Genomic DNA, 72,089 nt, shown 5'->3' on the forward strand with positions numbered 1-72,089 from the left:
TGTGAGGTAAATCTGGGCTTGCTCTCCCTCTACTAATACCTAAACCTGACTCCAGAACTTTTGAACAGGAATGTTTGCAGAGAGCAGAGCTGTGGCTTCACAAGTATGTATGCCTTAATTACCGTATATTGAATGACTAGCACACATCAGGGACAGGACAAACGATAAACAAATATTTAAAAAGTAATTATGGTGTAACGTCTGATCACATGGCATGATGTCATTTATGCACGTGTCTCAGAATAAGGAGGTGTGCACCTAAGTCCTGCCTCTGTGAAGACTGCATAAAAGATCCCAGTGCCAGGTTTGTGAAGCAGACCAGCACAGAATAATCCTTACATTATGAAGATTACTGGGGTGCTAGTTATTGTGCTTATTGCACTGTTCAGCCTCTCAGGTCTGTTTTAGCTACTTGTACTCATCTACTTATTTAACTAGCATACTGTTTGGCATTATAGAAAGTATTAGCATCATAAGCTGATTGTATTTTTCCTATTTATTTTCAGATGTGAATTACATTGCTGCAGAAAGGGAGGTAAATTCAATCACACTACCTGTGCCATGATAATTGTATGCTCTCTTTTATTCCTCTGTAGTGTCAGATGATTTTCACCAGCAAGGGATAGACAAAGCTTTACTGTCTGGTTTATGTTTTCAGACTTTATGTCCACTTTAATACATTCTGATCTGTAATTAAATCTGTGCTGGAAGACATAGTTGAATAATTATTGGAATGCTTTACCAAAGTATGCTTGTGGAACACTCACAGGGCTTGATTCCCAAAATGTTACTGTACACTGATAGCACACATTGGGCTTGATTCACAAAAGAGTGCTGTGTTAGCAAGGCCGTTTTCGCGTGACTTTTCGCATTGCGCCAGATCAAGAATTTTCATGCGAAACGATAACGTTTCGCGCGCAAACGCGAATTTTCGCGCGAAAACGATATCGATTGCTAACAGTTAGCACTCTTTTGTGAATCAAGTCCATTAAGTTTAACGCACAGTAACACATGGTGCATAAGCCTGGGAGATAAAAGGCATTCTCAGGGATGTCTTCGTGTTTGTGAAACCATGTTTCCGTGAAACAGAGGGCCGGACTGTTCCTGCCAAGCTCCCTTCTGTCGCAGAGGAGATGCAGTTCATCTACTTTGTTGGGGAGGTAGCGGACATTTGCCAAGAGGAATGAGGGGATGGCTGATCACAGACCTGTCTTCTTTAACCTCACGAGGGCGCCTGCTGGACAGCCCACCCGCCGCTGACCCGCACAGAGCCCCAGAGCAGGATCCAAGATTTGCTGGATGTGGTTGGACCAGGTTGGACAGGAGCCTGGCTTCAGGGGGTGAGGGACTGTGTTGTTCCCACCATATGTATGTACGGTGCCTACATGTATGGGCACCAGTCCTCACCAGTCCTCATGCCCCTGTAAGTCGAGGCACCTTTTGATGGAGAAAATACTGGCTTTGGGGTGTGGCCTGGAGGGTGTGGCCTAAAAGTGGGAGGGGTTTGTTACGACCCTTTTTAAAAAATGGCACAGGTAAAATTTAAAATTATAAAAATAAACACAAATGTTAAATAGTTTAAAGAACACCGGTAAGGTTAAAAATTGCCCCTGGTTGGTACATACCTCTGGAAGTGGAAGCCTCTAAATCCTAATGAGGCTTCCTCCATCCTCCTCAGCCAGCCTGATACTGTGCTGGGACCCTTGTTGTTGCCGCGCGCAGTAGCAGCTTTCCACTGGCGAAAATATCCGAGCCCGATCAGGTCTGCTCTACTGCGGAGGATGGGGGAAGCCTCTATTATTCAGAGGCTTATTCCCTCCCGAGGAACGTTCCCCCCAGGGGCACTTTTTTCCTAAGGTACACTTTAAAGGTGTTCATTATTGATACATTTCCATGACTGATAGATCCTTTCCAATCAATGCAATAATCAATCTGATGCAATTGGCCCTGCCCCATTAATGACTGAATAACTGGTAGCCAAGTTGATCAGATTATCAGAATCTAACTGTTTTTTTCGGATCGATCCTATCGAATTGGCTAACGGGAATTTGACCATTAATGGGTATGACCAATCCTTTCTGCCTGATTACCGCGGAAACGATCAGTCGCAGAATTGTATCCTTAAGAGTCTGGAGGGAGGACAGGGGCTGATGGAGGGTTGGGGGGGGGGGCAGGGTAGGGGGGAGGGCAAAAGAGAGGGAGCAAGAGAGAGAGGGGTGAAGAGTGAAAGGGGGAAGAGCGAAAGAGAGAGGGGGGGAGAGGGAGGAGAGAGAGAGGGAGAGGGGGGAAGAGAAAGAGAGGGGGAGGAAGAGAGAGAGAGAAGAGAGAGAGGGGGGGGGGAGAGAGGGGGGAAGAGAGAGAGGGGGAGAGAGAAGGGGAGAGAGAGACACACCTGTGTGTTCTTCCACCTTGTCTTTACAGAGTAGCACTTCAGCTGTGACAAGTCATCTGGGGGACCTCTCTCCTGTCTTGAAACTGCTGGCTTCTGCCTGAGGGGCTGGGCTGGCTCATTGCTGATTTCACTGCCTGGGGGGCTGGGCTGGCTCATTGCTGTTTTCACTGCACACACCACATTTGCAGTGTCAGAGTCCTCTCCTACACATCGCAGCTCACACAGACAGCAGAACGTTAATTATGTGCTGGTTCTGCTGAAGACGTGTCTCTGCCTTCTCAGCTGAACTCTTCCGTTCCTCTGTGTGTTTTTCTCCCTCTACACAGTGTAGTGTGAGCCTGTGCCTGAGCTGAGCAGCTGACTCCTGTCATAAGGCCAGGAGGACAATTCAGAGGATGCACGTGACGCTGCTCAGGGAAGACCAGTGAGCTCATGGATTCTCTCTTGGCTGGGCTCCCCCTTCCCGAGAATCCTCACTGGTGATTGGCTGGCAGTGCAAGGCCAGCCAATCCAAGAAGAGAGGAGGGAGATCTGTCTCCAGGTTGCACAGCTGGGAGCCTGGGGCTAATTTTACCGGCGCCGGCTTTTAAGTGGTTTTTCCGGCCGGGCCGGCCAGATACTGGCTGGGTGACAACCCTAGTTCATACTAATGCTGGAAAGTTTGATGTAACTGGACCACTAAGCAAAAAAAAATAAAATAAAACTGTATGCGTACACTTCTTGGGGATGACTTTTTGTTTCTACAAATGTATACTGTAACAAATATGCTTTAACTACTTCACAACCATGGAGTTTTAAAGCGGCAGGGTATTGTGCCATTTGTAAATGACAAGACACTACCTACATACTGTCTGTGATAATTGTACCAACACATACATTTATATGTCCAAGATTAATAGTTATATATATATATATATATCTTTATATATATATATATATATATATATATATATATATATATACATATATACTGTATATATATACAGTGGCTTGCAAAAGTATTCGGCCCCCTTAAAGTTTTCCACATTTTGTCACATTACTGCCACAAACATGAATCAATTTTATTGGAATTCCACGTTAAAAACCAATACAAAGTGGTGTACACGTGAGAAGTGTAACGAAAATCCTACATCATTCCAAACATTTTTTACAAATAAATAACTGCAAAGTGGGGTGTGCGTAATTATTCAGCCCCCTGAGTCAATATTTTGTAGAATCACCTTTTGCTGCAATTACAGCTGCCAGTCTTTTAGGGTATGTCTCTACCAGCTTTGCACATCTAGAGACTGAAATCCTTGCCCATTCTTCTTTGCAAAACAGCTCCAGCTCAGTCAGATTAGATGGACAGCGTTTGTGAACAGCAGTTTTCAGATCTTGCCACATATTCTCAATTGGATTTAGATCTGGACTTTGACTGAACCATTCTAACACATGGATATGTTTTGTTTTAAACCATTCTATTGTTGCCCTGACTTTATGTTTAAGGTCGTTGTCCTCCTAGAAGGTGAGCCTCCGCCCCAGTCTCAAGTCTTTTGCAGACTCCAAGAGGTTTTCTTCCAAGATTGCACTGTATTTGGCTCCATCCATCTTCCCATCAACTCTGACCAGCTACCCTGTCCATGCTGAAGAGAAGCACCCCCAGAGCATGATGCTGCCACCACCATATTTGACAGTGCGGATGGTGTGTTCTGAGTGATGTGCAGTGTTAGTTTTCTGCCACACATAGCGTTTTGCATTTTGGCCAAAAGTTCCATTTTGGTCTCACCTGATCAGAGCACCTTCTTCCACATGTTTGATGTGTCCCCCACATGGCTTGTGGCAAACTGAAAACGGGACTTCTTATGCTTTTCTGTTAATGGCTTTCTTCTTGTCACTCTTGCAGTGCACGACTAATAGTTGTCCTATGGACAGATTCCTCCACCTGAGCTGTAGATCTCTGCAGATTGTCCAGAGTCACCATGGGCCTCTTGACTGCATTTCTGATCAGCGCTCTCCTTGTTCAGCCTGTGAGTTTAGGTGGACGGCCTTGTCTTGGTAGGTTTACAGTTGTGCCATACTCCTTCAATTTCTGAATGATCGTTTGAACAGTGCTCCGTGGGATGTTCAAGGCTTTGGAAATCTTTCTGTAGCCTAAGCCTGCTTTACATTTCTCAATAACTTTTATCCCTGACCTGTCTGGTGTGTTCTTTGGACTTCATGGTGTTGTTGCTCCCAAGATTCTCTTAGACAACCTCTGAGGCCGTCACAGTGCAGCAGCTGTATTTGTACTGATATTAGATTACACACAGGTGCACTCTATTTAGTCATTAGCACTCATCAGACAATGTCTAAGGGCAACTGACTGCACTCAGACCAAAGAGGGCTGAATAATTATGCACACCCCACTTTGCAGTTATTGAGTTGTAAAAAAATTTTTGTTGCACTTCTCACGTGTACACCACTTTGTATTGGTCTTTCACGTGGAATTCCAATAAAATTGATTCATGTTTGTGGCAGTAATGTGACAAAATGTGGAAAACTTCAAGGGGGCCGAATACTTTTGCAAGCCACTATATATATATATATATATATATATATATATATATATCCGGTTCAGCCCCACAGTGTCGAAAACCTAATGTATCCGAGCAACGTTCACCTCCCATTCATTCGCCAATAACTTTATCACTACTTATCACAATGAAATGATCTATATCACGTTTTTTCCACCACCAATTTGGCTTTCTTTGGGTGGTACATTTTGCTAAGAATTATTTTTTTCCAAATCCATTTTAACAGGATGATTAAGAAAGAAATGAAAAAAATTCATTATTTCTCAGTTTTTGGCCATTATAGTTTTAAAACTCATGTATTTTATTTGCCCATTTGTCCCGGTTATTACACCATTTAAATGATGTCCCTATCACAATTTATGGCGCCAATATTTTATTAAGAAATAAAGGTGCATTTTTTCGATTTCCTTCCATCACTATTTACAAGCTTATAATTTAAAATAATATAATAATATACTCTCTTGACATGCATATTTAAAAAGTTCAGACCTTTAAGTAACTATTTATGTTGTTTACATTTTTTTTTATTGTAATTTTTTTTATTTCTTTTTTATTAAAAAATGTATTTGGGTAATTTTTGGTGTGGAAGGAAAACAGCTAATTTTAAATGTAAAATAATGTAATTGTTGAAAAAAAAATTTATGTGGCGGTAGTTTACTATTTGGCCACAAAAAAGTCCTGGATGCGAACGGTCTCGCATCCAGGAACTAGAAAGTGGATGGGAAGTATTTTTTTGTGCAGAAAGATGGCGGTCTCTGATGAGAGGTCGACGGTTTTTCTGCGGAAAACTGAGATCGGTGAATGGGAACTATATTCCCGATTGCTCGCAGCAGCAGCAGAGCCTATCTGGACGAACATCCTCGTCCAGATAGACTGAACTGGTTAAATATATATACTGTATATATTTTGCTAGTTTAACGCTTTAAAAAGGTTTAGGGAAAATATAGGCCATTAGTCAATTCACTTGTTGTCCTAGGTTTTCTGCTCTGGGATAATTTTTCATATCCTGTTTTCCTGTTTAAAGCAACTATTCAGCATTCGGCAATGTAAAAAGTAGATGAAAAGGCACTGCCAAAATATTTTTTTTTGCTTGCTGGTGGCTTAAAAGGCATTTAACTGATAAAATTTGGAAAAAAAAAACACCTAGGAAAAAACTCAGGAGAAAAAGTGAATTAAACAGGGCCCACGATCTCATAGTAAAACATTCTTTGTTATGTCTCATCTTTTCTCAGTCTTTAGCAATGTTAAACAGATATAGATGTAGCATGTTCCACAAATGGATGATTCTGCCAGTAAACATTAGAAAAATTGAATACAAGTGTAAGTACAAATGACAAAATTGTTCCTTATGCTAGGTTCACAGTGGGTGTTGCATTGCATTCCCTGTAACAGCAAGAACACAACGGATATGGAAAGTGGCGCCACACGTTATCCATGCATTGTTTCGCATACAGTCAATGAAAAATGCGCTTTACCGCCTCTGTAAACATGCACGTTTTGCATCAAAACACTGCATGCAGTGTGGTAGGGTACCGCACTCTGATCGCATGCAACGCAGTGGCTGCACTTTTGTATTGCAATGTGACATTCCATATTGCAATGTGGCCATTATGCTGAACAGCAGCACCCCACGGTGATCCTAGCCTTAGCAAACATAATCAGCATTACTTTAATACAGCGGTTGTCAAAATGTTAGTTTACATAAGGACATTATTAAAATAAGACCTGTTTTTGGGACAGAAGTAGGGCAACATTTAAAAATACATTTTCATGTTAAGCTGTTTTATTTTTTGCAATTAACCTTCCTGGCAGTATTTATGAGCCTGACTGTGCCTCTAAAACCTACTGAAAACTGTAATGACGAGTCAGGCTCGTCAATACCACCAAGGAAATTTAAAACTTCTCTGCTCCGCCGCTTCCCCAGGGCCAGTGCCAACAGCCATCTAGCTGCCCTAGGGAAGCCCATATAAATAAACACAGTCCTAGCAGAGCGGAGAAGTTGCAGCAGTGTCAAGATTCCCGCTTTCTCCCTCCCTGCAGCAATGCCCAGTGCTAGGAATCATGTGCAAGCTTTACTCACCGTGCCTCTCCCCATCGCCGATCGCACCACCTCCGCCGCATACAGTCCTGGTCTATTGTCCCGAGCATGATGCCATCAAGCTGAGTCCCGGTGCTCTGGACAGTAGACCGGGACTGTATGCAGCAGAGATGGTGCGATCGCCGATGGAGAGAGGCATGGTGAGTAAAGCTCACACATGATTCACAGTGACGGGAATCACTGCAGGGAGGGTGGGAAGATGAGAAGGGTATACCACTAGATGACCTAGAATGGAAAGGAGGGAGGGGGAATATCACTGGATGACCAGGGCATTTTTGTTTGATAGGGGGAGGGAATGGGAAGGAGGGGGGATACCACTAGATCACCAGGGAATTTTTTCTTGATGAGGCGGGGGGGGGGAATGGGAAGGAGGGGGGTGATACCACTGGATCACCAGGAAACTTTTTTTTAATGAGGGGAGGGAATGGGGGGATACCACTAGATCACCAGGGAATTAGTTTGGGGGGGGGGGGAGGGATACCACTGCATCACCAGATAATTACTTGAATGGGGAGGGATACAACTAGAGCACAAGGGAAATATTTGGAAAGGGAGGAGGGATATCACTATATCACCAGAGAATAATTTACAATGGTTGGAGGGAGGAGATATTGGGGGGGTCTTATACTTGGTAACTCACCATTGGCATGTTGATCCTTTGTTGTGTACCTCTAATAGCTTCCCCAATTTCTTCTTCCATGTCCCATGGTGGATTTACTTCTCCCTCGGCATTGACATGTTTCGGTGATTCATGTTGATGACTCCAGGGTTACGCAATGGCAGCAAAATAATTTTTTTGTATAGAATTCAATACAATTCAGTACAATAATCTGTACACAATTCAATATAATAACCAGTATTGAATTTATTTAAAAAAAAAAAAGTAATTAGGAAAAAAATGCTTGAAAATTATTTGAAATTAATTGTTTAATTCATTATTTGAAATGAACTACTTTTTGTTTTGCAAAGAAATCCCGTGGAGATAGATCACCAGGGAGGTTAAAATGAAATACATCTGCTTTGACTATGTATATATAATTAAACCATATTTTATGAATCCCAAAGATATTTGCTTTATACAGAGCAGGGCTGGCTCTAGACTTTTTCTGCCTTAAGAAAACTTGCGAGGATGCACCCCCAAGGCATAGGTGTACTCAGTATAGGCAGCAGGTAGCCAGGCATAGGTGCACCCATTATAGGCAGGTAGCAGGGCATAGGTGCACCCAGTATAGGCAGCAGGTAGCCAGGCATAGGTGCACCCATTATAGGCAGGTAGCAGGGCATAGGTACACCCAGTATAGGCAGCAGGTAGCCAGGCATAGGTGCACCCAGGATAGGCAGGTAGACAGGCGTAAGTGCACCCAGTATAAGCAGGTAGCCAGGCATAGGTGCACCCAGTATATACAGCAGGTAGCCAGGCATAGGTGCACCCAGTATAGGAAGCAGGTAGCCAGGCGTATGTGCACTCAGAATAGGCAGGTAGCCAGGCATAGGTGCATCCAATTGGGGCAGCAGGTAGCCAGGCATAGGTGCACCCAGTATAGGCAGCAGGTAGCCAGGCATAGGTGCACCCAGTTCAGGCAGGTAGCCAGACATAGGTGCACACAGGATAGGCAGATAGCCAGTCATAGATGCACTCAGTATAGGCAGATAGCCAGGATAAGGTCCCCCCCCACCCAGTTAACCAGATAAATTGGAATTTACTAACTGCAAGACCCTCCTCCCCAGCTTGCTGGCGCTGTTCTGCCCGGCATTGTCACACCTCAGAACAGCGGTAGCTAACACTGAAGATAATTGCTTGCCGCCCAGTGATGGAGCGTATACAGGAAGTAACATCTCTGCTCGCTTCATGTATTTGAAGTGTTAGCTACCGTAAAAGTGTAATAAAGTGCCACACATATGGTACCGCCGTACTCAGGAGAAGTAGTATAATGTGTTTTGGGGTGTATTTTTACACATACCCATGCTGGGTGGGAGAAATATCTCTGTAAATGACAATTGTTTGTTTTTTTTTACACACAATTGTCCATTTACAGAGAGATTTCTCCCACCCAGCATGGGTATGTGTAAAAATACACCCCAAAACACATTATACTACTTCTCCTGAGTACGGCGGTACCACATGTGTGACACTTTTTTGCAGCCTAGATGCGCTAAGGGGCCCAACGCCCTATTCACAGGTCATTTTGAGGCATTTGTTTTCTAGACTACTCCTCACGGTTTAGGGCCCCTAAAATGCCAGGGCAGTATAGGAACCCCACAAGTGACACCATTTTAGAAAGAAGATACCCCAAGGTATTCCGTTAGGTGTATGGCGAGTTCATAAAAGATTTTATTTTTTGTCACAAGTTAGTGAAAAATGACACTTTGTGAAAAAAAACCATTACAAATTAATTTCTGCTAACTTTTGACAAAAAATAAAATCTTCTATGAACTCGTCAGTCGTCATACACCTAACAGAATACCTTGGGGTGTCTTTTTTTTAAATGGGGTCACTTGTGGGGTTCCTATACCGCCCTAGCATTTTACGGGCCCAAAACCGTGAGTAGTCTGGAAACCAAATGTCTCAAAATGACTGTTCAGGGGTATAAGCATCTGCAAATTTTGATGACAGGTGGTCTATGAGGGGGCGAATTTTGTGGAACTGGTTATAAGCAGGGTGGCCTTTTGGATGACAGGTTGTATTGGGCCTGATCTGATGGATAGGAGTGCTAGGGGGGTGACAGGAGGTGATTGATTGGTGTCTCAGGGAGTGGTTAGAGGGGAAAATAGATGCAATCAATGCACTGGGGAGGTGATCGGAAGTGGGTCTGAGGGGTATCTGAGGGTTTGGCTGAGTGATCAGGAGCCCACACGGGGCAAATTAGGGCCTGATCTGATGGGTAGGTGTGCTAGGGGGTGACAGGAGGTGATTGATGGGTGTCTCAAGGTATGATTGTATGGGGGAATAGATGCAAGCAATGCACTGGCGAGGTGATCAGGGCTGGGGTCTGAGGGCGTTCTGAGGGTGTGGGCGGGTGATTGAGTGCCCTAGGGGCAGATAGGGGTGTAATCTGATGGGTAGCAGTGACAGGGGGTGATTGATGGGTAATTAGTGGGTGTTTAGGGTAGAGAACAGACGTAAACACTGCACTTGGGAGGTGATCTGACGTCGGATCTGCGGGCGATCTATTGGTGTGGATGGGTGATCAGATTGCCCGCAAGGGGCAGGTTAGGGGCTGATTGATGAGTGGCAGTGACAGGGGGTGATTGATGGGTGGCAGTGACAGGGGGTGATTGATGGGTGATTGACAGGCGATTGACAGGTGATCAGTGGGTTATTACAGGGAAGAACAGATGTAAATAATGCACTGGCAAATTGATAAGGGGGGGTCTGAGGTCAATCTGAGCGTGTAGGCGGGTGATTGGGTGCCCGCAAGGGGCAGATTAGGGTCTGATCTGATGGGTAACAGTGACAGGTGGTGATAGGGGGTGATTGATGGGTGATTGATGGGTAATTAGTGGGTGTTTAGGGTAGAGAACAGATGTGAACACTGCACTTGGGAGGTGATCTGACGTCGGATCTGCGGGCGATCTATTAATGTGGGTGATCAGATTGCCCACAAGGGGCAGGTTAGGGGCTGATTGATGGGTGGCAGTGACAGGGGGTAATTGATGGGTGATTGATGGGTGATTGACATGTGATTGACAGGTGATGAGGGGGATATATGCATACAGTACACAGGGGGGGGTCTGGGGAGAATCTGAGGGGGGGGGGGTGATCAGGAGGGAGCAGGGGGCAGTTTAGGGCATAAATGATGGGTGATTAGGGGGGTGATTGGGTGCAAACAGTGGTCTGGGGGGTGGGCAGCGGGGGGGTCTGAGGGGTGCTGTGGGCGGTCAAGTGGCAGGGGGGGGGGGGAATCAGTGTGCTTGGGTGCAGACTAGGGTGGCTGCAGCCTGCCCTGGTGGTCCTTCGGACACTGGGACCACCAGGGCAGGAGGCAGCCTGTATAATACACTTTGTATACATTACAAAGTGTATTATACACTTTGTATGCGGCGATCCGGGTGCTACTAACCCGCCGGCGCTTCCGAACGGCCGGCGGGTTACAGCGCGAGGGGGGCGGAGCCAGTCGCCGGTGGCTGATCGCGTCACGAATGACGTGATCGCTCGCCCATGCCCGTACAAGGACCGCCGCCAATTGTACCCAATTGTACATGCGGCGGTCCTTGCGTGATCCACTTGCTGGCCGCCTCTGTGCAGTGGGTGGTTGGCAAGTGGTTAAAGAGACTCTGAAGTCTCCAAAAATTCAGCTTTTTACTGCTAAAACCTGCTCAACATAATTGCCCTAACTAAAACGCTGCATCCCCGTGGCTGGACACTAACTAAATCCCCCCAAACTCCCCGGGGCACACTGCGGGGAGCGCTTCCGTGAGTGTCAGAACTTTCAGCTGCAACTCTGCCTCTACACGCGTCTATCAGCGCATATCTCTGCCTCTGCCCGCCCCTCTCTGTCTTCCATCACTGAGAGGGGTGGGGAAGAGGCGGAGATACACGCTGATAGATGTGCATGGAGGCAGAGCTGCAGCTGAAAGCTCTGCCTCCCGGGGCAGCAAAATCCATGACCAAGAAAGTCGTGGATTTTGCGAGGGGAGTTTTGGGGGATGTAGTTAGAGTTCAGCCGCGGGGATGTGGCATTTTAGCAATAATGTTGAACAGGTTTTTGTAATAAAAAGCTGCATTTTCTGAGACTTCAGTGTTTCTTTAAGTTGAATTATTGAAATAAATGGACTTTTGCACAATATTCTAATTTTTCGAGTTTGACCTGTAAGTGTAGTGTTCAGATTAACCTCTAGTGGATACTTGTATAGAGCTTGGTATATTATAGGTGGTATTGGCAGTAGCAAACCGTAGCGCTGTATGATTTTCATTTGCATTACCATAACTAGACCAGGTTCACATTAGACAAGTAAGATAAGTTTTAATACATAATAACCGCTTTTTTGTTCTTCTCACAGCCTAAGTGTCCAACTGGACAAGTTGCAAAAGGGGGTTATGCCTGTAACAAAATGTTCATGCAAGTATGTGGAACAGATGGCGATACTTATAATAATGAATGCGACCTTTGCAATGGCAAACTGTAAGTACAATAACATATAGAATAGGATATAACTTTGAATTTCATTAAAGCGATGTTCAAATCTTGTGATGTAAAGCAATTATGTGATAACAATATAAATGTTGCATCTTATAATTGATTGTTTTCATTGATATTTTGATGACAGTTAATTTGGGGTGCCAGTGGAGAGGGGTGAAAGTTTGTGCGTTGACATGGGTTTATTGAATTGTCAGCATAACTAGGAAATTTGGGTGCTAAAGGTGCCTGACAGATCAAAGGTGCCTCTGTTTTAGCCTATTTACACACAAGGTAAACACAGGTCTTCCCAATTCTGTGATGACAGCAGATGATCTGCTGATCTGGTATTCTTCTATCTGTGGGGTAGATTCACTAACCTGTGGTATGCAAAATAACGTGTAAGGGCCCGTTTCCATTACGGTGATTTCGCCGGCGATTCTGCAGAGTTTCCCCGCACATGATTCGCACAGGGAAACTCTGCCATAGGGGATGACGGGGCTGCGGCAGAAACGCGTGCGGGAGCGATTCGGCCGGAACCCCCTGCAGAATTCGCGGCGGAGGCTGCGAATCCCATAGCCGTGCATGGCGCGGCTCATGGGATTCGCCTGCAATCCCGCCCACCCGCTCAGTGCCGGCGTGCGTCTGCAAGACGCATGCGGCACTAGTGGAGACGAGCCCTTAGTCTTACTGCACGATAAGTAGAGCGTAGGGAATTGCATGTAATGTATAGCATTATGCTCTACTGATCATGCGTTAAGACTTACACATGTATTCTGCTTACTGCAATTTAGTGAACCTACCCCTATTATGATGCTTATTATGAGAAAGCCAAAAGTCTTCCCAACCATCAGCCTGGGATCATGTAGGGTATTTAAAGTGACCAGGAGGCTAGAGTTATATAGAGGTTGCCATATTTTTTTACTTTTAAAGAGAACCCGAGGTGGGTTTAAAGAATATTATTTGCATACAGAGGCTGGATCTGCCTATACAGCCCAGCCTCTGTTGCTATCCCAAACACCCCTAAGGTCCCCCTGCACTCTGCAATCCTTCATAAATCACAGCCACGCTGCTGACAAACAGCTTGTCAGAGCTTGCTGTGTTTATCTCTATAGTGTCAGTCTGCTGCTCTCCCCGCCTCCTGCAGAACTCCAGTCCCCGCCTGCATCCCTTCCCTCCCTGCTGATTGGAGGGAAGAGACGGGGGCAGGGATCAGAGCTATGCAGGAGGCGGGGGAGCAGCTGAGACTGACACTACAGATGTAAACACAGCCTCACAGCATGGCTGTGATTTATGAGGGATTGCAGAGTGCAGGGGGACCTTAGTGGGGTTTGGGATAGCAACAGAGGCTGGGCTGTATAGGCAGATCCAGCCTCTGTATGCAGATAACATTCTTTAAACACACCTCGGGTTCTCTTTAAGCAATACCAGTTGCCTGGCTGTCCTGGTGATTCTTTGCCTCTATAACTTTTAGCTATAGACCCTGAACAAGCTTGCAACAGATCAGGGGCTTGATTCACAAAGCGGTGCTAACCTACTTAGCACGTCTAAAGTCTTTAGACATGCTAACCAGGGTGCTAAGTAGGTTAGCACCGGATTTCTCAATTGAGAAAACCGGTGCTAACCTACTTAGCACCCTGGTTAGCGCGCCTAAAGACTTTAGACGTGCTAAGTAGGTTAGCACCGCTTTGTGAATCAAGCCCCAGGTGTTTCTGACATTATTGTCAGATCTGACTAGATTAGCTGCATGCTTGTTTCTGGTGTGATTTAGACACTACTGCAGCCAAATAGACCAGTAGGACTGCCAGGCAAATAGTATGGCTTAAAAGGAAACAAATATGGCAGTCTCCATCTCTCTCACCTTGGGCTCATGTTAAATATATTTCAGTGCAATCATTGTGGCCCCCACAGTGTCCTCACTCACCATCATTTGGAAGTAATGTCTGAGATCCACCAGTCACCGACAGCGATCACTCTCTTTTGGTTCCATCAGAAAGGGTCAGTACATCCATATCACCTGACTCCCTCCAACTGGTATTCTCAGTATAACCCTATCATGACCCTAACACTGCTTGAAATTCCAACACTAGCCTTCCTTAACCTCTGTAATGTGCTTTGACTGCCAAAACGACTTATTTTTTTAGGTGCACAAATAAATGTATCTCCCAACTATGGGGTGTCAAGTGCTTTTTCTACAGAAAGTAGTCTTTGGGCTGCATAGGAGACACGTAACAGAGACTCAAAATCACATGGAAAACGCATTAAAACGCTATGCATATGCATCACCATAGACGTTTATTCTGTGCGTTTTGGCACCAATCCTGCACAATATGCAACAAAACCAGCGTTCTGAAATGCATACTGTAAATTGCAGGTCTCTGCATTTTATTCTGTGTCCTATTGACTAATATTGCTGCATAAAACGCAGCGTTTTACGCAACACTGCTATGTGTGCACCCAGCCTGAAGCTTACTGCATCTCGGGATGCAGTTCTGTGAATCAATTACGGCTGCTGAAAACATTGTCACACTTGCATCCATTGTAGGTTTATAGACTTGCATTGTAGCCCTCATCAATATAATGGGCCTGATTCACAAAGCGGTGCAAAGTGTTTGCACGCCTGTGAAAAGCCCCTTATCATGCCTAAACTCAGTTTAGGCGTGATAAAATGAAACTCGCGCGAAATTCCCGCGTGCAAAGTGTCCAGTAAAACTTTGCGCGCGGGACTTTGCGCGCGATAAAGAGCACAAATTGGTGCTAACTCATCGGTGCAAAGCTTATCACGCCTAAAGTCTTTTAGGCGTGATAACTGAGTTATCACCGCTTTGTGAATCAGGCCCAATGTCTCAATCCTATGTGTTCTTTTTTTGTGCCATTTTCTGCAGGAATTGACGTTTATGGAAAGTTTTTCCTTTTTTAGTTAATGAATGGGACAAAAATTCACTATTTTAATCGACTGCCCATAATGTTTACAAACAGTTGGCTACATTGTGCCTTAAAGTGATCCTTAAGTAAAAAAAAATGACTTTTACTCACCTGGGGCTTCCAATAGCCCCCTGCAGCTGTCCGGTGCCATCACTGTGTCCCTCCGATCCTCGTGTCCCCGCCGGCAGCCACTTCCAGTTTCGCTGTCAGGAGCCGACAGGCTGGGAACGCGAGTGATTCTTCGCGTTCCCAGCCACAATTGCGCCCTCTATGCTGCTATAGCATATAAGCATGAAGCATATAGCAGCATAGAGGGCGTAATTGTGGCTGGGAACGCGAAGAATCACTCGCGTTCCCAGCCTGTCGGCTCCTGACGGCGAAACCGGAAGTGGCTGCCGGCGGGGACACGAGGATCGGAGGGACACGGCGAGGGCACCGGACAGCTGCAGGGGGCTATTGGAAGCCCCAGGTGAGTAAAAGTAATTTTTGGGAGGGACTTACGGATCACTTTAACCTTTTGGGGACCGCGGGAATACGTTTCTACGCCGCTCCTGCGGCGCATCTACTCTGATCCGGCGTTGGATCTATGCCGCCGGTTCCCCGCTACCTCCCGCCGATCGGGTCTCCTGGCCGCCCGTAATTCGGCTGTCAATAGACAGCCGGGAAGTTAATTTATGCGTAAGGAGCCTTTTTCATTGGCTCCTTACCATGTGATCACTGTGAGCCAATCACAGTGATCACTGGGCAGAAAGCAACAAAGTTGCTTTCTCGCCCGCCCTCCCTGTCAGACTGTCAGCGATCTCTGATAGAGAGAGCTGCAGCTGCTGTGTCTGTGTCTCACAGACGGTTTTAATGTTAAAAAAAAAAACTATTTTAACTATTGTACACCTTTGATCCCCTCTGATCCCTTCCCAAACACCTATAGTGTTAGTGTAGTCTAGGGTCTAGGGTCTGTATTGTATCAGTGTAGATCAGTGTAGATCAGTGTACAAAGGAGTGTAGATAGACATATATATATATAGTGTAGGGGTAGAGAGTACAGTATATAGGAGTGGGTGTAGAGAGGAGTGTATATAGTGTAGTGTAGAGAGAAGTGTATATATAGTGTATATGTAGTGTAGAGAGAAGTGAGTATATACTGTATACATAGTGTAGTGTAGAGGAGGAGTGTATATATACTGTATACATAGTGTAGTGTAGAGAGGAGTGTATATATACTGTATATATAGTGTAGTGTAGAGAGGAGTGTATATATACTGTATATATAGTGTAGTGTAGAGAGGAGTGTATATATAGTGTATATATAGTGTAGTGTAGAGAGGAGTGTATATATACTGTATATATAGTGTAGTGTAGAGAGGAGTGTATATATACTTTATATATAGTGTAGTGTAGAGAGGAGTGTATATATAGTGTAGTATATACAGCACTGTATATATATTTCTGTGGAAAGTGACTGCATATAGGGGCCGTACCCATATACAGTTTGTGTATATACTGCCATTTCTTAAAAAGGCAGAAATGACGAAGAGGACGTACTCTCTTCAGCAGGCGTATGAACTTATGTGCCTGTCTGGTGAAAGCAGCGAGGAGGTGGACAACTCTGACTCGGAGTTTGAGCCAGTCGTCGACAGCGACACCATATCCGCTGATTCAGAAATTGAGGATCAGTCCTCTCCCCAACCAAACAGCAGCGGGAGGCAGAGAGAGACTGTCGTGACAGCCAGCCAGACAAACAGTGGAGAGAGCAGAGTACCCCCTGCAAAACGCCGGCGCCGCCACACATTGATACCAGAGGACATGGCTAATCCTGTGTGGTCACCCGCCAATTTGGAAGCAGTCGAGCAACCACCATTTACCGCCCAGGCAGGAATATCCATAGACACCACAAATTTCTCCCCAATGGATTTCTTTCAGCTGATAATATCGGATGAGCTGTTGGGGATGATTGTGGAGCAAACAAATCTGTATGCTCAGCAGCACATCGCTGCTCACCCAGGGTCCAGTTACGCAAAGCCCGGTCACTGGAAGCCCACTACAATCCCCGAATTTAGAAAATTTTTAGGGCTTTTCCTGAATATGGGCATCACCATAAAACATCATTATAAAGACTACTGGAGCAAGATATCCATCCATCACATGGGCATTTTCTCATGCACTATGTCCAGAACACGTTTTCTGACAATATTGCGTTTCCTGCATTTTAATGATAACGCTCAGTGTGCATCCAGTACCAGCCCAAATTTTGATCGGCTTTATAAAATCCGTCCCCTTATCAATTATTTTTCCCAAAAATTTCCAGAGCTATACATGCCTGAAAAAGATATTTCCATCGATGAATCCCTCATACATTTCACCGGACGTCTGGCCATAAAGCAGTACATACCCTCTAAACGCACGAGGTATGGTGTCAAAATGTACAAGCTTTGTGAAAGCACCAGTGGCTATACCTGGTCATTCAGGATTTATGAGGGGAAGGACAGCCAATTAGAGCCCCCTGGGTGCCCAGATTACATCGGCACAAATGGGAAAGTGGTGTGGGACTTAATTACCCCATTGCTAAATAATGGCTATAATCTCTACCTGGACAACTTCTACATGAGTATACCCCTTTTTAAACATCTGTTCAGCCAGAAAACCCCTGCTTGTGGTACAATGAGATCGAACCGTAAAGGCTTCCCACAGACGCTAGTCAACAGGCGCCTTGAAAGAGGAGAGTCACAATATCTTCGCAGCAATGAAATGCTGGCGGCGAAGTATAAGGACAAAAGGGATGTGTACATGCTTTCTACAATACATCCAGCAGCAAACGCACCGACCAGGACAGATGGTGTACAGAAGCCATTATGTATCCACGAGTACAACCAGTACATGGGAGGTGTGGACTTCAACGACCGTCTTGTACAGTCACACCTGGCCTTGCGCAAGTCAAAGTACTGGTATAAAAAGGTTGCAATTTATTTAATTCAAGTGGGCATAGTTAATTCTTGGATACTCCACAAAAAGTCCACAAACAGTGGTACCTATAAGTCTTTCCTGGAGACCATAGTTATCGAACTGCTGGAACCATCAGATGAAGGCCCAAGTACAAGAAGTGATGCAGTTGCCAGACTTTCTGGGAAACATTACCCAGTAAAAATTCCACCAACCGCCTGCAAAGAATATCCACAGAAAAGATGCAGGGTTTGCTCTAAGCAGAAAAGGAGAGTACTCAGTCGATATCACTGTACAGATTGTCCTGAAAAACCTGGACTGTGTATGAAAGATTGTTTCCGGAAGTACCATTCCTCCATAAGATTTTAAATAGTTTCCCCTAAAATTCCACTAAATTTCACAAAATCAGCAGAGGTGTACCATTCCTCAACATTTTAATTTTTTCCACCCGCAAAATCCCAGCGTTTGCAAAATGCATTTTTTTTTATTTAGAAATGTCAGTTCTTTTGCTTTTTCATAGACATACTTTGGAGTGTAGAAGAAATTCACCCCAGAAATGATTCAGTAACTCCTTCCGAATAAAATGATATCAGATATGTGGGGCTACATTGTTTTTATAGTTAAAAGCAGTATCCAGAAAACGTTGTCTGTAATTGAGCTTTCAGAGAGCATAAATCACATGCTTGTATTTTCCAGCATAAGCCGCTCACAATGACGTCTGAGGTAAAAAGTCTGTCAAATTCCCACCAAAATGACTTCATTCAGTAAACTAAACCCCCTGAGATATCATTCGATGGGTGCATTGATAATTTTGGCTGCATAGATTATTGGTGAAATGTGTGACAACAAAATAAAAAATGCATTTCATTCCATCAAGTTTCACCAATAATCGATGCAGCCAAAATGATCAATGCACCCATCGAATGATACCTCAGGGGGTTTATTTTACTGAATGAAGTCATTTTGGCGGGAATTTGACAGACTTTTTACCTCAGACTTCATTGTAAGCGGCTTATGCTGGAAAATACAAGCCTGTGATTTATGCTCTCTGAAAGCTCAATTATAGACAACGTTTTCTGGATACTGCTTTTAACTATAAAAACAATGTAGCCCCACATATCTGATATCGTTTTATTCGGAAAGGAGTTACTGAATCATTTCTGGGGTGAATTTCTACTACACTCCAAAGTATGTCCGTGAAAAAGCAGAAGAACTGACATATCTCAATAAAAAAAATGCATTTTTCATTTTGTTGTCATACATTCCATCAAATTTCACCAATAATCTATGCAGCCAAAATGATCAATGCACCCATCGAATGATACCTCAGGGGGTTTAGTTTACTGAATGAAGTCATTTTGGCGGGATTTTTACTATTTCAGTAGATTAGAGCTTCAAGAAAGTGATGTACACTAGCATTGTCACTTTTGTTCACTGAAAAGCTAAATTACACAGTTTTTCACAATCCCTACAATGTACCTAATATGTAAATATTTTGCATTTTTTTTCCATATATGCATAGGAAACACATGAAATAATAGATTTTAAAAAGATTTTATGTTTTAATGCAAGATATTTACACATCTTTGGTTGAACATTTCAGACAATTACATTTTTGAACACATTTTTTGTGCAATTTTCTCATTAAAAAAACAATAAAACTCCAACATTCACATAATTAAGTGGTATAGAAAAAAAGCCCTATTTGTCCTGAAAAAAACAATATCTCATTTGTTTGGATAGACTAAAAACTGAGTAAGATATTTAAACTCAAACAAAAGCATCTCAAAACTATGAAAAATGCTCTGGTCCTTAAGGGGGTTTTATGTGCTGGTCCTGAAAAGGTTAAAGAGACACTGAAGCGAGAATAAATCTTGCTTCAGTGCTTATATTCAGCAGGGGCATGCATTCCCCTGCTAAAACGCCGCTATCCTGCGGCTAAACGGGGGTCCCTTACCTCCCAAATCCCTTCCGTGCAATGGGGGATCTCTTCCGCATTGAGGCAGGGCTAATGGCCGCAGCCCTGCCTCACGCGCGTCTGTCAGCGCGTATCTCCGCTTCTCCCCTGCCCCTCTTAGTCTTCCTTCGCTGAGAGGGGCGGGGGAGAGGCGGCGATGCACCGCTGATAGACGGCGCTAAGAGGCAGAGCTGCAGCCGTTAGCCCTGCCTCAACAGCAGCAAAATCTACGACCAAGTTGGTCGTAGATTTTGCAGGGGGGGATTTAGGGGGTAAGGGATCCCCGTTTAGCCGCGGGATAGCAGCGTTTTGGCAGGGGCACGCATGCCCCTGCTGAATATAAGCACTGAAGCGAGATTTATTCTCGCTTCAGTGTCTCTTTAAAGCACACTGAAAGATGTGGATATGGAGGCTGACATATTTACTTCCTTTTAAACAATAACTGTACTGCAGTTTCTGTGCTACTTATACTTTTAGTAATAGATCTTGAACAAGCATGCAGATCAGATGTTTCTAACTAGAATCTGTTAGGTCCCACGCGGTAGTTCTGTTCCGTGCCACGCTTCCATTCTCCCCTCCGGAATATCGCGTCCCATGGCTGGGCGCAGCAGATCCTGCCCGCGGGTTGCGATCTTCCGGAGGGGAGGCCTGGCTCGGAGCAGAACTACCACGTGGGACCTAACAGATGCTAGGGGCCGGAAGAAGCTTCCCCCCCCCCCCCCTCCCTAAGATGTATCCTTTAACCACTTCCCGACCGCCCACTACACAGGGGCGGCGGGGAAGTGGAGCCCTGCAGGACGGCCTCACCCACAGAGGCGGCAGTCCATTTAAGGGCATGGGCGGAGCGATCGCGTCATCCGTGACGCGATCCTCCGCCCGGGATCGAAGCACGGGCATTTTGTCTCCGCTCGCCGGCCACTTAGCAGAGCCGGCGAGCGGAGGAATCCGCAGGATCCACCAATCAGGATGTATAAGGCACTTTGTTAGGTAAACAAAGTGCCTTATACGTGCTTCCTCCTCGCCTCGTGGTCTCATTGTTCCAGAGACCACCAGCGAGGAGGAAGCACTTTGTAAGTGACACTGCACGCAGCTTGATTTTGCCCACAGCCTCCCTGATCACCCACCCCAGGCCTCATACCCCCCCTGATCACCCCAGCAGACCCCTGCCCAGCACCCTTGCACCCCTGCAAAACCCCCACCCCCCCCACCTGCCACTAACTAGCGACGCTGCCCCTTAGTTTAGGTCCCTAACTGCCTCCTAGTCACCCCTGATCCCCCCTCCCTACCTTTAGATCACCCCCACACCCCATCCCAGACTACCCCCCTGTATACTGTATACATTTGTATACAGCTACATTACCCTCTGATCCCCCTCTGATCCCCCTCTGATCACCTGTCTATCACCTGTCCATCAGCCCTCAGCACCCCCACCCATCAGAGCAGACCCTAACTGCCCCGCGGGGGTAACCGATCACCTGCCCCGGCCCTCGATTGCCCTCGTACCCCCCTTCTGATTACATCCCCTGCTGTTTGTTTACATCTGTCCTCCCCAGCAATCACTAACTGATCTTTGATCAGTAACCCCCTGTGTCTGCCTCTCATCAGATCAGGACTCAGTCTGCCCCGTGCAGGCTCCTGATCAACCCCCCATCCCATCAAATCGCCCTCAGACCCCCCCCCTAATCACCGTCCAAGTGCATTGTATTTGACTGTGCTGCGCTTGTATTCGATTGTGCTGCGCTTGTATTCAATTGTGGTGTAATTGTATTTGATTGTCCCGTGATCGGCTTCGATTGCCCCGTGATTGTTTGATTGCCTGAGACCCCACTTCCCGCCACACCCAACCCCACCCTCCCCCCCACCACACCCAACCCCCCCCCCCCCCCCCCCCCCACCACCACCTCCAACCACCACCTTCCGAGTGCATCAGATTTGCTTGTGCTGTGATTGGAGTCGATTGTGCTGTAATTGTATTTGATTGTCCCGTGATCGACTTCGATTGCCCCGTGATTGTTTGATTGCCTGAGACCCCACTTCCCGCCACACCCAATCCCACCCTCCCCCATCACCTTCCGAGTGCATCAGATTTGATTGGGCTGTGATTGGAGTCGATTGTGCTGTAATTGTATTTGATTGTCCCGTGATCGGCTTCGATTGCCCCGTGATTGTTTGATTGCCTGAGACCCCACTTCCCGCCACACCCAATCCCACCCTCCCCCATCACCTTCCGAGTGCATCAGATTTGATTGGGCTGTGATTGGAGTCGATTGTGCTGTAATTGTATTTGATTGTCCCGTGATCGGCTTCGATTGCCCCGTGATTGTTTGATTGCCTGAGACCCCACTTCCCGCCACACCCAACCCCACCCTCCCCCCCACCACACCCAACCCCACCCCCCCACCCCCCACCACCTCCAACCACCACCTTCCGAGTGCATCAGATTTGCTTGTGCTGTGATTGGAGTCGATTGTGCTGTAATTGTATTTGATTGTCCCGTGATCGGCTTCGATTGCCCCGTGATTGTTTGATTGCCTGAGACCCCACTTCCCGCCACACCCAATCCCACCCTCCCCCCATCACCTTCCGAGTGCATCAGATCTGCTTGTGCTGTGATTGGAGTCGATTGTGCTGTAATTGGATTTGATTGTCCCGTGATTGTTTGATTGCCTCTGAGACCCCACTTCCCACCAACCCCAATACCTCTCAAATACTCCCTTTTTGCTAGGTAGGTGCTCTTTTTTTCTGGGTAGTCTCGGAGGAAAACCCCATAAATTTAGCAATCCAAAATGGCAAGAAGGGGGCTTTCCGATGACGAGGTATACAGGTACATGGACCAGTCGGATGAGTTCTTTTGGGAAGAATCATCCGTCGAATCTTCCGGGTCCGATTTTGAACCTGTAGAAAGCAGTGGTTCCCTGACCGATACTGATGACGAGGCTATGGTCCCGGCTAGAGCCAGGCGCACCAGACCCCAAGTCGTTAGACCGCAGGTGGCGCAGGATCCGCCTCAAGGGCAGCAGGGTGGTGCTAGCGCTGTTGATAGTTTTCTTGGTGAGGCAGGCACCAGCAGCGCAGCATCTCCTGGACTTAGTGCCAGTGCTTCCGTAGACCCTGACGAAGTGGTGAGCGTCAGCATGGAAGTTGAAACTGGTACGGTGGCAAGTGCAGTAGTACCCCCGTCGCAGCCACCAACAAGAAGACGGGCCCGTAGTACCCATAGACTCCCAGAGGTGCTGGCACAACCAGATTGGCAATCCCCTGATTCCGCCGCACCCGTAGTGCCCCCTTTCACCGCCCAGTCTGGAGTCCAGGTGGCGACAGCTCATCTAGGAACGGCCCTAGACTTTTTGCAGCTGTTCATCACCCAGGTTCTCTTGGACTTAATTGTGGTTGAGACCAACTGTAAAGCCACACAATTCATCACCGAGCACCCGGAGAGCATGTATGCCCAGCCTTTCGGGTGGAAACCAGTCCAAGTTTCCGACATTAAAATCTTTTTGGCCCTTATCCTTCACTTGGGACTAATGAAACAGAATGTACTGCGGTCGTATTGGTCTACGAACCCAGTAAATCATGTTCCCTTGTACCCTGCTGCCATGTCCAGGACACGATTTGAGTCCATCCTGCGCTTCCTGCACTTCAACGACGACAAAACCTGTCATGAAAAGGGCCACCCTGCTTATGACCGGCTCCACAAAATTCGGCCCCTCATAGACCACCTGTCATCAACATTTGCAGATGCTTATATCCCTGAACAGAACATCTGCGTAGACGAGTCCCTCTTACGCTTTACCGGGCGCCTTGGCATCAAACAGTACATCCCAAGCAAGCGCGCCCGGTATGGGGTGAAACTGTATAAGCTCTGTGAAAGGGCCACAGGCTATACATGTCGTTTTAGGGTCTATGAGGGAAAAGACTCCAAATTGGAGCCGGTCGGATGCCCTGACTACCTGGGGAGCAGTGGAAAGGTTGTGTGGGACTTGGTGTCACCCTTGTTCCAGAAGGGGTACCATCTTTTTGTGGACAATTATTACACAAGTGTGGCCCTCTTTCAGCACTTAAAGTTAGAAGGAATCCGATGCTGTGGCACTGCGCGGCCTAGTCGCCAGGGCTTCCCCCAACGGCTCGTTACCACCAGACTTTTACGGGGGCAGAGGGTCGCCTTGCGTACTGAAGACCTGCTCGCGGTGAAATGGAGGGACAAGAGGGACGTTTACTTTCTGTCCACCATTCACACAGACACGACAGTCCAAATTCAACGGGCAACTGCGGTCATTGAAAAGCCCCTTGTCGTCCACGAATATAATGTCAACATGGGAGGGGTGGACTTCAATGACCAGAGGTTAGCGCCCTATTTAGTTACCCGGAAAACAAGACGCTGGTATAAGAAAGTGTCTTTTTATCTGATTCAATTGGCAGTTTACAACAGCTTTGTTCTCTACAGTAAGGCTGGGAGAACTGGATCTTTCCTCCAATTTCAGGAAGAGATCATTATGGACATCCTGTATCCAGGAGGTGCCAGGCCCCCCCCCCCCCCCCAGATGCAACTAGCCGACTGCATGGAAGGCATTACGCCTATCAGCTTCCGTGTGCCCCAGGTCAACGCATCCGAAGAAAACGTTGCCGTGTCTGCAGCAGGGCTGGAACAAGGAGTGACACCGTTTATTATTGTCCCCGCTGTCCTGACCAGCCTGGTCTATGCGTAGGGCCGTGTTTTGAGAGGTACCACGAGCAGGTACACTATTAGAACCTAGGGAACTCCAGACACAGGAGTAGGCACACACTCAGTGGTCTTTCGCACATTGTCGCAGGGAGAGGAGAGGTAAGCTTGAAGACCAAACGGGTAAGCATAAAAATGGGAAGAAGGATCGGTTTCCATGCTTGATATTGCTGATCTGTCCTGGGTTGGCGATATAAGACGGCATGTTTGAATTTCCCTTGAGTGTGGACACCCCCGGTTTATATGTGATTTGGGCCTATGATGATGCTTTAATGCCACACAGAGTCATCTCTATTGGCAGGCATATTGCTGTATCCTACAGGCATAATGCTGTATACTAAAGTTCTGAGGCCCAGTCACATAAGTTGGTGGCTCACCCTGAGTGCAGGGTGGCACGGGGTGTCTCTCTCCTGAGGTTATCACTGCCATTGATGTGGAGGAAGATCTGCCATTGATGTGGAGCAAGGTATGTTTGCCATTCATTTTTCCTTTCAGCCCAGAGTGCATTACTTGTATACCCAATATAAGGAGTATAGCAGAAACTCCTAATACTGGCCATACATGTAATGATTGCAGAGACCCTAAAATGCCAGGACAGACTCCACAAATGACCCCATTTTGGAAAGAGGACACCCTAAAGTATTATGTGAGGTGCACGGTGAGTTCATAAAAGATTTTAGTTTTTGTCACAAGTTAGCAGAATTTTTTTTTTTAACAAAGTGTCATTTTCCGTTAACTTGTGACAAAAAATAAAATTTTCAATGACCTCACCATTCCCCTCATGGAATACCTTGTTGTGTATTCTTTCCAAAATGGAGTCATTTGTGGGGTTTGTTAACTGTCCTGGCAAGTGGGCGGGGTGCTAAATTTTGAGCACCCCTGTAAAGCCTAAAGGTACTCATTGGACTCTGGACCCCTTAGCGCAGTTAGGGTGCAAAAAGGTGCCACACATGTGGTATCGCCGTACTCGGGAGAAGTAGTACAATGTGTTTTGGGGTGTATTTTTACACATACCCATGCTGGGTGGGAGAAATACCTCTGTAAATGACAATCTTTTGATTTTTTTACACACAATTGTCCATTTACAGAGTTATTTCTCCCACCCAGCATGGGTATGTGTAAAAATACACCCCAAAACACATTGTACTACTTCTCCCGAGTACGGCGATACCACATGTGTGGCACTTTTTTGCACCCTAACTGCGCTAAAGGGCCCAAAGTCCAATGAGTACCTTTAGGATTTCACAGGTCATTTTGCGGAATTTGATTTCCAGACTCTTTCTCACGGTTTAGGGCCCCTAAAATGCCAGGGCAGTATAGGAACCCCACAAATGACCCCATTTTAGAAAGAAGACACCCCAAGGTATTCCGTTAGGAGTATGGTGAGTTCATAGAAGATTTTATTTTTTGTCAAAAGTTAGCGGAAAATTGATTTGTATTGTTTTTTTCACAAAGTGTCATTTTCCGCTAACTTGTGACAAAAAATAAAATCTTCTATGAACTCACCATACTCCTAACGGAATACCTTGGGGTGTCTTCTTTCTAAAATGGGGTCATTTGTGGGGTTCCTATACTGCCCTGGCATTTTAGGGGCCCTAAACCGTGAGGAGTAGTCTGGAAATCAAATTCCGCAAAATGACCTGTGAAAGCCTAAAGGTGCTCATTGGACTTTGGGCCCTTTAGCGCAGTTAGGGTGCAAAAAAGTGCCACACATGTGGTATTGCCGTACTCGGGAGAAGTAGTACAATGTGTTTTGGGGTGTATTTTTACACATACCCATGCTGGGTGGGAGAAATACCTCTGCAAATGACAATCTTTTGATTTTTTTACACACAATTGTCCATTTACAGAGATATTTCTCCCACCCAGCATGGGTATGTGTAAAAATACACCCCAAAACACATTGTACTACTTCTCCCGAGTACGGCGATACCACATGTGTGGCACTTTTTTGCACCCTAACTGCGCTAAAGGGCCCAAAGTCCAATGAGTACCTTTAGGATTTCACAGGTCATTTTGCGGAATTTGATTTCCAGACTCCTCCTCACGGTTTAGGGCCCCTAAAATGCCAGGGCAGTATAGGAACCCCACAAATGACCCCATTTTAGAAAGAAGACACCCCAAGGTATTCCGTTAGGAGTATGGTGAGTTCATAGAAGATTTTATTTTTTGTCAAAAGTTAGCGGAAAATTGATTTGTATTGTTTTTTTCACAAAGTGTCATTTTCCGCTAACTTGTGACAAAAAATAAAATCTTCTATGAACTCACCATACTCCTAACGGAATACCTTGGGGTGTCTTCTTTCTAAAATGGGGTCATTTGTGGGGTTCCTATACTGCCCTGGCATTTTAGGGGCCCTAAACCGTGAGGAGTAGTCTGGAAATCAAATTCCGCAAAATGACCTGTGAAAGCCTAAAAGGTGCTCATTGGACTTTGGGCCCTTTAGCGCAGTTAGGGTGCAAAAAAGTGCCACACATGTGGTATTGCCGTACTCGGGAGAAGTAGTACAATGTGTTTTGGGGTGTATTTTTACACATACCCATGCTGGGTGGGAGAAATACCTCTGCAAATGACAATCTTTTGATTTTTTTACACACAATTGTCCATTTACAGAGATATTTCTCCCACCCAGCATGGGTATGTGTAAAAATACACCCCAAAACACATTGTACTACTTCTCCCGAGTATGGCGATACCACATGTGTGGCACTTTTTTGCACCCTAACTGCGCTAAAGGGCCCAAAGTCCAATGAGCACCTTTAGGCTTTCACAGGTCATTTTGCGGAATTTGATTTCCAGACTACTCCTCACGGTTTAGGGCCCCTAAAATGCCAGGGCAGTATAGGAACCCCACAAATGACCCCATTTTAGAAAGAAGACACCCCAAGGTATTCCGTTAGGAGTATGGTGAGTTCATAGAAGATTTTATTTTTTGTCAAAAGTTAGTGGAAAATGACACTTTGTGAAAAAAACAATAAAAATCAATTTTCCGCTAACTTTTGACAAAAAATAAAATCTTCTATGAACTCGCTATGCTACTAACGGAATACATTGGGGTGTCTTCTTTCTAAAATGGGGTCATTTGTGGGGTTCCTATACTGCCCTGGCATTTTAGGGGCCCTGAACCGTGAGGAGTAGTCTGGAAATCAAATTCCGCAAAATGACCTGTGAAATCCTAAAGGTACTCATTGGACTTTGGGCCCTTTAGCGCAGTTAGGGTGCAAAAAAGTGCCACACATGTGGTATCGCCGTACTCAGGAGAAGTAGTACAATGTGTTTTGGGGTGTATTTTTACACATACCCATGCTGGGTGGGAGAAATAACTCTGTAAATGGACAATTGTGTGTAAAAAAAATTAACAAATTGTCATTTACAGAGATATTTCTCCCACCCAGCATGGGTATGTGTAAAAATACACCCCAAAACACATTATACTACTTCTCCTGAGTACGGCAATACCACATATGTGGCACTTTTTTGCAGCCTAACTGCGCTAAGGGGTCCAAAGTCCAATGAGCACCTTTAGGCTTTACAGGGGTACTTACAATTTAGCACCCCCCAAAATGTCAGGACAGTAAACACACCCCACAAATGACCCCATTTTGGAAAGTAGACCCTTCAAGGTATTCAGAGAGGGGCATGGTGAGTCCGTGGCAGATTTCATTTTTTTTTGGTGCAAGTTAGAAGAAATGGAAACTTTTTTTTTTTTTTTTTCGTGTCACAAAGTGTCATTTTCCGCTTACTTGTGACAAAAATTAATATCTTCTATGAACTCACTATGCCTCTCAGTGAATACTTTGGGATGTCTTCTTTCCAAAATGGGGTAATTTGGGGGGTATTTATACTATCCTGGAATTCTAGCCCCTCATGAAACATGACAGGGGGTCAGAAAAGTCAGAGATGCTTGAAAATGGGAAAATTCACTTTTTGCACCATAGTTTGTAAACGCTATAACTTTTACCCAAACCAATAAATATACGCTGAATGGGTTTTTTTTAATCAAAAACATGTTTGTCCACATTTTTCGCGCTGCATGTATACAGAAATTTTACTTTATTTGAAAACTGTCAGCACAGAAAGTTAAAAAAATCATTTTTTTGCCAAAATTCATGTCTTTTTTGCTGAATATAATAAAAAGTAAAAATCGCAGGAGCAATTAAATAGCACCAAAAGAAAGCTTTATTAGTGACAAGAAAAGGAGCCAAAATTCATTTAGGTGGTAGGTTGTATGAGCGAGCAATAAACCGTGAAAGCTGCAGTGGTCTGAATGGAAAAAAAGTGGCCGGTCCTTAAGGGGTAGAAAGCCCTAGGTCCTCAAGTGGTTAAATGTCTTTTACTAGCTCATCATCTGTCTTTTTTGTGTTTTACCAGGAAAAAGCAAAACCTTAGAGTCCAAGCTGATGGGAAGTGCGCTAAGGTAAACAGCAGTAAAAATGTCACCATGTGATAAATGTCAGAATGTAAATCATGGATTTAAAATTTTTTACAACTGGCAAACACTGACTAAATCATTTATACATAATTATTGTAAAAATGAAGCACTTTTTTATTACATTATTTCACTGGAGTTCCTCTTTAAGGCCCTGTTTACACTTAATCAGTTGGTAAGCATTTTTTCTTCTTCTCCATAGCAGTGCATTGTGAAAAAGATTTCTGTTAAAACATGGTAAAGGGGGAAGAGGCGCCCAGAGCAGATAAAATACGTTAAAAACAAATAAAATGAAAAAAGTGAGGTGGCTTACCTCAATGAAGACAAATTCACGTATTAATAGAATTTTATTGCACTGGCAACGCGTTTCGTGGGTGCATACCCACTTCCTCAGGCCAAATAGCAGTGCCTAATAGTGCTTGTAGCCACAAATAAGGTGCCTCTATTTTTCCAGGAAAAATAGAGGCGCCTTATTTGTGGCTACAAGCACTATTAGGCACTGCTATTTGGCCTGAGGAAGTGGGTATGCACCCACGAAACGCGTTGCCAGTGCAATAAAATTCTATTAATACGTGAATTTGTCTTCATTGAAGTAAGCCACCTCACTTTTTTCATTTTATTTGTTTTTAATGTATTTTATCTGCTCTGGGCGCCTCTTCCCCCTTTACCTTGTGCCTTCACCCTCCTTTTGGAGGGGGATCAACCCTCTTTGACCAGTTTAGGTCATTTGAGGTTTGCTTTTTATCAAGAGTGCGACCATCACCAGCTCTGTCTGTTCACCCGAGTGGAGTCGGGGTTATACATCTCCACCTGCTTCTAGTGGTCGGTTGCGCTTCTGCAACCCACCTTTGTGAGTATAATACATTCGCATATTTTACATGCTTCTGGTACTGTGACATACTGCACCATTTTGGCTCCTGTTGTCTCTGTGTTTTCTTCCTGCAGGGTGCAATTTTTATTATCCCTACTTTTTGTCTGTTAAAACATGTTAAGTGTTAATTGTGCCACAGGAAAACATGGGCATTACTTTGATAGATAGCATACACATAACCTGTCTACCACTGGAGGATGTTGGTTTCCTGTAACAGCTTGCATGCAACTTGTTAAGTACTCGTCCCTTCCACTACATATGTGTATGCTAGGTGTGTATTTTATCCCACAAGTGGGGCTTGCACTCTCTTGCAGGTAGTCACTTATTCGTTTTTAAGTAGTGCTGTTCATTTCCTTGCTATGTACTAATTTAATTCACTTTTGGTCAGCTGCTCCCTCTTAACAGCCATGCTTTTGGTGTATATGCAGAGCTTCTGTTTGGGTTCAAGGTGCTTTTGCAGTTTCTGGGTGGGCTCAGCGCACCTCTGATTGTAGGCCATTCAGAAGCAGCCTGGTGATGCGCTGATCCACCTTTTGCGCAATTTTCAATTTTCGATTTTACTTGGTAGTGCACCCAGGCTATGCATATGCATAGGTTAGGATTTAGTTAGTGTTAGGTCCCCTCCCATATGAGGATGACTTCCCCACAGTGGGAGGGACGAGTACTTAACAAGCAGTGGCGGCTCCAGGAATTTTTTTTAGGGGGAAGCGCGCCGCGGTGAAAAAATGGGCGTGGTCATGACCGGATGAGGGCGGGGCTAACTGTAATTTAAAGTGAACCCAGGGTGAGAGTGATATGGTGGCTGCCATATTTATTTCCTTTTAAACAATTCTAGTTGCCTGGCAGCCCTGCTGATCTATTTGGCTGTAGTAGTGAACTGAATTACACCAGAAACAAGCATGCAGCTAATCTTGTCAGTTCTGACAATATTGTCAGAAACCCCTGACCTGCTGCATGCTTGTTCAGGGTCTATGGTTGAAAGAATTAGAGGCAGAGGACCAACACGGCAGCCAGGCAGCTGGTATTACTTAAAAAGAGATAAATATGGCAGCCTCAATATTATTCTAACCTCGGGTTCCCTTTAAAAGTGCAACGCAAAGACAGAGGGCCCAAGTATTGGTGCCCCTTTCCCCAGAAAATTCACATAATTGTGCATGTTTTCTCAAGAAAATAGACGTAATGTGCGCAGATTTGAATAAAAAACATGTTCAATAACCCCAATATGCACAATCGGTAGCAGATATGGCCCCAATATGCACAATCGGTAGCAGATATGGCCCCAATATGCACAATCGGTAGCAGATATGGCCCCAATATGCACAATCGGTAGCAGATATGACCCCAATATGCACAATCGGCAGCAGATATGACCCCAATATGCACAATCGGTAGCAGAAATGACCCCAATATGCACAATCCATAGCAGAAATGACCCCAATATGCACAATCCGCAGCAGATATGACCCCAATATGCACAATCCGCAGCAGATATGACCCCAATATGCACAATCGGTAGCAGAAATGACCCCAATATGCACAATCCGTAGCAGATATGAAACCAATATGCACAATCCGTAGCAGATATGACCCCAATATGCACAATCCAGAGCAGATATGACCCCAATATGCACAATCCGTAGCAGATATGACCCCAATATGCACAATTCGTAGCAGATATGACCCCAATATGCACAATCCGTAGCAGAAATGACCCCAATATGCACAATCAGCGCCACCTGAAAAAGAAAAGAAAAACCCATTTACTCACCTACAGCCAGAAGACCTTATTTCCCGACCACTGGCACGACCTCCTTGTGGCGCGAAGCGCCCGCGCGCCCACGATCCTCTTCCTTCCCGACGTCCCGACGAGACTTCCTGCTTGCATGCTGAGAGCAGGGCTACGGGAAAATGGCCGCCCGAAGTCTGCAGAACAGGGCTTCGGGTGGCCATCTTACCGTAGCCCTGCCTGCTGCTCCGTGCTGCCGCTGTGTGAACTGACTTGGCGTCTTTTAGACGCCTGAAGTCAGTTCACTCCAGGGGGTGCTTTGGGGGTGCTTGGACAATTCTAGGGGGTGCTCCAGCACCCCCAAGCACCCCCCTGGCGCTGCCCCTGTTAACAAGTTGCATGCAAGCTGTTACAGGAAACCAACATCCTCCAGTGGTAGACAGGTTATGTGTATGCTAGGTGTGTATTTTATCCCACAAGTGGGGCTTGCACTCTCTTGCAGGTAGGCACTTATCTGTTTTTAAGTAGCGCTGATCATTTCTTTGCCATGTATTAAAGGAGTGACCAGACGTCCTGGATTGCCCGGCTTTTAACAGCGGGATGTCCCGGCCTCGGGACTCTGGTCACTGTTTTGCATGAACTGTCTATAGACGCCGCTGCCTGTTCATTGCCCGCAGCCCCGCTCCAGCCTCCTTAGTGTCTTCTGGTGTTCCGACACCGGGAGGCAGAGCAGGGGTACGGCAAGATGGCTGCCGAAGCCCTGTACTGGAGACTATTTGTGTCTCCAGTACAGGGCTTCGGGCGCCATCTTGCCGTAGCCCTGCACTCTGCCTGTCAGCGCGGGAGACTGCAGGAGGAGCAAGACGTGTAAGGAGCAGCGCGCCAGAGGAGATTTCTGCCAGGTGAGTAAATGCTTTTTTTTCCAGGTGAACTGTGCCCCCATTGCATTTATTTTCTGGTGAAATGTTTGCCCGCAGTGCGTTTATTTTGTGCTGACATGTTTGCCCGCAGTGCGTTTATTTTGTGCTGACATGTTTGCCCGCAGTGCGTTTATTTTCTGCTGAAATGTTTGCCCGCAATGCGTTTATTTTGTGCTGACACGTTTGCCCGCAGTGTGTTTATTTTGTGCTGACATGTTTGCCCGCAGTGCGTTTATTTTGTTCTGACATTGCCCACAGTGCGTTTATTTTGTGCTGACATGTTTGCCCGCAGTGCATTTATTTTGTGCTGACATGTTTGCCTGCAGTGCATTTATTTTGTTCTGACGTTGCCCACAGTGCATTTATTTTGTGCTGACATGTTTGCCTACAGTGCGTTTATTTTGTGCTGACATGTTTGCCCGCAGTGCGTTTATTTTGTGCTGACATGTTTGCCCGCAGTGCGTTTATTTTCTGCTGAAATGTTTGCCCGCAATGCGTTTATTTTGTGCTGGCACGTTTGCCCGCAGTGTGTTTATTTTGTGCTGACATGTTTGCCCGCAGTGCATTTATTTTGTGCTGACATGTTTGCCCGCAGTGCATTTATTTTGTTCTGACATTGCCCACAGTGCGTTTATTTTGTGCTGACATGTTTGCCCGCAGTGCATTTATTTTGTGCTGACATGTTTGCCTGCAGTGCATTTATTTTGTTCTGACGTTGCCCACAGTGCATTTATTTTGTTCTGACGTTGCCCACAGTGCGTTTATTTTGTGCTGACATGTTTGCCCACAGTGCGTTTATTTTGTGCTGACATGTTTGCCCACAGTGAGTTTATTTTGTGCTGACATGTTTGCTTGCAGTGCGTTTATTTTGTGCTGACATGTTTGCCCGCAGTGCGTTTATTTTTTGCTGACATGTTTGCCCGCAGTGCGTTTATTTTGTGCTGACATGTTTGCCCGCAGTGCATTTATTTTGTGCTGACATGTTTGCCCGCAGTGCATTTATTTTGTTCTGACGTTGCCCACAGTGCGTTTATTTTGTTCTGACGTTGCCCACAGTGCGTTTATTTTGTGCTGACATGTTTGCCCGCAGTGCGTTTATTTTGTGCTGACATGTTTGCCCGCAGTGCGTTTATTTAGTGCTGACATGTGTGCCCGCAGTGCGTTTATTTTGTACTGACGTTGCCCACAATGCGTTTATTTTGTGCTGACATGTTTGCCCACAGTGCGTTTATTTTGTGCTGACATGTTGCCCATTGCGTTTATTTTGTGCTGACATGTTGTCCATTGCGTTTATTTTGTGCTGACATGTTGCCCACAATGCGTTTATTTTCTGGTGTCCGGGGTAACTGTTGCTGCATTTATTATTTAATGGTCATAGTTGGCTATGTTTGCTGCTTTGGGGTTACGGTATACTATTAAATAGCATCACACAGTTTCTGCACACACATGATGCGAAACCTCGTCTGACCACATCAGACGAGGTCAGATGGGGGCAAACATGTCAGCACAAAATAAACGCATTGTGGGCAACGTCAGTACAAAATAAATGCACTGCGGGCAAACATGTCAGCACAAAATAAACGCACTGTGGGCAAACATGTCAGTACAAAATAAACGCACTGCGGGCACACATGTCAGCACAAAATAAACGCACTGGGGGCAAACATGTCAGCACAAAATAAACGCACTGCAGGCAACCATGTCAGCACAAAATAACCGCAGTGCGGGCAAACATGTCAGCACAAAATAAACGCACTGTGGGCAAACATGTCAGCACAAAATAAACGCCCGCAGTGTTAGCAGCAGTCTACAACCCATGGGATGTAGACTACTCTCTTCTGCGTTGGGCTGGCTTCGGGAGCCTGAGTGCTTTCGAAGATGGGCCGCTCTGTACTGAGCATGCACAATACAGCGGAGCAGTGCTTTTCAGCGCTGATAGATTTGGGCGCTGCCGGCGCCTCCATAGACTACAATAGGAATCACTCCTATTGCAGCGCTCAGTGAGTAACGTCGGCGCCGTCAGAAGACGGAGCCGAGGTTGCTTAAAAAACACAATAATTCGGCCTCCAGCAATCGCTGGAAGACGAATTATTTCATTCCCCCACTATCCATGGCGGCCTGGAGGGGGAATAGGAATTAAATTGGCCCGGACTTGTGCAGAAGCAGGATCAGCCATATACCGGCTGTATTCTGCACCCTAGTCTACCGGCTCCGATTTCAAATGTACTCCAATACAGAGCTACCGGTCTTCAGGAGCCCTAGTGCTTTCAAAGACCCGCAGCGGGAGATTCAAACGGAGGTGTCTGCGGAGGAACGAAGACACCATGAGGAGAATGGGAAGGAGCTACAGGACCCAGACCTCCCCTCTCCTTAGGTGAGTATCTGTTTTGTTTTTATAATTTCCCTTCAGACTTGTTTTAACCTTTTGGGGACCGACATAGTGTGAATGTACGTTCAGCAGGTGGTGCTGCCGCCCTGACTGGACATTGATTCAACGTCCATGCTAACGAACCGTCCCGACGAAATCGTGCGCACCAGAGAGGGGAGATTGTGAGTTGGCTTTTGACATCCTACAAATCCCTAAGAAAGCTCATTTTTCTCTTGAATATATCACAATGGTACATGCTAGGCTGGCTTCAGCATGTAGCATTGTAGTGTGTTGTGTTGGTGGAATAATGGTTAGGATAGCTGCCTTCCAAGCGGTAGGCCTGGGTTCGATTCCTGGCCAATGTATGTGAGTTGGCTTTTAACATCCTGCTAATCCCTAAGCAAGCTCATTTTTCTCTTTGATATATCACAATGGTACATGCTAGGCTGGCTTCAGCATGTAGTGTTGGTGGTGGTATAGTGGTGAGAAGAGCTGCCTTCCAAGCACTAGACCTGGGTTCGATTCCTGGCCAATGTATGTGAGCTGGCTTTTGAAATCCTACAATTCCCTGGAAGACAAGATTCTCCTCCTCCGGAGGAGGAGGAGGAAGAAGAAAAAGGACTAGAGGAAGAGCCAACAGGTGTTATGGGCTATCATTTAGCATAAACAAGTTTTCATTTGCAATTACTTTAATTTTTCCGCCGGAATGCGGAATTTCGTAAAATTCCGGCGGAAATGTGATAGCGGCGGAATTTAGCGCTGGCATAATCCGCGAATTCCGTTGGAACAGAATTTGCTCTTTCCGATCATTCCTAGTCAACACGCTTGTTTGGTGGAAACGCGCTGCATGCACTATGAATGTCACATTGAGGTTACATTGCAGTGTGGTGTTCTGCATTACAATTAGTGTTGTGCACTATGAGTAGTAACGGTAATCAAAATATAAATCAGACAGCGCTGCCCGCGGCAGAGGGGGTGTTAACTTACTCATGCTGCCTCCGTAGCCAATGCGCTCCACACATTTTCCACGTTACTCCCATGCTTCCTTCTTCCAGGTTAAAGGTGGAAGCATAGGAGTGATGTGGAACACAAGTAGAGGGCATTGGCTAAAGTGGCAGCATGGGTAAGTTAGCCCCCCCCCCCCCCTCTGCCGCGGGGAGTGTTGTCCAACTTAAATTTCGATTAGGAGTAGCTACGGACTCCAGCTACTCATAGTGCACAACACTAGTTACAATGCGTTTGGAACGCAGCACTACAATGCCCCACTGCTAACGTAACCTAAGGCTCAGTTGCCATTTGCACCAAATCCATTCTGCATATACCTGTATATATGTGCAGGAGGGCATTGCATATCCCTGGAAGGCAGAGGGTGCTACCTCACAAGTTTGCGTCAGGCAGCAAGAAGTTTAGAACCTACCCTGGTAACAGGACATGTCTGCCATAGCTCTGCTGCCAAGCTTTTTCAACTGCCAACCATTTACACTATCAGTCCTCTTCTAGTCTGGCCGAACGTCTGCTCTACAGGCAGGGGTGTAACAATAGCCCCTGCAAGGGATGCAGCCACGGGTGGGGGGGGCTTAGGGTGAGAAGCCTGAGGGGGGGGGGTCTAGCTCTGGGGCCCTCTAGGACCATTTTTAGGGTAAGAAGGGGGTGCAGCAGAGGAAGGGGGAGCAGAAGGCACAAACAGCAGCAGGGAGATAAGCCCGACCACTCCCCAACCAAAAAAAAAGAAAGATGAAATATCGGGCTACCGTCAGCGCTCCCCCCTCCAGCAACAACAGCTTATCCAAAGTTTTGCAAGGGGGCCCAGTAATATCTAGTTATGCCCGTCTACTGCAGCAACTTCTGCACAAGCCATGGCTCTATCTATATAGCACATTTATGCCATCATCCTGAGAGAGCGGCCACTACTACAGAGTCGCAGTCACATAGGAGCAATCGATAATTACCTTCAAGTTACTTTCGTTCGTTAAAAATTGCATTGAAAGATTGTGTCTGATGAAAAAATTATACCATTAAAGGGCACCTTTATGATTTAAAAAAATACAGAACCTGTGTCCCTGCAGTGCCTGTATACTGGAAGGTGCCGAGTGACAGGAAGCTCTCCTTCGGTTACACACTTACTCCTTCCTGCCTCCTCCCTCATAGTTACTCATTGCTGTGGCAATGGCTAACGTGTCATTTGGAAATCCGAAATGGACCAGAAATGCGCAGTCGCGATTGGCCCAAACATCCTGTCAGGCACTGCCAGGGCCGAATTTACCATAATACACTGTAGGCACGTGCCTACAGGCGCCTGATGGTGGAAAGCCGGCTCACTTCCCTCCCCGAGTGCCTTTTTCCCTATGCAGAGTCCTGAGCAGAGTGTAAATGAGGGGTACTCACACAGCTCTTGGCATTCCACTGACGATATCTCCCTTCAGGCACCACTGGCAACTTAATACTGAAGGAAGAAAAGCGCCGGCACTGCTGTCAATCACAATTTATTGCTCCAAAGAAGGCAACATGTAGCAACATGCATGCATAAAACAACATGGTGGAGACACATACCCTGAGGTGGATGGTTGTGGTGTGGTGGTTGGTGCAGAGGGAAGGAGGCTCTCCTTCCCTCTGCTCTCCTTCCCTCTGCACCCACCACCACGCCACAACCATCCACCTCAGGGTATGTGTCTCCACCATGTTGTTTTATGCATGCATGTTGCTACATGTTGCCTTCTTTGGAGCAATAAATTGTGATTGACAGCAGTGCCGGCGCTTTTCTTCCTTCCTTACTGATGTAGACACACTGCTGCCTGAGCACGCTGGGATTCACCTATCCGTACTTGACTGTGTGGTTTGAGCCATCTCCTCTCCCCCCCACCGATACAGGAGTCCACTAACTGCAGTGCCAGCGTCTTCCATACCTCTACTTTCTACAACTTAATACTGAGCGTACCTCTGGCTACCTAATGCTAAAGGGCACCTGTAGCTACCTATGACAGGCAAGGGAAGTAAGGGAGAAGTGAAAGCTGTAGCTGGATCAGCCAGCACACTTGCAACACAGTTTGGTTGGAGGTTTGTAGGTTCAAGGAGGGTGAAGTCCAGGGTGCCAGGACATCTTTGCCTATAGGTAAATCCGGGCCTGAGCACTGTGATGTCAATGTGGTCCAGAGAGTGTCAGTCTTGCAGTTCAGGCCCATTTCCGAGTGATGCAGCAGCCGTTGCCACAGCATTATTTCACTACGGCAACGCATCACTTCGATGGAGGAGATGGGAAGGAGTAAATGTGTAACCAGAAGAGAGCTTCCTTTCACTCAGCACCTTCCGATATACATGCACTGCAGGGACACAGGTAATTGTATAAATATATCTATTTTTTAACAATAAACAGTGCTAACTATAAGTTAAACCCACTAATTGTATTTACTTATACATCCTGGTTACAACAACATTTAGATTATTTTCCTAGCACAATGTATGGTGACAATATTGTCTTTGAAAATAAAGGTGTCTTTTTTCTGTTTCTGTTTTCTCTTTGTACACTATTGATGATTATAAGACCTTATTTGCAATAATAATAGTAATATACCCTCATGGCTGTAACGATCGGTGTAACACAGAGAGGATCTGATTATTGGTGATCTGCAGTATCACCAAAAATGCAGATATATACCTGATTATTGATGATCTGCAGTATCACCGATAATCAGATATATCACTAACCTCTGGACACCTGAGTGATAAGAATGTTTGGTGCAACAGTAATACTTTGAGGACCGCACCTGACAAGCAGGTGCGGAGGCAGTAAGGGATACTGCACAAAGAACTGTAACGATCGGTGTAACACAGAGAGGATCTGATTACCGGTGATCTGCAGTATTACCGAGAATGCAGATATATACCAGATTATTGATGATCTGCAGTATCACCGATAATCAGATATATCTCTAACCTCTGGACACCTGATTGACAAGAGTGTTTTGGTGCAACAGAAATACTTTGAGGAGCACACCCTGTAGGCAGGTGCAAGAGCAGATAGGAGTCTTGCTTGGCAACTGATTCCTTCCGTGGACTGAACTCTCCCGGGGGAGGAGTCACACAACGAGTGGGAAGGACAGAACATGAGTGACACCAAGAGAAGTGTCACTGACAGATCTGTGAACTATCTCCTAACAGGAGAGATAGTTCTCGAGGTCGGACAAGCCAGGTTGTAAACACACGGACAGATAAAGTACAGAGACAGTAGGCAGATTCAGAATCCAGGGACTAGCTGAGTTTTGGCAACAGAGAATCAGAAAGACAAAGGTACAAAATCAGAGATCAGGAGAATGGTCAGGAATGCAGAAAGTCATAACAGATAATCAACAATGCCTAGACTTGAGTGTGAGCTCCAAGATTCTCACACTCCAGGAACTAGACTAGATAATACGAATAATACAGATGGTACAGAATTCCTAGACTAAGGTGTGAGTTCCTTGGCCGTCAACACCTTGGAAACTGGTCTAGATAACAATACAGATAATAACAGAATTCCTAGGCTAAGGTGTGAGATCCTTGGCCATCAACACCTTTGGAAACTGGTCTAATAACACTGATACAGACAAGGTCTGAGTGCTACCACGTAGTGATCGCAACGGCAGACAACCAGCAAATGCCCAGCCACCAGTATATATAGTTCAGCGCTCACCAGCGCCTCCCCCAAGTGCTGGACCAATGGAAACCGTTTCTGGCGTCAGCTGACCAGCCTGGTCAGCTGATCCCCCACTGACTGGTATAAGGCTCTTCCTCTCAGCGCGCGCGCGTCCAGCTAAACCTATGTGGACTACAGCTCCCAGCCACACCAGAACCCTGCTGTGAAATGCCCGTTGTGTTGCACGCGGAATCCGCCGCCATGCCGCCAGCGCATGCGGCGGTTCCTCCGCGTTCAGGCAGACACAAAGACGAGTGAGCACATACATCAGTAGTCACGCTGGATGCGGAATCCTCCGCCTTGCCAGGAGTGCATGCGGCTGTGCTTCCACGTTTTCTCACAAGAACAAGTTCCTTCCAATGGTCAGAGAACTCCCAAGGGAGTGACCAGACTGGGAATAGGAAGGACCAGAGTGTGAGTGACACCAAAGGGAGGGTGTCACTGACAGATCTGTGAACTATCTCTTAACTAGGGAGATAGCTCTCGAGGTCAGGCAAGCCAGGTCGGCAACACACAGACAGATAAGGTGCATAGACAGGAGACTGATTCGGTAGTCCTAAAACACGCAGGGTTTGGCAACAGAGTATCAGATATAGCGAAGTACCGAATCAGTGATCAGAAGAGTGGTCAGGAAAGCAGAAGGTCATAACAAATAATCAACAATGCCTAGTCTGAGGTGTGAGCTCCGTGATCATCAACACCCTGGAACTGGTCTGAAGTATAACAGAATGGTAACACAAATTCCTAGTCTTGGGTGTGAGCTCCGTAGTCATCAACACCCTGGAACTAGTCTGAGATATAACAGAGATGATATACAGTATTCCTAGTCTGGGGTGTGAGGTCCGTGATCATCAACACCCTGGAACTGGTCTAGAGAATAACACAGATAATATACAGTATTCCTAGTCTGGGGTGTGAGGTCCGTGATCATCAACTCCCTGGAACTGGTCTAGAGAATAACACAGATTCTGACAAAAAGGTCTGAGTGCTTCCACGTAGTAATCGCAACGGCAGACAACCAGAGAATGACCAGCACCCAGTATATATAGTACAGCGCTCTCCAGCGCCTCCCCTAAGTGCTGGACCAATGGAAACTGGTTGGATTGTCAGCTGACCGGCTTGGTCAGCTGACTCTCTTCTGGCTGTCATAAAAGCCGTGCCTCTCAGCGCGCGCGTGCGTCTTTCTGAACCTGTGTGGACTATCAGTCCCAGCCACACCAGACATGTGTTGTGTACCACCCGCCGTGCTGGACGCGAAACCAGCCGCACCGCTATCAGAGCATGCGGCGGTTTCTCCGCGTTTAGCCATACTGACAGATGTAGGCCTATGCGTGCAAACCGCCGCGTTGGACGCGGAATCAGCCGTCTTGTTCTCAGGACATGCGGCGGTTTCTCCGCCTTCGGCCATAGTAGCAGATGTAGGCCCACGCGCGCAAACCGCCACGTTGGACGCGGAATCAGCCGCCTTGCTCTGAGCACCCGCGGCGGCTTTTCCGCGTTTTCTCACAATGGCATACATATTTAAAAAGCCAAGTATCTAAGGTAACAATATATGTTGTTTCTTTCATATTTTGTCTCTTTGTTTACATTTTACAAGTCTTTTATTTTGGTGCAGCATATGCAAAAATTTAATTGCCTTTGATTCAGTTTGCAACTAAAAAGAATACACAAGATATGGGCCTCAACCCTAAAACTTTCTCAACTCTATTCTACTACTTATCACGGTTAAAATGTTACTACATATGTCTCTTGTAGTTTTGCTAAAACTTTTTTTGCTAAAACTTTCCCAAATTTGATCATAATTTAGAAAATGACTTTTTTATGTTGGATTTAGTTTGTCCTTACCTATTTTTTAGGCGATGTGTCCAAGCTATAGGACACACCAAAATGTATTCTACAACTCGGTTAAAAATGATACCATATGTGCCTCATTTAGTAACAAACTGATGGTGCACTCTCCACAAATACACTGGACATTTATAAACGTCCAGTTGTCATTAAGTGGTTAAAGGACCCCCGAGGTGAAAATAAACTAATTAAATAAACAATTGTATCTTTCCTCCTTCTCCTAAAAGTGACTTTTTAAGTTTTTACTGTTTTATTGTTTTTGCTCAATGACACATTTATTGAAGTATGCCAGAGCTAAAATCTATGAATAATTGACCTTGTTTATCCCTTTCCTGCTCTCAGAACCCATTTTCTGCTAGGAAAGTGTTTTATAGTTGTAATTTCTTATCTGTGAGGGTCACACTGTAGTCTGACCCAGTTCTGACTCAGACAGGAACTGCTACTTACATACCTGATATTTACCTCTTTCAGGCAGAGAAATAAACAAGGAACACAGCATATTCATTTTTGTGCTGGGCACTGTACATACACATGTCTATCTCATCAAGTCACATATCACCTCAGGTATCCTTTAAAATTTCAGTCATCTTGGACTTTTTCGGGTGACTATGTACTGCACAGACATGCTGCTCAGCTCCTTGCCAAGCAACATGTTTTTTTCAATGGAGAGAGGTGTGGAGGAGGCTCCCTGCGTGATCTGCATGTGCGTATTGCATAAGGCCCCGTTCACACTTGCGTTTCTGTAAAGAACGGACCGGATGACCGGACCGGATCCGGTCCGTTTGCATACGTATTGATACGGCTGCGATCCGGATCCATTTGGTAAAAGAGATACACACTATATAAATATTGTTGGGGTCTGGGAGGTCAGCAGAAGGTGCACATGTAGAATCAGGTCCTCCGCTGTGTAGGGCCTCACCTCCACGTCCAACATACTGCCAAACAGCTCCAGCACAAAGTCACTGCTGCTCCACTCCAGAAATGCTGGGCCCATGTGTCCCCATCAAAAATGGCTGCTAGAAAACGCATAGGAAGTGGGGTAGAATGTCAGGTTTTTATAGCTAGTGTGTTCTGTGCTTTCCGTTTCCCATTGGTTTCTATGCACGGATGGTGCAGTCAGGCTCCGGCCCGGGTGCGTCGGCCGGATGATCCGGACCCAAAAATAGAGCATGTTGGAAAAGTGTCTGGAGTCCGGATCCGATCCGGCTCCGTTCCGTACGGAACGGACACGTGTGAACGGCCGCATAGACTTTGCATTGCTATGCGGAACGTCCGTTCCGTTTCTACAGTATACGGTCCGGATCCGATCAGGTGAATCCGGACAGCGAATGCTAATGTGAACCGGGCCTAAGGGGACATGCAGAGAAATGCAGAAGCCCTGAAGTGAGGTGCAAAACTAAGGCTAAGGCTTTCTTAATATTGTGTGTTTGCTTGTTTTGTGAGATGCATAGCTCCCAACTGTCCCTCTTTTGGAGGGACAGTCCCTCTTTGGGAGCCCTGTCCCTCTGTCCCTGTTTCCTCCTCATTTGTCCCTCTTTCAGGACTTTTTTCCATCTTTCTATATAAATATACATATTTCTATACTAAAAATGTGTTTGATTGCCTCTAAACTTTATTCCCATCTTTTAAATTGATATATTACTAATTTTAATATGTTACTGTGAAGGAAAATGAGCCATGATAGAAAGGACCAGTGTGGCTTGAATTATAAAACAACATATTTTTCTTATTAAATCTTTATGGTATGCATGGCTAGGGGTGTGTCGGGGGCATGGCCAGGGGTGTGGCAGGGGCATGGCTTAAGTGTCCCTTATTCTCATCTTAAAAAGTTGGGAGGTATGGAGTTGGTGTGGGTGTGTGTGTGTGTGTGTGTGTGTGTGTGTGGGGGGGTTAATAACTTAATTAATTTGGTTAACGATAAAACTATTTATTATTGGTTTTATAACATAACTTTAAGATCATGCATCTTTGATTTGTATGTTTTATTTCTGTATTTATTTTAGGATGAATGTAAAGGGGCTACACCTGACCAAATGTGCACAATGAATATGGCTCCAGTTTGCGGATCTGATAATTTCACTTATTCAAATTCTTGTATGTTTTGCAAAAAATGGGCAACGTGAGTATAAAACTGACCTGGTGACCTTTTGTGTTACTTAGTTTCTGTAGCGGATTTAGCTTTGACATGTGTATATTATGGTTATTGTATTGCATGTAATATTGTCATCTAAAACTAGATGTAGAAAAGTGGTAAACACTGGAAATGAAAGCCCAACTAGATCCATAACTGCACAAGGCAAATTCGAATAGCAGTCAGGATATGTGAGTATAACCCATGTAAAGAAGTACAGCACCACGGAAGATGCTGGCACAATATAAATCAATAATAATAATAATAAAGATACTAACTGGTGGACAGAATGGCAGTTTCATGGGCCATGTGTGCATGGACCTGCAGTACAACTTGCTGCCTGTGCCTGTGGTTTCAGCTGCCAGGCAAGCTAGTCAGGTGTGACCATGTGACACATAAAATAGAAAGAACAGTAGATGCCAAAAGCATTTACCAGAATTCCTGCAATACGGTAAATCGTGCTTCCTAATATAAAGAGATGGGATTTGTTTGTTCATAGGAAGTGGTTATGAGCAATGGTAAGACACAAACCCTGGTAATGGGTACTAAGATTCAGGAAACATCTTAAAGCCTATTGGGATAGGTGCACAGCTGCACACAGGATTTTCAGTTTGAAAAGTGTATTTCCAAAGAACTTAAGAACTTTTACTAATTACCATAATTGCCTTCAGAATTTACCATGTAAATGGAGTACTGTAGGGGGTAGGGGGAAAAAGAGGTGAACTCTTTTTCCCCCTACCCCCTACAAAAAGAGGTGGGCAGCACGGTGGCGTAGTGGTTAGCTCTCTCGCCTTGCAGCGCTGGGTCCCTGGTTCGAATCCCAGCCAGGGCACTATCTGCAAAGAGTTTGTATGTTCTCTCCGTGTCTGCGTGGGTTTCCTCCGGGCACTCCGGTTTCCTCCCACATTCCAAAAACATACGGATAAGTTAATTGGCTCACCCTAAAAAAAATTGGCCCTAGACTACAGTACTTACACTACATAATATAGACATATAGCAATGGTAGGGACTAGATTGTGAGCTCCTTTGAGGGACAGTTAGTGACAAGATATATATATATACACTGTACAGCGCTGCGTAATATGTCGGCGCTATATAAATACTAAATAATAATAATAATAACTTACCTGGGGCTTATAAATATACATATACGTTCTGTGCCCGCCCAGCCACTCGCCGATGCTCTGGTCCCCGCCTCCGGTCAGTGGCGTACCTAGGGCATTTGGCACCCGGTGCTGGGTATTAAAAGACACCCCCCCCTCCTAAAAAATGGGCGTGGCCACAACCTGCGGCGTGCTTCGCGGCAAAAAAATGGGCGTGGTCATGACCAGATGAGGGCGGAGCTAACTGTATTTTAAAGTATTAGCTAGTATAGTTGCCCCCAGTATAGCTAGTACAGTTTCCCCCAGTATAGCTGCCCCCAGTGGAGCTAGTACAGTTTCCCCCAGTATAGCTGCCCCCAGTGGAGCTAGTATAGTTGCCCCCAGTATAGCTAGTATATTTGCCCCCAGTGTAGCTAGTATATTTGCCCCCAGTATAGCTGCCCCCAGTATAGCTAGTATAGCTGCCCCCAGTATAGCTAGTTTAGTTGCCCCCAGTATAGCTAGTTTAGTTGCCCCCAGTATAGCTAGTATAGCTGCCCCCAGTATCGCTAGTATAGCTGCCCCCAGTATCGCTAGTATAGCTGCCCCCAGTATAGCTGGCCCCAGTATAGCTGCCCCCAGTATAGCTAGTATAGCTGCCCCCCCCCCAGTATAGCTAGTATAGCTGCCCCCCAGTATCGCTAGTATAGCTGCCCCCAGTATAGCTGGCCCCAGTATAGCTAGTATAGCTGGCCCCAGTATAGCTAGTATAGCTGCCCCTCAGTATAGCTGCCCCCAGGTATAGCTAGTATAGCTGCCCCCAGTATAGCTAGTTTAGTTGCCCCCAGTATAGCTGCCCCCAGTATAGCTAGTATAGCTGCCCCCAGTATAGCTGCCCCCAGTATAGCTAGTATAGCTGCCCCCAGTATAGCTAGTATAGCTGCCCCCCAGTATAGCTAGTATAGCTGCCCCCCAGTATAGCTAGTATAGCTGCCCCCCAGTATAGCTAGTATAGCTGCCCCCAGTGTAGCTAGTATAGCTGCCCCCAGTGTAGCTAGTATAGCTGCCCCCAGTGTAGCTAGTATAGCTGCCCCCAGTGTAGCTAGTGTAGTTGCCCCCAGTATAGCTAGTTTAGTTGCCCCCAGTATAGCTGCCCCCAGTATAGCTAGTATAGCTGCCCCCCAGTATAGCTGCCCCCAGTATAGCTAGTATAGCTGCCCCCAGTATAGCTAGTTTAGTTGCCCCCAGTATAGCTAGTTTAGTTGCCCCCAGTATAGCTGCCCCCAGTATAGCTGCCCCCAGTATAGCTAGTATAGCTGCCCCCCAGTATAGCTGTCCCCAGTATAGCTAGTTTAGTTGCCCCCAGTATAGCTAGTTTAGTTGCCCCCAGTATAGCTAGTTTATTTGCCCCCAGTATAGCTGCCCCCAGTACAGCTGCCCCCAGTATAGCTAGTATAGCTGCCCCCCAGTATAGCTGCCCCCAGTATAGCTAGTATAGTTGCCCCCAGTATAGCTAGTTTAGTTGCCCCCAGTACAGCTGCCCCCAGTATAGCTAGTATAGCTGCCCCCAGTATAGCTGCCCCCCAGTATAGCTAGTATAGCTGCCCCCCAGTATAGCTGCCCCCAGTATAGCTAGTTTAGGTGCCCCCAGTATAGCTAATTTAGTTGCCCCCAGTATAGCTAGTACAATTGCCCCCAGTGTGAGGAAAGCCTGGAAGGAGTGGTGGCGGGGAGGGGGGCCGGACCCCCCACCTCCCTCACCTGGGTCCCCTCCTTCTGGCGCTTCCCTCTCCTAATTAACAGCAGCGGGCAGGAGCGGCGAAGAAGACTCACTCACCTGCTCCTGGCGATGGCGCATAGCGTCATCCTCACGCGACGCTGGTCTCCGACCTCTCTGTCGCTCACTGTGCTTCCGCCAATCAGGAAGCACAGTGAGCGGTGGAGAAGGCGGAGACCAGCGTCACGTGACGATGACCATATTTGCCATCGCCTGGAACGCAGGAAGGTGAGTCTCTTGCCCGCTGCTACCCGCTGCGACTAATTAGGAGGGGGAAGCGCCAGAAGGAGGGGACCCAGGTGAGGGAGGTGGGGGGTCCGGCCCCCCTCCCCGCCGCTTTCCCCGCCACCCCTCCTTTCCGTGCTGCTTCCCCTCCTGTCTAGCACAGGCCTCTGTGGGAGGCCTTGATGACACCCCCTGGGGCGCCCGACACCCGGTGCGGGGCGCCCCTTGCCGCCCTATGGTAGGGACGCTACTGCCTCCGGTTCATTTCTGGAATTTCTAACGTTAAAGTCGGAAAAGCACTACGCCTGCGCGGCTTGCACTCGCTCCCTCTGAAGTCACCAGGAGTGTATTGCACAGATGCAGACCGTATTGGGCCTGCACAATACACTAGTGACGTCAGCAGAAGCGGGGACACGGCCTACAAGGCAAACAGGGTACAAGATACATGACCATGTGATTCTGGGCTGGTTAGGTAGGCCCAGTAATACAAGTACGAGGCTGCCATAGGAAAGGAGCTCATGATCATGTAGAATACACTAGGGAAGGGAGGACCCCGCCAAAGGCTTGCAATCTAACAGGAGGGGAGGTGTACATGGAAGCAGGAAATTTCGGAGCATGAGGCAAGTGGACAAAAAGGGCGCCGCCATTTACTCCCATAATAAATATCGTTTGATGGGCGCTGAACAGGAAAAAAGAGCGCCTGGAGATTATAAACATTTTCAAATGGCGCCCGGAGATTATTAACGTTTTCATACTGCACTTGTTATGATTTAAGTTTACAACAAGGAATAACGTTTACAAATACACTAAACATATCAATCGTTTTTAACAAAATCATTATTTAAAATGTTATCACTTGCTGTTTGTAAAACATTATTATCCACATAATAAAGTGATCAGTAAGTAAATTGTAATATATTTATTACAGTCACTATTTGTAAATCATTATTATTCACACAATAAAGCGATCACTAGGGGGATGGGGGGTCTTAGGGTTAGGCACCACCAGGGGAGATTTAAAGTTAGGCACCACCAGGGGGGATTTAGAGTTAGGCACCACCAGGAGGGTCTTAGGGTTAGGCACCACCAGGGGGGTCTTAGGGTTAGGCACCACCAGGAGATCTTAGGGTTAGGCACCACCAGGGGAGATTTAGGATTAGGCACCACCAGGGGGGTCTTAAGGTTAGGCACCACCATCAGGGGGTCTTAGGGTTAGGCACCACCAGGAGATCTTAGGGTTAGGCACCACCAGGAGAGATTTAGGATTAGGCACCACCAGGGGGGTCTTAAGGTTAGGCACCACCAGGGGGTCTTAGGGTAAGGCACCACCAGAAGGGTCTAGGGGTTAGGGATACGTAGAGGGAGGGTTCTGTGTGAGAGTAGGGTTAGGTTTAGTTGTAGCAAAATGTTAGTAATATTTACTAATGTTTTACTACATTTAGGGCCTGTTTCCACTACACGCAGATTCTGCATGCAGAAAACTGACTCCAATGAATGCCTTTGAGCCTGTTTCCACTGAATGCGATTTTTGTGATGCAGATTTCCCATAGGCATTCAATGGAGTCAGTTTTCTGCATGCAGAATCTGCGTGTAGTGGAAACAGGCCCTTATTATAAACGTATTTATATTTTTTATTAATTTGTTATAAACAATATTTTTGAGATTTTATTACATATTATACAATTATAATGATTATACATAGATTATCGTTTTTAACAAACATAATTATAAGTTTATCTTTCAAAACAGGGAAGATTATTGTTTTCACAATTTGTGATTTCATACACATTATTAAAGGTTTACAATTTGTAAAACATTATTATAAATGAAATACAACACAATATTTTTATAAACGCTATTAGCTCTTATCGTTTACACCACGCGCCATTTTTTTCCCGACGCCCTTTTTGCATGGATGTGGTGTACACACTAGGTAGGGCTGTAGAATAAGTATTCAATAGAGAATTACTGTGTAGTAGGGGGTGGGTAGATTTAGGCTTTAGGCTAGGTTCCCAGTCGCTATTGTGCTGCATTCTCTGTGAGAGCAGGAATGCAATGCAACGGAACGGGTCAGTGGCGTCACATGTTAAGCTTGTGTTGCATCGGGTACAGTGAAGCAAACCGTCATTGAAAAGTATGCTCCTGCTGCCCTGTGAGCATTGCATAGGTGGTGCATTGCAGTAAGCCATGTTACAAAGTGGCCACTGCACTGCAACGCACCACTGTGAACGGTGGCCTTAAAAAAAAAATCCAGTCCAAACTTGCTAAATGATTTTGTTCTCTAATATTCCTTTCTGACCTCCTTAATCCTCTGCCTTAGTAAATAACTTGCTCAGTGCATAGATTTGCAAACTACTGTGGCTTTCTGTACTTTAGGAGTTGCAATTGGCTTCACTGAAATGACTAGGGATGGGACAAGGTCCTTCAGCACCCAAGGCTGAGACACCAAAGTGCGCCCCTCCATCCATCCATCCCTCCCCCCCAGCCGTCACACACTGATTGCTACTAGACTAAGAGGTGCCCCAGGGCCCCCAACCTCACTAATACCTTAATCTCTAGTTATCTGACTTGCAGTCACTGCCATGTGTCCCCTTTTCCTATTTCTTTCTGCTTCAAACACAATTGGGAATGACAACTGAATGAATTGTGCGCCCCCTCCTACACTGCGCCCTGAGGCTGGAGCCGCCTTAGCCTCTGCCTCGGCCCGGCCCTGCTAGGGATTTTAGCACGGACCCCTTTGCCTATTGCTAAGCATTGCCCTGCCATCTGGGTAGACTACCAGTATATAGATATTCTATAGCCATGATGTGCGGTTGCGGGGCTTGTTGCTTATGTGCTGTCTATTCAAACATCGGTACTGGCCTTTAACCGTGTTTGCACAAATGCTGCACTCGATGCTGTCTCCCATCACCTTGTTTAGTCATGTAGCTTCCAAGATCGTGGCCAATCAGGCTACACTCCCGCCTGGAGCCCCCCCTTTATAAAAGGCAGGCAGCGTCAGGCATTTCACTCACTCATGTGCCTGCAGTAATTAGAGAAGGGATAGCTGCTGTGCAGAGACTTATAGGGAAAGCTTAGTTAGGCTCTTGTAGGCTTCTTAGCTTGCTCCTTGCTGATTCTTATTGCTAAAAAACATACCCCTCAACAGCTCTTTTGAGAGCTAATGTTCTTGTGATCTATCACAGCCCTGTCAGTCAGTCGCAGCTGGCCTTTGGCCCCTTGGTGGTATAATTACCACTGTGCCAGTGCCAGGTGCACACTATAATACCCATCACTGCATACACCTACCTGTTGTTCACAATGCACCCACCTACCTACGTGAGCGCACACAGTGTTACTGTGCCTGTCCAGTACCTGTCTGTGTGTGATAGGTGCACATTATAATACCCATCACTGCATATACCTACTACCTGTTGTTCACTTCAGTGCACCCACCTACCTACGTGAGCACACGCAGTGTCACTGTGCCTGTACGGTACCTGTCTGTGTGTGACAGGTGCACATTGTAATACCCATCACTGCATATACCTACCTGTTATTCACTTCAGTGCACCCACCTACCTACGTGAGCGGACGCCGTGTCACTGTGCCTGTCCGGTACCTGTCTGTGTGTGACAGGTGCACATTGAAATACCCATCACTGCATATACCTACTACCTGTTGTTCACTTCAGTGTACCCACCTACCTATGTGAGCACACGCAGTGTCACTGTGCCTGTCCGGTACCTGTCTGTGTGTGACAGGTGCACATTGTAATGCCCATCACTGCATATACCTACCTGTTGTTCACAGTGCACCCACCTACCTATGTGAGTGCACGCAGTGTGATATACCACTCCGTGCATACCTGTTAACTGCACCTGTGTGACTGCACATTGTATTAGTCAAGTCAGTGCATACCTTTTACTTCATCCCCCCGATATGGACAAAACGGACAAAACAGGTAGAGGAAGAGGTAGAGGCAGACCCAGAGTAAGGCCACCCGGCAGGTCTGTGCAAGGTCATGCTGATGTGATTTTGTGTGGCCCTGGCCCAAAGTACAGTGCTCAGAAGAAGACACGTCCCATCAACTCCCAAAATTGTCAGGACGTGGTTGACTATTTAACACAGAACACCTCATCTTCTGCAGCCACCAGCGCTACTACAAGCACCACATCTGCTGCATTTGACAGTTCGCAGGAGTTATTTGGTGGGGAAATCACTGATGCACAGCCATTATTGTTACAACCTGATGAAGGCGCTAAGCAAGTTAAACCACCACCTCATATGTCTGAGTTAGGTGACACTATGGACATAACGTGTGAGGAGGAGGATGATGAAGTACCTGCTGTTGTTACAGTTTTGGAGGTGTCTGAGGCAAACGAAGCTGGGCAGGATGATTATTATGATGGCGATGATATGGATGCCACGTATGTTCCCAATAGAGGAGATGAACAGGGGGACAGTTCAGAGGAGGAGTCAGAGAGGAGTAGGAGGAGATGAGTTCCTGAAAGAAGCAGGGGGAGCTCATCAGAAACAGCTGGTGGCAGTGTCCGGCACCATGTATTGCCACCTATTGACAGCCAGCCCTTCAACGTCAGCTGCTAATGCCACCATAGTGCCATCACCCCAGAGGGGCCCAGCGGTTTGGAATTTTTTTTATGTGTCTGCCATAGATAAGAGCACTGCCATCTGTTCTCTCTGCCTTCAAAAATTGAGCCGGAAAGGGCAACACCCACGTAGGGATAAATGCCTTACGAAGGCACATGGAGAAAAGGCACAAACTCGAATGGGAAGAGCACCAGAGGAAAAGCAGCACACAAAAGAAAAGCCATCCTCCTTCTCCTCTTCCTCCTTCAGGTGCATCATCTTCAGCCTCTTTCTCCCTTGCACCTCCACAATCACAGCCACCCTCCTCCACTCCGCCTCTGACCTTTAGCGGTTCCTGCTTCTCTGCCCACAGCAGCCAGGTGTCTGTGAAGGAAATCTTTGAGCAGAAGAAGCCAATTTCTGCCAGTCCCCCCCTTGCCCGGCATCTGACAGCCGGCTTGGCAGAAGTGTTAGCTCGCCGCTGTTACCATACCAGCTGGTGGATTCTGAGGCCTTCCGTAAATTTGTGGCCATTGGGACAACACAGTGGAAGATACCAGGCCACAATTATTTCTCTAAAAAGGTGATACCCAAACTGTACCGTGAAGTTGAGAGGCAAGTGGTGTCATCTCTGGCACACAGCATTGGGTCAAGGGTCCACCTGACCACGGATGCCTGGTCTGCCAAGGACGGTCAGGGCAGGTACATAACTTGCACAGCCCATTGGGTCAACCTGGTGACCGATGGCAAGCAGGGAGTACGTGGCTATGCAGCAGACCAACTTGTGACACCTCCACGGCTCACAGGCAGGCCTCCTGCCACCTCCTCTCCTCCTGCTACATCCTCTTCGCTGTCATCATCCTCCTCCTCCTTGGCTGAGTGGCAGTTCAACTCTACTGGTGCTGAGATCCCCTCTCCAGCTACACAGCTCCAGCTCCCCAGGGCCTATGCTGCATGCCAGGTACGGTGGTGTTACGCCATCTTAGACATGTCTTGCCTCAAAGCGGAGAGTCACACTGGAGCAGCTCTCCTGGCTGCTCTTAACAAACAGGTGGATCAGTGGCTGACCCCGCACCAGCTGGAGATTGGCAACTTGGTGTGTGACAACAGCAGCAATCTCATTTCCGCTTTGAATTTGGGAAAGCTGATGCATGTACCCTGCATGGCACATGTGCTTAATCTAGTAATTCAAAGATTTGTGCCAAAGTACCCAGGCTTAGAGGATGTCCTGAAGCAGGCCAGGAAGTTGTGTGGGCATTTCAGGCGGTCTTACACGACCATGGCACGCTTTGCCGATATTCAGCGGAGAAACAACTTGCCGGTGAGACATCTGAATTGCGATAGCCCGACTCGCTGGAATTCGACCCATCTTATGTTCTCTCGCCTGCTAGAACAGGAGAAAGACGTCACCCAGTACCTCTACAACTACAGTAGAAGGACACAGTCTGGGGAGATGGGACGTTCTGGCCCAACAACTGGACACTCATGCGAAATGCATGCAGGCTCATACGGCTGTTTGAGGAAGTGACCAACCTGGTGAGTCGCAGTGAAGGCACCATCAGAGACTTGATCCCGTACGCTTACTTCCTGGAGCGTGCCATGCGTAGAGTGGTGGATCAAGCTGTGGAGGAGCATGAACAGGAACAGTTATGGGAGGAAGCGTTGTGGGATCAATTCTCATCAGAACCAGATGTTTCCTCAACACCTGCGGCAGCACAGAGGGGGGAGGAGAAGGAGGAAGAGTCGTGTGGGGAGGAGGAGTCAGACTCAGATGATGAGGAAGGTGTTTCTTTGGAAGAGGAGGAGGAGGCGGCAGAAGAACAACCACAGCAGGCGTCGCAGGGGGCTTGTGCTGCTCAATGTTCCCGTGGTATTGTTCATGGCTGGGGGGAGGAGGACTTACCTGACATCACTGAGGAAGAGCAAGAGGAGATGGATAGTATGTCTGGATCCAACTTTGTGCAGATGGCGTTTTTCATGCTGTCCAGCCTGTTGAGGGACCCTCGTATAAAAAAATTCAAGGGGAATGACAATTACTGGGTGGCCACGCTACTAGACCCTCGGTATAGACACAAAGTGGTGGACATGTTACCAACTCACCTGAAGGCAGAAAGGATGCAGCACTTGCAGAACAAGCTGGCAACTATGCTTTACAATGCGTTTAAGGGTTATGTCACAGCCCAACGCAATAATGGTACCACTGCCAGTAATCCTTCTCCCATGTCCATGCAGGCAAGGACAGGACGCTCCAGCAATCTCATGGTGATGTCAAGTTAATTGCCAGTTTTAGAAGTATGGCAAACCAAAAACTTAGCAGAAATAATTCTGTGTTTATGTCTGCCACCTATATAAATAGGCTGCTGTAAGTTATAATTATTTGAAACATAACCAAGCAATCTATGAAATCAAAAGCAACTGATTGTTAATAAACTGAAAAATTAGTCAAAGTTAATCTAATTGTTTGTTAAATATTATACATTTACTTAAAGTGGACCTGAACTCTTGCACAGGGCAGAAGGAGAACAGAGAGAAATGCACCCTGTATGCATTTAGATTGTTTAGCCTGTTTAATTCCCCCTTATTAGTGTCTAATCACAAGTTTTAATTTGATCTCTAGCCTGGGTAACCTGACTGCCACAACAGAGATGGCAGATAAGCTTGTTTGAAAGCACAGGCTCTTAACAATATGTTTGCTTCCATGAATAAGTAAGTAGAATTAGTGCAGATTTATTTTAGAATTTGTATCAGCTGTAACAAAAATGTTTTTTTTTATATATATATATAAGGGTTATTATGCTGTTTTGTATCTTTTAGAGCAGAGAGGATATTCTGAGTTCAGGTCTGCTTTCACATATTTATACTATAAGATTCTGTAAAAAGTACATTACTTCATTACAACATATAAACATAGTGTAAGGAACACATTCTAAATGGAACTTGAAGTGAGAGGAATGCGGAGGCTGACATCTTCATTCTCTAACAATCTGTGCTGATGCTCTGCCTGAAATATTATAAGTCACTGGCCCAGAATGAGCATGCAGATCAGATGCTTTTACTCTGGTCTGACTGCTCTGGCTGTATGCTTGCTGCAGGTGTGTGACTCAAACAACTAAATATAAAAAGCGGAGCATGACAAGTCAGGCTGTTGGTGTTGTTTTTAAGGTAATGAAAATGGCAGCCAACGTATTCCTCGTACTCCAGGCTCCCCTAAAAAATACACCTTCTGCAAATTAACTATGCCCTTTTAAAATATGTTTACGATCTGTATCACACGTTTAAAATATTCTTGTCTTTGTTTCATCTGTAGGAACCAAGCATTGTACATCAAGGAAAGAGCGGCATGTGAGCAGATAAAGAAAGCATAACTTTGGAAAGAGATGTAAAAAAAAAAAAAATGCATTGTGTATCTCTAATAATTTGGAATAAAATATGGAGAGTCAATTTGTGCAGTTGAATTATTTAATGTCCAGGTATATTTCTCCACATGTAAGCTGATAAAGAACACATGCAAATATAGGTGGTTTTGGTTTAAAACACTATGAGCAAATCAATATTTTACCCTTGCTATGAGGGACATCTATGGGTGGCCTGCCATAAATGTACGAGCGACACAACCACTTTCATACACAATATTTCAGGTACAAGGCTGCCACCACCTCTTTTATCCGGGAAAAGAGTGACCCGCTAACTAGTCTGAGCTAAGAAGAAAGGATTAACAATCTATTATTACTGAAACAATACAGTACTTCAGGTAGAGAATCTTCGGAAAGGCTAGGATTCGTCCTGCGGTGCTCAAATCAGGTATGTAGCCAAAAAATGTCCTTAAAGTGGATCCGAGATGAACTTTTACTCATTGCATAATTGTGTTTCTTTCCTACTGTTAATAGGGCATTCCTCAAGCCAAATACTTTTTTGTTTTTGTCTTAATACTCTAATTCCCTATAAACTACACAAGCCTCGCCCACAGGTTTTCAGAGAGCCAAGGCACTTTGACAGTAGCAAGGGCTCATGGGAGCTCAGTCTGGGCAGGAGGAGGGGGAGGTATTACTAGCCAGAGATTTCAGAGGCAGAGGGGAGGAGGGAGGAGGAGGGGGGATTAGGTTTTTTTGATCAAGATGCAGATAAGCCTGCCTCTAATGTTTACAAACAACATGGCTGCTGTCATTGTATCACAGGAATAATCAATAATATTCTATTAAAGCTGTTTGCAGCTAGATTTTCTGTGTAAACGATCTAAACTTTAGATAAGATATATAGACAAGTTACTTGTTATAGTTAGTTTTTCATCTCGGATCCGCTTTAAGTCATTGTTTTTCTTTTTACTCATTATAAATAATTTATATAAACAGAAAATTATTATAAGTAATAATTGTGAAGACAGTAGCCACAGTATACAATAAAAGGAAAAACAGTGAAAATTAATACTTGATGATGATCCAGTCTGTGTGAGAGTCCAAGAATCCTTTGTCTTTAAGAACTCGAAATGGAAGATAGCCTTGGATTCTCTCGCTAGCTCCTTAGATAATGGTACAAAAATGGAGAACTGAGCTGCATTTCAGCCCCTCTGCTTTTATAGGATGCTGCTCTGGGGGGTGGACTCAGGCTCTGCCCCCAGGCCCAAGGCTGAGCACCCCCTGACATTTGCGCGGGGGGGGGGGGGGGGATTCAAATCCAAATATAGGACTTGTCTGTATCTGTAGCAACCCTTGTTTGGAGTATTTGAATAAATTGTTATTGCATCAAATCGACAGTACATGTGTCTGTTTTGGGCTAGTTGGTCCACCACCACAGCCGGAATATTTTAATGTTTTAAGTATCTTTTATCCTACTGGCGCCTCTGTACAACCTTGCAGAATATTCATCGCACACAACTGATAATAGCAAATTCAAAAATCTCAAAGAATATGAATCCCATTAATACCAGACATGGGTAGGGTGTGGAATTCCCTTCATTGAGAAGTTTAATAAAGGGGTTGCTGTTTATATCAGCCCAATGAAAGAGATATGATAATGTTGTCAGGTTACTAGCAATCAAACGATATACTTTTCATATAGGTCACAAGTACAGTGTATCTCAAGAGGCAAAAAATAATGAAATACAGTTATTGAAAACAATTGTCTCCTCTTTGTCTGCCCCTGCGGTGCTTTACGGCTTCCCTGGCAGCAGCAGGGCCAAATGGTCCTTTTCAGGCTAGAGTTCATACTCCTGTGTGAGCTGCCTGACTGAGGGAATGATCTGTTGTTCCAGGTAATTAAAAAACACACTTTGTCATTTGGTGGTAGAATCTTGTATCTAACTTGAATAGACAGACCCCAGTGCTAATAGTAGAATATCAGTAAATTTGCCAATATTTTGCTAGTGGCTTTCTCTGGCATCTACATTTTCCTGGCAGGGCCGGACTGGGTCGCCGAGGAGGCGGGAAATGCTCAAGTGGACCCTTCTGCTACCTCATATATTAAATACAGGGCTGTCCTTGCATGATAATTAGATAAGCCATTTGAGTGTGCCACCAGAAGGGGACACAGAAGGGACAAAGAGAGTGGAGGGAGACAAAGGTGATGAGTGGAGGGGACAAAGAGAGTAGTGGGGGGTAGAGGTGATGAGTGGTGTGGGACACCTCTGTGTCCCCATCCATTTTAAATTTCAGCTATCTGAAAAAGAGCCTGCTGAGCAGTACGGCGCATGCGCGCTTTAATCGCACATGCGCAGTACTTTCACGCCGGTGATGACGCGAGGCGGCCGGCGTGGTGACGTCAACCGCGTCATACGTGGAAGAAGGAGCCCGACACTCGGCCGAGTGTTGCCGGGCTGCCGCCGGGCAGCCATTCCGGAGCGGGGCCTAGGAGAGAAGACAGGACGCCGTCGTGGGACCTCCCGACCAGCACTGGGCTGGAGAAAGCGCCGGGTGAGTACTATTTTCCTTTTTAAGTTGAGCTCGGAGTCCCTTTAATATCCTACCATATTACTATTATTTATGTAGCACTGAAATCTTCTGCAGAACTTTATAGAGTACACAGTCATGTCACTGACTTATCAGTCCCAGGTGCCCTTTTTTCATGTAACCATTCCCAGGACCCTATGCAAAAGTATGACTGAAGTGAGGTGAGGTGTATGGAGGCTGCCATATTTCTTCATAGGGATGGTCAGAAATGGCCATTTCCGATTCCGCAGAAATTCAGATTTCAACAAATGCCCATTTCCGTTTTTTCCATGTTTTTATTTCCATTTTCTGATTTTCGAGGATTATTTTATTAGTCATTTTTTGCATCACAGAATGCAAAATCTGAAAAGAAACATCAGAAAAACGAAAATTGGAAAGTCTTGTGTCTAAAATTACCGCGGTGCAGCTAATCTTATCAAATTTGATAATAATATCAGAAACACCTACATGCTTGTTCAGGGGCTATGGCTAAAAGTATTAGAGGCGGAGGATCAGCAGGACAGCCAGGCAACTGGTATTGTTTATAAATAAATAAATATGGCAGCTTATATATATCTCTCAATTAATTTGTCCTTTAAAGCACTTCCTGCTGTTTTTAGTCTGCTAATCGAGGCCCGATTTTCTATAGAGCAGCTAATTAGATACTCACATTTCCAGGATCCAGCACTGCATGTACTTACTTCTTCCTGGTCCTGCATTCCATCTCACAGTAACAGCACCACATTCTGTTACTGTGAGATGGAACGCTGGACCAGGAAGAAGTAAGTACATTCGGCACGTGTATCCCTCCCGGCAATATATCTGATTACCCACTCGCATTAAACCGCAACGTCCCACTGTGAATATGCCCTCACTGTATTCATTTTAACATGCTGTGATTTAGGATGGTCGATGGGATGGTAAAAAATCAGAATTGATGGATTATGCAAATAATGTATGCTAATGTATGGAAAGTGAAAACGGACCAGATAATGCCTGCAAAGTTCCCATCTCCGAGGGGGGCTAAGGGTTGGGCATCACCAGGGGGGAGGTTAAGTGTGAGAGTAGGGAGAAATTAGGTCATAGCAAAATATTGGTAAATATTACCGATATCTTACTATTTTAATGAAGCAGTAGAATATCTGTACAATTACCAATATTCTACTACCACTATACTGCCCCATTTTCAACAGGTGCTTTTTCCAAACGTATGCACTGCAGATACCAAGTAGCTAGTAGTATAGCTACAGACTGACCTCAGGGCCCCAATGCGGAATTTGGATTTGGCCCTCCCCCACATTAAATAATGTGCTCCCTCCCACCCCGGATTAGTAGCCAGCTGGGCTCCCCAGTATGGTAGCTAGATGTGCTCTACTCTCCCCCCCCCCCCCACCGCTCGTATGGTAGCCAGGTATAGGTGTCTTCAGTATAGCTAACCAGGTATAGATTAACCAGGTGTAGGTGCCCCCAGTATAGGTTAGCCAGGTATAGGTCCCCCAGTATAGGAAGCCAGGTATAGGTGCCCAGATATAGGTAGTCAGTTGGAGGGGGCGCACCGGCGGGCGCATGAACAGCAGCTGAGTGGGTAATCAGATATATTGCCAGGTTCCAACACTGCATGTACTTACTTCTTCCTGGTCCTGCGTTCCATCTCACAGTAACAGCATGCGGTGAAGGAGGAAGTGTTTGAAGTCACGTGAGCGCCGAGTGGAACGCATCGTGGGAGGCGCCGAGGGACGGCCGGAGAAGACGTCAGAAGGGTAAGCTTGATCCTCCGCCCAGCCCGCACAGCACAGCAGTACTGGGTGTCATCCGGATAGCTACTATCCGGATCACCCGAAGATTGCCCGCCGCTGCCCAGACACTGCCCAGACTTAGATTTAAGGCGGAGGGGAGCGCAGAGGGGAGAGCCCCGAGGTGAGGGAGGGGGGGGGACCCTCCCGGCCGAATTGCTGCATGTCCCGGCCGAATTGCTGCATGGCTTTCCCCTCATGCTGCGTCCCCTCCAACCCCCACAAAATGGCCCGGGGGGGGGGGGGGGCCCGCTCAAAAATTCTAGTTACGCCCCTGCCCCATTCAAAAACAATAAAGTTGTTCAAAAGACTTATACACACATTCCAACCTGCATGATAGTTGGTCAGAATGATCCTCTGGTTGGATGTGGCAAACAACCTGTTATCAGTTGGTCATCTGGTTGTTTGTCAGCTGTACACACACCCAACTTATCTTCCAACAGACAAGTTCGGAAGATAATTGGACAGATTGTTGGTAGGTGTGTATGAGCCTCCACCGTTTATTGTTTGTTTAAAGAGAATCTGTACCCTAAAATTCTTTCAATAAAAAGCATACCATTCTATTCATTATGTTCTCCTGGGCCCCTCTGCTGTTTCTGCCACTCCCTGCTGCAATACTGGCTTGTAATTGCCAGTTTTAGGCAGTGTTTACAAACAAAAAACATGACTGCTAACCAGCATGTGATAGGCTGAGAGAAGCTCAGTCTGTGACTCATACAGAGCCTGGAGGGGGCGTGGAGAGGGTGTGTATAACTTCTACCTATCACAGCAGAGCAGCACATTCCTGCCTGAGCCGACAAAGATGACAAAGGAAATAAGATTAGATTATATAACAGAGATAATACAGCCACTGTGCAACTAGGAAAGGCTGCAGTAAGACAGAGTAGACCACATTAGAACAGGTATAGGAACTTATAGGATAGAAAAAATAAGGCTGAAAATGTTGTTACAGAGTCTCTTTAAGGTTTTACTGCAGAGCTAATGACCCTGTGAACTTTCCTGCACTGTTTCATAGTTTAAAATATAGAGTATCGTTTGTAAACTGCAAATATTAGAGAATGATGCAATGTTATAAAAAAGCTATATAACTGAAAATAAAAAAATATGAGACTATTTTCTTTGCTACTAATGTTCTATTAATTATTCGTACTACACATACAATTCATTATGTCATACTTTTTTTTCGCTTCAGTGTCACTTTAAGGCTACTGAAAGCCATGAGAAAGTACGCTGTTTATGTGGAGAAAAGGAAATAAAGCTCATCAGTCTTTAATTCATATCCTTAATACCAGAAATTACTATAGTTGAAATCTCAAAAGGTTATGATTTCCAAGAAGTCATAGAATAAATATTGTTCTAATTAAAACTGTGTTTCTTAGTTACCTAGCTATAGGATTTCACTTACTCATATATATGCATTACGAGGGAGAGAAAAATACAAAGGCTTATTATATTGTGAATAGATCTGAACAATAAAAGATCTGTGTAGCATTATCTCTAGTGAAGTGGTGGTTGTTATATTAGGTAGATATTATTCGTGAAGCGGTTTTGTGGTTCTGGCATAAAATATTTAGCAAAAGACAAACATACCTCTTTGATAAACATGGAGCCATTGCTTTAAAAGCATCTTCTCCAGGCAAACCATAAAAAATGCATGCTATACCCATGTATGTACACTGTTCAAAAAATAAAGGGAACACAACAATAAGACAGCCTAGATCTGAATGAATGCAATATTCTTATTGAATACTTAGTTCTTTACATAGTTGAACATGCTGACAATAAAATCACACAAAAATGATCAATGGAAATCAAATTTATAAACCCATGGATGTCTGGAATTGGAGTCACTTAAAATTAAAGTGGAAAAAAACTACAGGCTGATCCAAGTTTGATGTAATGTCCTTAAAACAAGAACAAATGAGGCTCAGTAGTGTGTGTGGCCTCCACGTGCCTGTATGACCTCCCTACAATGCCTGGGCATACTCCTGATGATGTTGCGGATGGTCTCCTGAGGGATCTTCTCCCAGATCTGGACTAAAGGGGCCCATACACCTAACGATTTTCCCGCCGATATACAGCAGATTCGATCACTGTGATCGAATTTGCTGTGAAATCGTTGCGCAAACGATTGATTTCCGTCCAAAATCAATCGTTCCCGTCGATTCCCGTCGAGCCGTCCGTGCGGAAGATTTTTCTTGATCGCCGGCGGGTCAGGAGTGCGTCAATAGAGGCATTCGAATGCCCGACGACCGACGCAATACAGCGGCAATACATTACCCGCTGTCACCGATGTCTTCTTCTCCGGTGGGTTCCTCGTTCCAGTCCGGCTGGCTTCACTTCCTGTCCCGGCAGGAACTTTAAACAGTAGAGCACCCTCTACTGTTTAAACTTCCCCGGACAGAAAGAAGTGAAGCCAGCCAGACCGGAACGACGAACCCAGTGGACAAAAAGACATCGGTGACAGCGGGGACTTGCGCCGGCGGAGCAGGTAATGTATGCGGGGGGAGGGGGGAGGCAGCGGCAGCAACACCCCAGATTGTGATCGGTTTCATGCTGAAATCGATTCACAATCTGTTTGCAGTAAAGGCAGCCATACAATCCCTCTCTGATCAGATTCGATCAGAGAGGAATCTATCTGTTGGTCAAATCTGATGGCAAATCGACCAGTGTATGGCCACCTTTAAGCATTTACCAACTCCTGGACAGTCTGTGGCGTTGGTGGATGGAGCGAGACATGATGTCCCAGAGGTACCTCTGGAAAGCACATGGATGCCCCCCGAAAGAAATGGCACCCCACACCATTACTGACCCACTGAAAAAGCAATCATGAACATTCTCCATGACGTCACCAGACTCTGTCACGTGCTCAGTGTGAACCTGCTGTAATGTGTGAAGAGCACAGAGCCAGTGGCGAATTTGCCAATCTTGGTGTTCTCTGACAAATCCTAAACGTCCTGCACAGTGTTGGACTGTAAGCACAACCTTCCCTGTGGACGTTGAGCCCTCATACCCAGGGGCGCCGCTAGGCATAAAGCAGACCACGCGGCCGCTTGGGGCCTCAAGATCTTAGGGGCCTCGGCGGCTCCGTGACGTCGGCGTGACGTCACTGTTTTCCCACAGCCCCGCGGGGCTGGCAGAGCAGAGCAGGGCTACGGTAAGATGGCCACCGCCGAAGCCCTGCTCTGGAGACTATTTATGTCTCCAGTACAGGGCTTCGGGTGGCCATCTTCCCGTAGCCCTGCATTCAATCAGCGCGGGAGATTGGAGGAGGGAGGGAGCTCCGTGGGAACTGCGCGCCTGAGGAGCCGGCCAGGAGATGGGGAGAGAAGACTTCTGCCAGTGCCAGGTGAGTAAATTCTTTTCTTTTTGCAGCCCTAATTGCGTTTATCTGCTGAAAATGTGCCCTAATTGCGTTTATCTGCTAAAAATGTGCCCTAATTGCGTTTTATCTCTGCTGAAAATGTGACCTAATTGCGTTTGATTTCTGCTGAAAATGTGGCCCTAATTGCATTTGATTTCTGCTGAAAATGTGGCCCTAATTGCGTTTGATTTCTGCTGAAAATGTGCCCTAATTGCATTTGATTTCTGCTGAACTGTGCCCTAATTGCGTTTGATTTCTGCTGAAAATGTGGCCCTAATTGCGTTTGATTTCTGCTGAACTGTGCCCTAATTGCGTTTGATTTCTGCTGAAAATGTGCCCTAATTGCGTTTGATTTCTGCTGAAAATGTGCCCTAATTGCGTTTGATTTCTGCTGACAATGTGCCCTAATTGCATTTGATTTCTGCTGAAAATGTGCCCTAATTGCATTTGATTTCTGCTGAAAATGTGCCCTAATTGCGTTTGATTTCTGCTGAAATGTGGCCCTAATTGCGTTTGATTTCTGCTGAAAATGTGCCCAAGTTGCGTTTGATTTCTGCTGAAATGTGGCCCAAATTGCGTTTGATTTCTGATGAAAATGTGCCCAAATTGCGTTTGATTTCTGCTGAAAATGTGCCCAAATTGCGTTTGATTTCTGCTGAAATGTGGCCCAAATTGCGTTTGATTTCTGCTGAAATGTGGCCCAAATTGCGTTGGATTTCTGCTGAAATGTGGCCCAAATTGCGTTTGATTTCTGCTGAAATGTGGCTTAAATTCTGTTTGTTTTCTGTTGAAATGTTGCACAAATTGCATTTGTTTTCTGTTGAAATGTTGCACAAATTGCGTTTGTTTTCTGCTGAAATGTTGCACAAATTGCGTTTTTATTTTCTGGTGTCTGGGGTAACTGTTGCTGCATTTATTATTTAATGGTCATAGTTGGCTATATTTGCTGTGCTATGGTTAAGCTTCGCCCATACAATGTCATGGCCACGCCCATCTGCCGGCGCGGCGCGCTGCGCGCGCCTCAATCACCCCCACATCCATTTTTCCCCACAAACAGCCCCGCCCCAATCCGCCCTCCCGCTCCACCCACATGTCATGGCCACGCCCACTTATGCCGGATAGCCACACCCATTTTTCGCCTAGGGCCACTTACTACAGTCCACTTGGGGCCACAAAAACCTTAGCTGCACCCCTGCTCATACCACCCTCATGGAGTCTGTTTCTGACCATTTCAGCAGACACATGCACATTTGTGGCCCGCTGGAAGTCATTTTGCAGGGCTCTGGCAGTGCTGCTCCTGTCCCTCCTAGCACAAAGGCGGAGGTAATGGTCCTGCTGCCCTCCTATGGTAGGGTGACCATATTTTGATTTCCAAAAAAGAGGACGATCACAACAGCATGTGGGTGTGGTCATGGGCGTGGCCAAATATACAAGACCTTAGCAGTGTGCTGTCCAACTTCGCGGGCATGGAGGGACGTTTGTTTTTTCCACAAATTTCCCCATAAATGGAATCAGATTGGCAGCATATTTCTCTACAAATGCAATGAGATTGGCAGCAGATTTCCCCACAAATGCAATCTTATTGGCAGCAGATTTCCCCACAAATGCTATAAGATTGGCAGCAGATTTCCCCACAAATGCTATGAGATTGGCAACAGATTTCCCCACAAATGCAATCTTATTGGCAGCAGATTTCCCCACAAATGCTATGAGATTGGCAGCAGATTTCCCCACAAATGCTATGAGATTGGCAACAGATTTCCCCACAAATGCAATCTTATTGGCAGCAGATTTCCCCACAAATGCTATAAGATTGGCAGCAGATTTCTCCACAAATGCTATGAGATTGGCAGCAGATTTCCCCACAAATGCTATAAGATTGGCAGCACATTTCCCCACAAATGGGAGATTGGCAGCACATTTCCCCACAAATGCTATGAGATTGGCAGCACATATCCCCACAAACATATATTTACAGTACAGTGAGGGTCTCAGCAATATATTATACATGTGTATACCAGAAGGGCAGTCCCGCCACGTGCATACATAAATGGAGGTATCTACAAATACACATCTATATTTATATGGGGATGGTCTCACCAACTCCGCTGCAGCTTCTTCCATCACTTCTCTTCTCATACCAGCGCAACCTAACCCGCTACCGTACAGACCGCCTCTCCAACCGCTGTCTGCGTCCCGCCTCCTTCGCAGTGGCGTACCTAGGGTATTTGACACCCGGTGCTGATTATTCAGATAGCACCCTCCGCCCACCCCTCCCCACCAAAAAAGGAAAGAGTGAGAGTGACAGCTACCACTATCCAATATGGCTATGGACTCAATTGTGAACTGCTCTGAGGGAAATGTCTATGTACTCTGTAAAGTGCTGAGGAGAAAGATATCCCTGCTATATAAATACATAATAATAATATGGTAAGAGGTTAGGCCATGACAGGATTAGACTGTGAGCTCCGTGGAGGACTGTCAGTGACATGACTATGTACTCCGTAAAGTGCTGCAGAAGATGTCTGTGCTATATAAATACACAATAATATGGTAGAGACATTAGACTTTGATTATGGAAAGATTTGATTATGAGCTCCTCTGAGTAGAGTCAGTGACATTACTTTGTATTCTGTAAAGTGATGCAGAAGATGCCAGTGCTATATAAATACATAAGAATAATATGGTAGTACATTAGACCATGACTATGGTAGTAGTAGATTGTGAGCTCCTCTGAGGACAGTTGGTAACATGACTATGTACTCTGTAAAGTGCTGCATAAGATGTCAGTGAGGTGAAAGCAGGGAAGGGTGGTATAAGAGGTGGCAAGTGGGGAGGGTGGCAGATAGGAGACAGCAGGGGAGGGGAGGGTAGTATAGAGGTGACAAGAGGGGAGGGTGGCAGAGGGGGTTAGCAGTGGAGGGGAGCATGGCATAGAAGTGGCAGGTGGGGAGGGTGGCAGATAGGAGACAGCAGGGGAGGGGAGGGTAGTATAGAGGTGACAAGAGGGGAGGGTGGCAGAGGGGGTTAGCAGTGGAGGGGAGGGTGGCATAGAAGTGGCAGGTGGGGAGGGTGGCAGATAGGAGACAGCAGGGGAGGGGAGGGTAGTATAGAGGTGACAGGAGGGGAGGGTGGCAGAGGGGGTTAGCAGTGGAGGGGAGGGTGGCATAGAAGTGACAGGAAGGGAGGGTGGCAGAGAGGAGACAACAGGCGACGGAAGGATGGTATAGAGGTGACAGGTGGGTAGGATGGCAGAGAGGGGTCAGCAGGGGAGAGGGTGATGGGAGGGAAGGATGGCAGAAAGGTGGCAGAGAGGGGTCAGCAGGGGAGAGGGTGATGGGAGGGAAGGATGGCAGAAAGGTGGCAGAGAGGGGTCAGCAGGGGAGAGGGTGATGGGAGGGAAGGATGGCAGAAAGGTGGCAGAGAGGGGTCAGAAGGGGAGGGCAGTATACAGGTGACAGGAGGGGAGGGTGGCAGAGAGGGTCAGCAGGGGAGGGGAGGCTGGTATAGAGGGGACAGGGGGAGGCAGTGAGGGGAGAGGAGGGGAGGGTAGCAAAGAAGAGACAGCAGGCAAGGAAAGGGTGGTAGAGAGCTAGCAGCAGGGGAGGGTGACAGCAGGAAGATAAATTACAGCAAGCTGCTAAAAGTGAGGGGAGAGAGTGGCATTTGGCAGAGAGGTGACTGGCTGCAGCCTGCTGAGGGTGAGGAAAGGGTCTGTTAGAGTAGGAAGGGTTGAGGAGTCAGGACAAAAGAGCAATAAAAGTTGGTAGGATAGTCAGGAGCTGCAGCAAATAATACCTGACATCTAATCCTCCAGCACCCTGCAGCGTGTGCCCTATAAGTTCTCCTCCCCGTGCACTTAGCTTGTTGCACAGGGAAAGCATCATTGCGGGGGAGGGAGGGGGATCAGCAAGTTACACTGACAGCCCTGCTTGTGACTGCTCTAGTCAGTTCAGCACTCACCCTCGAGTCTGCACAGGCATGTAACAGCTGCTGTGGGAGTTTTAAAAGTTGTTGCTGCAGCTTTTAGGAGTGAGGACTGCCAGCTCCCCTCTCCCCTTGCACGCAGAAAAGACCAACCTAACCCCCATCCCCCTCACTCATTCACCGTGAGCCCCCATCTCCCATGTGCAGAGCGCAGCTTAAAATGATACACTCTCTCCCACCTGGAGCTGAAGTTTTCTCTGTGATGATCGTGCCTGTTCTTCATCAGCCGTGCGCTCTCTGCCTGCTCTCCCTGCACGTCCAGGGTAATCACGTGGCATGCAGAGAATGTGGAGAGAGCAGCCGCTAGTGATGAAGATGGACGATGATCGGAGAGAACATCAGGGGTAGGTGATGGAGTTTGTATCATTTGAGCCGCACACTGCGCTCTGCAAATAGGAGAGACACAGGAGGGGAGGCATGGGAGGAATGAAGTCGGGCCCCTTCTCCGCATCTGCAGATTCCTCTCTACATATATTGCCCTGACATCAGGACTGCACTTCTGCCTGCCTAGGTGTCAGCCCCTAGCCATGGTGACACCCAGAGCGATCCGCCCTCTGCGCACGCCCCTAGAGACACCACTGCTGGCCGCAGCAGCCAATCAGCGCCTCCACACTGTAGTCTCAGTCTCCGGCTCTTTAGAAGAATCGGCTCTTCCTTGTGCTTGGCCGCTCGGCTCACTTTAAAGAGCCGGCTCGTGTTCGGCTCCGAACGGCTCTCTTCTTCCCCGGACATTTCAAAAAACCGGCCGGATGCCCCAGACAGGTCTAAAAAAGAGGACCTGTCCGGGGAAAAGAGGACGCATGGTCACCCTATCCTATGGCCTCCTCCACATCTCCTGATGTACCGGCCTGTATCCTGGTAGCGCCTCCATGCTCTGGACATTACGCTGACAGACACAGCAAACCTTGCCACAGCTCGCATTGATGTGCTATCCTGGTTGAGCTGCACTACCTGAGCCACTTGTGTGGGTTGTAGACTCTGTCTCATGCTACCACTATAGTGAAATCAACGCCAGCATTTAAAAGTGACCAAAACATTAGCCAGAGCCACTCCTTTATTGGGGATATCTTGCTAATTGCCCATAATTTCCACATGTCTATTACCATTTGCACAACAGCATGTGGAACTGATTATCAATTAGCGTTGCTACCTAAGTGGATAGTTTGATTTCACAGAAGTGTGATTGACTTGGAGTTACATTGGCCCTGAGAAAACTCACAAAGGTGAAAAAGTGAATTGCATATGGCCTATTGTGTTGTTTAAGTGTTCCCTTTATTTATTTATTTTGAGCAGTGTATTATCTGATGCAATGCACCACATTATGTCAATGTGAAAGATAAAGGGCTTTATGCTACAGGGAATCTTCTACATGTGACAGTTGCATGAATTACAAGTAACAGTTTGCCAGATCAGACATCTTTCTTGTTACAAGAGTTTCTTAAAGGACCACTCCCACGAATCAATACATTTTTAACCATCCAACAGTATATATATATATATAGTATATATGAGTCTTGCTGTGTCATTTTTTTTATTTTATTTTGTGATGTCCCTTTAATTTACTGTTTGCCACTGAAATCGGAGTCCGTCAGTCCCTTGCATAACGTTGACAGACTTTTGTATTTAATAAACATTGCAGGGGGAGTCTTTGCAGTATTTGGTAGAAAAAAGACGAGATGGTTTTGCCCTGCAATCCCAACTGTGAAGATCATTGCGCTCGTGCTTACCCCTCAGCAGTAGCCGTTATTTAGAAGGACCCCTCCGCAGGCTTTTAGGGAGGCAGCTGTCAGCGCAGACTTTGCTGCGCAATGAGCCGCTCTCCCTCTACCTTGATTCGCCTGCGGGTCTGCCAATGCCAATGATGACGTGTAGAGGAGCTGAGTGACTCTGCGGTGGCAGAGTCAGTATGGGCTTCCCTCTGTCTATCGCCGTGGCTCACGTCCTTATGACGTGCGGCGTAATGAGCGCAGAGCTCGCTCTGCTGTACTGGCAGAGCATACAGCTTCTGTCTATCGCCACGCCTCCAGCCCTGATGACGTCGTCATTGGCAGACCCGCAGGCGAATCAAGATACAGGGAGAGCGGCTCATTGCGCAGCAAAGTCTGCGCTGACAGCTGCCTCCCTAAAAGCCTGCGGAGGGGTCCTTCTAAATAACGGCTACTGCTGAGGGGTAAGCACGAGCACAGTGATCTTCACAGTTGGCATTGCAGGGCAAAACCATCTCGTCTTTTTTCTACCAAACCCTGCAAAGGCTCCCCCTGCAATGTTTATTAGATACAAAAGTCCGTCAACGTTATGCAAGGGACTGACGGACTACGATTTCAGTGGCAAACAGTAAATTAAAGGGACATCAAAAAATGACACAGCAAGGCTCTTAAATACTATATATATACTGTTGGATGGTTAAAAATGTATTGATTTGTGGGAGTGGTCCTTTAAAGTAGCATAAAATGTGCAAATGTACTGAGTATCAGTGGTGCTTGGATGTTCCGATCCACAAATTTGGCATGATTGGTTCTGTATTTTGATACGTGTCCACTCCACAATGCGTATTTTCGGTCATGAATGACGCAATCACGGCCGGATCCGGATCTTCTTTTAACGTTAATAGCAAAACCCCCATACATGCTACAATCCCCCAAATTGCATGGATTATCAAGGTGATAAGGGGCTACAACTTAAACAAAAAAAAAATAATTTTTTGTTTTTGAGAAAATGTATTTTAAAGTGAAATCAACACTTTAAATGGGGCTAATAGTTGGTAATAAGTGGTTTTAAACAGGGAAATACACGTTAAGCAATCACAGAGGTGAAGGTGAGTCCCAATGGCACTTGGCGGTGATGGTACAACTGGAGGAGGATGAGTGGCTGACTTTTTTTTTTTTGCAGTGAGCAGAGTACAACGTAACTGAAGGGTATCACTGGCTAATGAGATGAATAATACCAGTGAGCAGTGAGCACAGTACAACGTAACTGAAGGGTATCACTGGCTAATGAGATGAATAATACCAGTGAGCAGTGAGCACAGTACAACGTAACTGAAGGGTATCAATGGCTAATGAGATGAATAATACCAGTGAGCAGTGAGCACAGTACAACGTAACTGAAGGGTATCACTGGCTAATGAGATGAATAATACCAGTGAGCAGTGAGCACAGTACAATGTAACTGAAGGGTATCACTGGATAATGTGATGAATAATACCAGTGAGCAGTGAGCACAGTACAATGTAACTGAAGGGTATCACTGGCTAATGAGATGAATAATACCAGTGAGCAGTGAGCACAGTACAACGTAACTGAAGGGTATCACTGGCTAATGAGATGAATAATACCAGTGAGCAGTGAGCACAGTACAACGTAACTGAAGGGTATCACTGGCTAATGAGATGAATAATACCAGTGAGCAGTGAGCACAGTACAATGTAACTGAAGGGTATCACTGGCTAATGAGATGAATAATACCAGTGAGCAGTGAGCACAGTACAACATAACTGAAGGGAATCACTGCCAAATGAGATGAATAATACCAGTTAGCAGTGAGCACAGTACAATGTCACTCACAAAACTTACTGAATGAACAGCAGTGGCAGTGTGACTGTCTGTAAGTAGTAGCTGAAGTGTATGACTGGCTAATGAGCTGAATACAAGTGAGCAGTACTATCACTCTGAACCTGCCTGCCTGCACTAAACAAACTAATCTCCGGTACACTCTGACTATACTGACTACACCTAACTTCAGCAAAGCCTCACTGGCTAGCTAACTGAATACAAGTGTAGTATAAGAGCACTGTTAGGAGTAAAAATGCTCGGCTTTTCACACAAAAATGCACTTGCTGAAGCAACAATGGCCTGGAAATGATCCTCTCAGTGCCACAGTCTCAGCAAGGATGGAGCTTTTCATCATGGCCGCTACTTTATATACCGGAAGGGAGGGCATAGCCTCCCCTCCTATGATTGGTTGCTAGGGCCTTCCTGGGGGCCTCTGATTGGCCAAGGGAAGTCACTTACACCTACTTCCGCTTATCACAACCTAACCACAGCTTCTGCGCCGTTTTCACGAGCGCGAATGCATTCGGATGTACGCATTCACGGTCTGCCGAAGCGGATTTTAGTGATTGAAAATTGATCCATGGCGACGAATACCCGTGGCGGATAGCGTAAAAATGGTTGTGAAATCATGTAAAATTGTGATCATGACCTATATCCGAGCACCACTGCTGAGTATAAAACTATGTGGGGAGACATATAGAAGACCCTTCATATTACTGCCTTGTATTTTTAGTGCTGTGTTTCTGAAATCACCAGATACCAGTTACTCTACACCACGCCTGGATTTACCTCACAGGAGCCTATAGGCACAGATGTCCTGGCACCCTAGACTTCTCCCTCCATAAACCTACCCCCGCCAAACCGCATTGCAAGTGTGCTGGCCTTCACAGCTGTCATTTCTCCATTATTTCCTTTGCCCCTCATAGGTAGCTACAGGTGCCTTGGCATTAGGTAGCCAGAATTACCCTCAGTATTAAGTATCTAGCGGTGCCCCTGACTGAAGGGAGATATTGCCAGTGGAATGCCAGGAGCTGGGTGAGTAACCTCTCATTTACACTCTCATCAGGACTCTACATAGGGAAGGAGGGAGGGAGGAAATAAGGGAGGGGAGGGAGACACCTTTCCACCATCAGGCACCTGTAGGAACGTGCCTACGGTGCAGAGGCGGCCTTAGAGCATGCGGGGCCTGGGGCGAGTGTCATATGCGGGGCCTAGAGCCATAAGTGTAGGTCATGTACCGTACCACCCTGCTCACGGGCTTGTCCACCTCTAATGCACTATGCCTTATTATTGTTTAAAAACAATTACGTTTGTTAAAGGCCACTAAGCCAACCAATATACTAGGGATGGGTACTAAGCTGGCTGGGGAGCTAAGGATAGGTAAAGGCTGGCTGGGGAACTTGAGATAGGTACAGGCTGTCTGGGGAGCTAGGGGTGTGTACCTGACTGGCTGGGGATGGGTGCTAGGTTGACTGGGGAGTGTGTCTGGATAGAGATACAAGATTTGGAGACCAAAGTTTGTATCTCTAGCCAGACATTCTACACAGCCAGCCTAGTACCCATCCCCAACTCCTCTGTCAGCCTAGTACTCCTCCTCAGCTCCCCAGCCAGTCTAGTACTCATCCCCAGCTCCTCAGTCAGCCTAGAAACCATCCCAAGCTCTCCAAGGTAGCCTAGCATCCATCTCCAGCTCAACCAGAAGAACGGGGTTCTCAGTGCGAGCGCAGCAAGGCATGACTGCGGGCAGGGGTGCCTGCCTGAAAATAATTGTAATGCAGATATTATGCCCCTCAGAGGTAAAATGCAGATATCATGTCCCCCACATATCAAATGTAGATATCATGCCCCACACAGATCAAATGCAGATATCATGCCCCTCACAGGTCAAATGCAGATATCATGTCCCCCACATATCAAATGTAGATATCATGCCCCACACAGATCAAATGCAGATATCATGCCCCTCACAGGTCAAATGTAGATATCATGTCCCCTACAGATCAAATGCAGATATCATGCCCCTCACAGATCAAATGCAGATATCATGCCCCACACAGAACCAAATGCAGATATCATGCCCCCCACAGAACCAAATGCAGATATAATGCCCCACACAGAACCAAATGCAGATATCATGCCCCTCACAGATCAAAGGCAGATATC

At 46.2% G+C, this 72,089-nt stretch overlaps 1 protein-coding gene across 1 annotated transcript; it reads left to right on the top strand.

Moving 5' to 3' along the window:
* The first annotated feature begins 295 nt into the window (after positions 1-295).
* Positions 296-54,751, top strand: LOC137543698 (serine protease inhibitor Kazal-type 1-like). Its single transcript, XM_068264820.1, has 6 exons — positions 296-397; positions 507-535; positions 12,044-12,165; positions 29,067-29,112; positions 43,530-43,645; positions 54,618-54,751. The coding sequence occupies exons 1-6, from the start codon at positions 343-345 to the stop codon at positions 54,673-54,675; spliced, it is 426 nt and encodes a 141-aa protein (XP_068120921.1). The 5' UTR covers positions 296-342; the 3' UTR covers positions 54,676-54,751.
* Positions 54,752-72,089: the final 17,338 nt, after the last annotated feature.

Source organism: Hyperolius riggenbachi, unplaced genomic scaffold, assembly GCF_040937935.1.
Source record: "Hyperolius riggenbachi isolate aHypRig1 unplaced genomic scaffold, aHypRig1.pri scaffold_170, whole genome shotgun sequence".
Lineage (NCBI taxonomy): Eukaryota > Metazoa > Chordata > Amphibia > Anura > Hyperoliidae > Hyperolius > Hyperolius riggenbachi.

Coding starts and splice junctions, on each gene's coding strand:
- LOC137543698 (XM_068264820.1), top strand. CDS start 343: ATGAAGATTACTGGGGTGCTAGTTATTGTGCTTATTGCACTGTTCAGC. Junction 398..506: donor TGCACTGTTCAGCCTCTCAG/GTCTGTTTTAGC, acceptor ATTTATTTTCAG/ATGTGAATTACATTGCTGCA. Junction 43,646..54,617: donor TTTTGCAAAAAATGGGCAAC/GTGAGTATAAAA, acceptor TTTCATCTGTAG/GAACCAAGCATTGTACATCA.